At 45.0% G+C, this 72,089-nt stretch overlaps 1 protein-coding gene and 1 pseudogene across 1 annotated transcript; one reads left to right on the forward strand and one right to left on the reverse strand.

Moving 5' to 3' along the window:
• Positions 1-13,831: 13,831 nt before the first annotated feature.
• LOC139014450 (NADH dehydrogenase [ubiquinone] 1 alpha subcomplex subunit 2-like) lies at positions 13,832-14,124 on the forward strand (annotated as a pseudogene).
• Positions 14,125-30,474: 16,350 nt separating this feature from the next.
• On the reverse strand, positions 30,475-39,641 carry PAX1 (paired box 1). The gene is made up of 5 exons (XM_070421417.1): positions 39,362-39,641; positions 38,341-38,970; positions 36,645-36,787; positions 35,911-36,133; positions 30,475-30,566 (listed from the first exon to the last, which is right to left on the reverse strand). Exons 1-5 carry the CDS (start codon positions 39,639-39,641, stop codon positions 30,475-30,477), a joined length of 1,368 nt encoding a protein of 455 aa, XP_070277518.1.
• Positions 39,642-72,089: the final 32,448 nt, after the last annotated feature.

The following is a 72,089-nucleotide window of genomic DNA, read 5'->3' on the forward strand; positions in this document are numbered from 1 at the left end:
ATAGAAGGTAGTTTTGACAACTGATACACAACTTTGAAAAGAAAAAAAAATTATAACCTTATTTATTGTAGCTTTATTCACACCAAAACTTAGAAGCAACCAAGATTTCTTTCAAATATGTAAATAGGTAAATAATCTGTGTACATCCAGACATTTGGAAAATTACTCAGTGCTTAAAAAAAATGAGCTATCAAGTCATGAAAATACTTGGAGGAAAATTGAGTGCATATTACTATGTGGAAGAAGCCAATCTGAAAAGACTACATACTGTATGATTTCAACTATGTGGCATTCTGGAAAAGACAAAACTATGGAGGAAGTTGAAAGTTCTCTGGTTGCCAGAGGATGGAGAAGGGCCACGGGGGAGAGGAGGGGTGAACAAATGGAGCACTGAGGACTTTTAGTATGGTACTGTGATGGTGGATACATGTCGTTATACATTTGTCCAAACCCATAGAATGTACAACACCATGAGTGAATCCCAATGTAAATATGGAGATGATGGTGTGTCAATGTGGGTCAATCAATTGTAACAACTGTACCACTCGGGTTCAGGATGGTGACAATAGGAGAGTATATGCATGTGTTTGGGTGGGGATATATGGGAAATCTCTATACCTTCTGCTAAATTTGCTGTGAACCTAAAACTGCTCTAAAGTAATAAAGCTCCAGCTAAATCATTCTACAAGGAAGCACAAAAATTAATGGTAGAGAAATAATGCCTCACCCTCAATGTGGTGAGAAATAGGCTCTTGGGGCAAGAAACTTTTTTACCTGTCGCCAAAGAGTTGATCATTTGAACAGGTAACAAGTATGCATACTACCAAAACAGTATACTGCTATTGGGTCTTAGGAGACCTGAGCTTACATGACAAAACTGTTTAGCTGAAAGATGGATTGGACCACATCGGATTAAAAACAAACCATCAGCCTCAACTCCTTGATGTAGCCAGTCAAGGCCAACCAGATCCAGGTAAAGTAGGTGAGTTTGAATTCTGACAACCTCTGGCATTCCCTTTCAGTGCTGCATGAGTCTCTCACCCTCCATCACTACCTCTGCCACCCCTGTTATTCATTCAGTCCCTCTCAAACCAGCCCAAAGTTAGCTGTAACATAACCCTTGTCAAGGAATGGGGGGTAAGGCTGATACTATGTGGTATCACATGCACTTAAAGGGGGAGATCTGGGAGACCTTGTGCCCTCCAGACCCAGCGGAATTCCACCCCTAATGTTAGTTGTTTGTACACAGTGCCAAGCAAGTGATGAGATACTGTAGGTCAGTGTGGTATCCCCAGGTCTCCCCAATATTGCCACATAGACAGCTACCTTTGTATGAAGTGAGCTTTATACTTTACGCATAACCATTCAATCTCTTTGCTTTAAAACTTATTTTTTATTATATATTTTTATTGATTTCAGAGAGGAAGGGAGACAGAAAGAGAGAGAGAGAGAGAGAGAGAGAAACATCAATGATGAGAGAGAATCATTGATTGGCTGCCTTCTACACACCCCCTACTGGGAGTCGAGCCCACAACACAGGCATGTGCCCTTAACTGGAATTGAACTTATGACCCTTCAGTCTGCAGGCCAATGCTCTAGCCCAGCCGTGGGCAAACTACAGCCCGCGGGCCAGATCCGGCCCGTTTGAAATGAATAAAACTAAAAAAAAAAAAAAAAAAAGACCGTACCCTTTTATGTAATGATGTTCACTTTGAATTTATATTAGTTCACACAAACACTCCATCCATGCTTTTGTTCCGGCCCTCCGGTCCAGTTTAAGAACCCATTGTGGCCCTCAAGTCAAAAAGTTTGCCCTCCCCTGCTCTAGCCACTAAGCCAAACCAGCTAGGGCTGCTTTAAAACTTTAAAAGTCAAGCTCAAAAAACTAAAAATAAAACTGCCTTTTAACCCAGCAATCCCACTTCTGGGAATATATCCTAAGAATCACAAAATATCAATCAGAAAAAAATATATGCACCCTATGTTTATAAGCAGTGTTATTTTCAACTAGAGACCCAGTGCATGAAAATTCATGCACTGGAGGTGGGGGGGGGGGGGGTCCCTCAGCCTGGCCTGCCCCCTCTCACAGTCCAGGAGCCCTCAGGGGTGGGAGGCAACCTGGCAATCAAGGGAAGGCCATGCCTCCATCACACCTCTGCTGCTGCCACTGCTGGCAGCACAAGCCTCGGCCTGCCCTGGTTACCTGCACCTTTGGTTGGCCCTGGGTGGCTGGGTAGCAGTCATTCGAGGCTTGCCTGAGCCTCAGTCAATGGGGGGTATAGGATGACCTGAGCCCCCTGGCGGGGCTGAGGGAACTGGGCGCCGCCATCTTGTAGCTATGGTGCCACCATCTTGTGAGGGTGTGATGGTCAATTAGCATATTCTCTCTTTATTATATGATAGACAAGATCTGGAAACAGCCCAAGTGCCCGTCAGCAGATGAGTGGATAAAAAAGCTGTGGTCCATTTTCACAATGGAATACTACGTGGCCACAAAAAAGAAAGAACTCTTATATTTTGTGACAGCATGGATGGACCTAGAGATTATTATGCTAAGTAAAATAAACCATCAGAGAAAGACAAATATTATATGATCTCATATCTATATGGACTCTAATGAACAAAATAAGTTGACAAACAAAATAGAACCAAAGGCATGGATACATTGAATAGGCCAACAGCTGTAAGAAGGGAGGGGAGTCGGGGGGACTGGATGAAAGAAGGCAAAGAGATTAGCCAAAAAAAACTTACCTGCATAACCCATGGACACAGACAACAGGAGATGGCCAGAGAGAAGAGCAAAGAGGGGGAAAATGAGGACATTTGTAATAGTGTCAACAATAAAAACAAAGTTTAAAAATTGATCATTAAGAATTTTTCTTCCTTATTATTTTGGGAAAAAACTACAAGAGAAAGTCTCATATTTTAAAGACCATAAAACGTGGCATGGATGATCCACAGCATAAATTGGTTACGGAGGAAAACCTGGTGGATATTGGGTTTTGTGTGTGTGTGTGTGTGTGTGTGTTCTCTCATGTTCTTTTTAGTACCATTTGCCTAGAAGTAGCACTATTTTGGTACCTCTATTTTAGCATTTCCCACATTATAAGAAATCTCTCTTCTTGAGCTTGGAGAAACAAGAATCATTTCTTATTTGGATCCCTAGCACAGTGCCTGATCATCACATTCAATAAATAAATAAATGAATGAATATGCTCTGTTTTGGAATACATTCTCATATGAACAAAATGCTTTTCATTCATTGTATTTCTACTTTTGAATCCTATTAAGGGAGCAAGTCTTAAAGGCTTTTGAATCACTTTCCTTTAAACTTGTAAACAAAGGTATATTTAGATTCTCAAACAGGGCCAATGACAACTCTGGCCTGGGGTCAGCTGACCAGGCCCTGTTATTTGTAAGTATGGTTCTTGGACTTCTCAGCTTCCATGTATCAGGTTTCCATCTGCAGCTTGACAGGGCTTTGTAGAAATAAACTCTACAATGTGGAGACAGGAAACAGTCCTGGAAACCCAGGTGCTGAATTTACACTTGCTGCTAATTGTCCGTCAGGTCCTAGCCTCATCACTTTACCCCTCAGGATATCAGATTCTAAGCTTAGATGTTTAGGGAATTTAAATGATGCTTTATCTTGAAAATCACTGATATGGATTCCTCATAGCCAGTGTTACAAAGTCCTGTGTGTGTGTGTGTGTTTTTTTCTTCTCTTTCCTTATAACACCTCTCATGTTCTTGAAGTCACCAGTAGTTCAGACCTTCATTACTCAATGAATTTGGGTTTTCCCAAAAGCAGACCCTGACACAAGGATTTAAATACAAGTCACTAATTTTGGAAGTGATCTCAGGAAGCACTGAGAGTGACAGTGGAAGTGAGACAGCTAATCAATAAAGAGTATCTGAATGAAAGAGTTGTTGCTGTGGTCAACTGCGATTCAATCCCACAGGAACCCTCTTAGTGATGATGAGGACCACACCTCAGAGTTGCTATCAAGCTGTCGGCCGCAGCCACCATCATCTGAAGGCTCAACGGGAGCAGGAGGATCTGCTTCCAGGATGGCTCCCTCTTAGAAGAACTCAGTTTCTTACTGACTATTATCGGGAAGATATGAGTTTTTGACACCTGGGCCTCTCGATAGGTCTGCTTGAGTATCCTCAAGACAGGGCACCTGACATCCCCCAGAGCAAGCGATTCATGAGAGAGCAAGAAGAAATTCATGGTGCCTTTTACTCCCTAGTCTTGAAAGTCCCCCACTATCAATCTCACCTTACTTTATTCTGTAGAAGTGACTCATCGAGTCCAGTTCAGTCCACATTCAAGAAGGAATTCTGCTTCATCTCTTGAAGGAAATATCAAAGAATTTGGGGATATACCTTAAACTTCTATATTGACCATGTTTTCCTTCAATCTACTTTAAGCCTATCACATGAAACATTATCTCAGCTTGCATTCAAACCCTTAGCCCCATCATTCCAAAGGTACACCACATCCTACTCTTTCATACTCCCTTATTCTAATACAACTGATCTGCTTGGTGGTCCTCACACATGCACAGTGTTTCCCCATCTTCTAGCTTTTTTTACTACCATTCCTTTGAATAGAATTATTCCATATACATTTTGGCATAGTCTCATCCTACCCATCTATCAAACTAAGCTCAAATTTAGCCTTCTCTGTAACGCCTTCCCCAATGTCCCTACTGAAATCCTAAAGCATTTTGTACCTTCTATGGCACTAGTAAATTTTTTTTTACTTCAAATTGTATTAATATCTATGTCTTGCCTTTCACAATTAGACAGTAAGTTCCTTGAAGTAAGGCAGGCATATGTTCAAGAGTGCTTCTTCAGATAATCTAATCTTTACTGGGTGAACTAGACCAGGAGTTAGAAAATATTTTTTGTAAAAGACCAGATAAATATTTTAGGCTTTGCAAGCCTTTTGATCTCTGTCAAAACTCTTCAACTCTGCGGTGCAGTGTCAAAGCAGCCATAGATAATCTGTAAGCATACGGGTGTGGCTGTGTTCCAATCAAACCTTATTTACAAAATAGGCAACTGACTGAATTTTGCCCACAGGCCATGGCTTGTTAACCTCTGAAATATCACCTAGGTATCATCAAAATTCTAAGACTTAAAAATTGTGATTGCTGTAACTATTTTTACATAATTTTTAATATTTTTTCTGTTGTAGAATTATGTATATCTTCTATTAATTCTACAGTCTGTGTGCATTTCCTATACAATAAGAAGGACGTTTTAATTTTACAAATCTTTTATAGTTTTAGAAATTAATTTAAGGGAATAGAGGCTGGATGAGGTATACACAATTATATATTAATTTTTTTCTTACCATTCTTTTAGTACTGTCTATACTTTCCTATCTCGTGTGAAAAGCAACTTGTTTTCTTCTCAGTCATAGGAAGACTACAGTTCTATCGCGGCTTAACAGTAATTTCTACTTAAAGCTAAGTTTTAGATCATTATTCTAAAAAAAGGTCTTAATTTCACCTTTGACTCATATATTACAATTTTTAGTTTCTTGTATAATAAGAGGTATGCGTGAATAGTAATAGTTTAAGAATCGGTGACCCACAATTATATATGTGAATATAATGGGATTATTTAAAGAATAAAATTGAACCCAATAAGCATATAATACAAAAATAAATAATTGTCAAGTTTTATTGAGACAGCAAACGGATGTGAAGGGATATGAGTTTGAAAAGTCAAATTATGGGTTTCCATGAGGAAATAGCATTGCTCAACAAAACCACTCTTTAAAAACTCAGCTCACCTTTACAACAGTGGATGTGAAGCTTGAAAATTACTGTGATGATAAATGAAACTTGCTGTTTTCAGGGAAATGTCAGGATGCAAACTGTATTCTTGTTTGAACAGTGCTAAAAGAGGGGCCACTGTGTGTGCGTCTGACAGTGACAAATGGCTTCCAAAGAAAATAAGGCAACATCTGCCCATTTCTGCTGTCAGCAAACCTGTTTTGCCGGCTGTCAAACCTTTGGCCTCCTTTCTATCTGTCTCAAGTGATTACGAGAAATGATCATGAATTGCTTAGTGTCTTAAAATTTACATAGGTCCCTTCATTTCAAATATTATACATCGCCATAAACTCTTGATGCAATAGAAGAATGTTATCTGAAATATAATTAATTAATAAATGTTGAAGACATTCAAACCAGCTTTTGACAGTCTTTCTGTCTGTTCACCACACCTTTTCCCTGGCTGTGTGTGGAACTCTGAGAAAGTAGATTTGAGCCTTGGTATCTCAAGGTCATCAGAATAAAAAGAAGAGAAAAAGATGCTTGTCTCACAAGTGATAAAATACATGCTTAGGTCAAATTCTGTGACCATTTACTGCAAAGGATTGTCCAAATTTGCTGAGTTAGCTAGATCTGGAAAATGATGGGGGAAAAAAAAACTAGAAACATTTTTTTTTATTTTGTGTAAAGATCTTAGTCAGTTTTTAGGTAAAAAAAAAAAACTTTATCAAAGTGTTATTTAAGAATATAGCTGGTCCTAGCTAGTTTGGCTCCGTGGATGGAGTGTTGGCTTGAGGACCAAAGGGTCCCAGGTTCTCAAGGGCACATACCTCAGTTGCAGAACCCTCCCTGGCCCAGGCCCTGGTCAGGGCTCATGCAGGAGGCAACCAATCAATGTGTTTTTCTCACATCAATGCTTCTCTCTGTCTTTCCCTCTCTTTCCCACTCTCCCTAAAAATCAATGGAAAGATATCCCTGGGCGATAATTAACAAAAATAAAAACAAACCAAAAAAAGAGGAATATAGCTGTCCCATCAATGAGAATGGATAAATAAAGTGTGTTTTAATATTACATCATAAAACTATACAACAATAAAAAAAGAATAAATTACTGGTCCCCATAAAACATGGATGAAACTTACAGACATAATGTTCAGCAAAAGAACCAGACACAAGAGTGTTAACAATGTCACTCCATTTATATAAAGTTGAAGAACAAGCAAACTGACATATGGAAGTCAGGATGGTGTATTTTGAGATAGAAATGGGGATAGTCTGGGAAGGGGCATGAGCGAACCTTATGGATTTGTGATCTTTGTAGTAGTTACATGGTTCAACCTCTAAAATTCATCAAGCTGTACACTTAACACTAGTGTACTATATACACTCTGCTATGCTAATCCTCACGTTTTAAAATCTTTAAAATAAAAATTAAGATATAAGTAACTCTGAAATAAGAAATAGGAAATATCCAACAGGACACCAGCAAATTAATAAGTGGGAAATGCAAGCTTGATACTATAAGCGGAGAACAGAGGGAGAGAGATGAAAACAGAGGAAAGAAGAAGGAGGAGTAGAAGCAGGAAAGAACAGCACTAATTTTGAGTGAGGGAAAAATAGGGAAATTACCTATGTACTTAATTAACATCTATAGACTCCTATATGGTCTAGAATTTCTTCATACTTTCCTTTTAATTTATTTTCTTATCAGGAAGAATAAATTGACCCTCCCCCCCAAAAAACAAACAAACAAAAAAACCTAGAACTTTTGCAACAAAATAAAATAAGGAGGAGGAGAATGAAAAGAAAGAGAAGTAGAAGCAAATAGCCCTCTGATTATATATCAAAACACAGTAGAAAAGCACAAAAATCCAATCAGTGTAGTAATGGTACAAAAATACACAGGCGAACTTGGGGAGTAAAATAAATAACCAGGAACAAGCACCTTTAATTTAATGTATTATAAAAAGTATTGAACATGAATGAGAATGGAGGGGAGGGGGAGACATTCAATAAACTATGATAATACAATTGGTTAAATCCTGGCTATCCTTCCCAATGTGGAATCAGATACATTTCAGGAAGGGCCAAATAGCCCAGAGGTTTTAGGATATCTCACTGTAGAAAGCTGAAATAAATGTTGACTATGAACATGGAGTTAACCAACACGTTAGAAGAAATATAGATGTTTGTGTTGTGTGAGAAGCTCATATTGAAACATCCGTAGGTCTCCCTTTCCCATGAAGTCCGAGGTTACCCAAGATGTGCTACAGAAGAGAATAAATAAATACCAGGAGAAGAGAATCAGTTGGGGGCCCTCTTGAATTTTCAGGAAGGGCAAGGTGTCTGAAAATGCTTCCTGGAGTTTCACTGAGAAACCAAAGACCAAGCCAATATTTTTAATATTTTCTGTTGCTGAACATTTTCTTTCCTATTTTTGTTTGCTGACATTTTCCAAGCCATTCTGTCTGTCCTTTTCTTCAAAGATTGAAAAACAATTTCTTTCTTTGCTTGAGGATGAAAGGGCCCTGGTGGTGCTGATGACCTAAAAAGCACGTAGTATACACATAAGGCCTGGAGACAAGATGGCAAGCTGGTGGTGCCCTCAGAGAAAGCCAGCTCCTGCAGAGAGTCACCCCTTTGGCTCATGGCCCCTTTCCCTCCTTCAGGCCATAAATTCCTCACCTTTTCCACATATCACTTTCCCACTCAGCGTGAGTCATTCGGTAGGTAAATTGTTTATGCCTTCATTCAGCAAGTAGAATTGAGTGTCTGTTACCTGCCAGACCTCCCTGCCAGGTGCTAGGGACTCAGTGCTGAGCCAGACAGACACACAGCCACAGAACAGGGGACAGGTGATGTATGTGATGTATAGGAGCAGAGTTGCAAAAATCTGTTAGCCTCACCAATGTAGAATTCATGCAACCTTCTACAATTTAAGTTAGAGGAATTCAGTTCCGTTTTTCAATAGTAAGTAATTTCCATCACCATGACTACAGCTGTGTGTCCTGGAATAATGTAACTAATGCTTCAACTCACTGCCCTGAATGAGGCCATTTTTTGCAGTCTGGCACTTGGTCTTCATGTTCCTCTTCCAAAAACTCAGAGGTCTCACTCCCCAAGGGGTCAGGCATGGGAACTGATGGAAAAACAAGGTGGTCTTAGGAGACACCAGTAGATCAGCCCCCACATTATCAAGAGAAACTGTTTTGCGGTCTCCCATAATATAATGTTGGTTGAACAGTAACCTGAAGCCCTTGGTCACATTTTGTGACTGAGACTGAAAAAAGAATATGAGGAATGTGGGGAAACATCTATTTCATTTATATTTCAGGTAGCACCTTTCTCCAAGGAGCTCAGAAAGCTGCTTGAACACTAGTCAGCATTATATATGGTGCCTCTGTTCACACACGTTTGCTTGGGTTGTGCAGTCTTGCTTCCTCTGTGGTTTCTTATTTTCCTTTCTTTTTCTTACTACTACCCACAGTTCTAATGTTCTGGAATATCCATTTACTTAAATGACTTGAGACTTGTGTTTTAGGAACCTAAGATACCACGATGACATGCTTAAAAATAGAATCTTTTTACAATTACAACTTGGTGATTCAGCCTTTTATGTATTACATGTTGAATAAATGCATCAGCGCACTGAGAAATATTAACAGTATGTCCTGCTTTTATCAAAGTAAGTGCCAGTAAATGCACATCCAGCCACTGGGTGCAAAAGTGCCTGAGAAAGTAGAAACAGCTGTTCTTTTCTGTGAGGGATTCAATGCAAGGTGATTGTCTCCAAAAGATGGCACGTGACCCAATGGGGATCAATATAATAACTATGGTAGGCCATTTGGCAATAGTTGGACAGGAGGGCATAGACTGAATTTGAGACTACAATGGGTTTCCTAAGCTTTCCCTGAAGTGAGGGACCCCCTCTTTCATGGCTTCCCCATCCAGTTCCAGGTGGGTAGCTGCATCTCCCTGCAGAGGGCTTCAGGAGAGTGACAGGAAGAGGAGGGTGGCTTGTCCTGGGCTGCGAAGGGCATGGAAGCAAGAGATGTTGGCACATTTTACTGATTCATGAGAGAAGCAGCATAAGAGAGAAGAAAAAGGTGGGATTTGGATTTTGTTTTAATTCTTTATTGTTTAAAGTATTACATAAGTCTCCTTTTTCCCCTCCCCGGCTGCCCACACCCCCCCCCCCCCCCAGCACCTGCCCTCACCCCTCCCCATTCTGTGTCCATTGGTTATGCTCATATGCATGCATACAAGTCCTGTGGTTGGATTTTGTTATTGCTTGTTTTATGTTTGCTGTTGAGGCCCAGCTACCCCACCATTGGGAAGTGCAGACCTAAAATAACAATAAGCTATCACCAATCATATTAGCTCCTTCTTTTTGGGAAAAGTAAGCAAGAGAGAGTCTGAAAGTTTCCATTCCAGGATTGTTCCCCCATGAAAAGTGGAGATAAAAAGTGAGGAGGGGAATAAGTGTCCATTTTACATGCATTTGTCAGAAAGTAGTGTCACTGGTGAGACTTTTTTCATCATGGACATTGCTAGTATTTCTCATTCTTGAGTATGTAGAGGGAAGGAACCTGGGCAAGAACTTCACCCCAGCCTCCATCTTGACAATCACCAGTAGTCAGCCACCATGACTTTTGGGGGAGAAATGAGGGAAATACCCATTACCACGTCATCTCAAATTGAAAAGTTGTTCTGTGGTTTGACTTCCTCCACAAAATAGCAGACTGGCCTCTCCCTTCATTCCACTTGCTGCCTCCCCTTCCCACCCAGCCCTGAGGCTGCATTCTCCATTCAGCCTCCAAATAAGGTCAGACTTCAAGCCGCATTTGTGATGTCTGTTGGCTCGTTTTTCACAGAAGGAAAAATGCTAACTGAGGAGTTTTGTGGCTTGTACTTTCTGGTGTTGTGAATAAAGCACTTATGTGTTTAGTTCCTTTTAGACCAAGCCAATTGTCTTTCAGGCCCAAGGTACAATTTGCCTCACTGTATACATGTCCCAAAAGCAATAAAGATCCTTGCCCAGTATTCTAAATGAACCAACAACTAGAGACCAATATCACCTGAGGAGCTTTCCTACTGTATGAACCTCTTCAGACCCAAGTGATCATATGTGTGGCCACAAATCTTAGGCTGTGTCCATGAATGAGTGATGAATATGACTGTCTCCATCAGAAGTGTGGCTTCAGCCAAACTCAGGATGAGAACAGCAGTTAAGGCGAACAAACAAGCGGGCGAACCCTTGCTGGCTCTGTAGCCCTCAATTCTGCTTGCTCCTTCCCTTACCTTCTGACGTGTTCAAATACTCTCTTTGTTGCCTTGACTGAGGTGTCAAACCTCAGATGTGGTTGCTACAGGGAGCTGTAGAGTCTTGAAAAGAGAACTGGACAAACACCTGGTACACATTCTGGTTCTGCACAGAATTAGACATGTTACCTTAGGAAAATAATTCAGCCTCTTAGTCTCAGAGGAGAATAAGTGAAATGTTTTTTCTAAAAAGTTACTAGTCATACATGATTCCAGCTATAGTATACCAGCTTATAATAAGCCAAACTTACCATATAGAACAACTTAAAAGGTTGGGTAAGAATATTTAAAATACCTGTTTGGAGGCCTCACAGAGTCAAGGAGGCAGCAAGAATTTGAGGGGTAAAATGACAGTTTCATTTTTAATTTTTTGAGGAAACTCCACACTGTTTTCCAAAGTGGTTGTACCATCTGCATTCCCATCAGTAGTGTAGTAGGGTTCCTTTTTCTCCACATCCTCGACAGCACTTGTTTGTTGATTTATTAATGGTAGCCATTCTGGCAGGCATGAGGAGGTACTTCATTGTTGTTTTAATTTCTTCATCTCTCTGATAATTAGTGACGTTCAGCATTTTTTCATATGTCTCTTGGCCTTTTGTATGTCCTCTTTGGAGAAGTGTCTATTTAGGTCCTCTGCCCATTTTTTAATTGGATTTTTTGTCTTCCTTTTGTTGAGTTATATGAGTACTTTATATATTTTGGACATTACCCCTTTATCAAATGTATCATTGGCAAACATTGGCAAATGTTCTCTCATACAGTGGGTTCCCTTTTCATTTTGATGCTGGTTTCTTTTGCTGTGCAAAAGCTTTTTCTTTTGATGTAGTCCCACTTGTCTATTTTTTCCTTTCTTTCTCTTGTATCAGTGAAAATTCTGCTCCATGAGACATCTGATATTTTGCTGCCTATATTTTCTTCTAGGGTTTTTATGGCTTCATGATTTACATTTAAGTATTTTATCCATTTTGAGTTTACTCTTGTGTGTGGTGTAAGTTGGTGGTCTAGTTTCATTTTTATGCATGTACCTGTCCAATTATCCCAATACCATTTATTGAAAAGACTGTCTTTACTCCATTATATACTCTTTTCTCTTTTGTCAAATATTAAGTGAGCATAATGGCTTGGGTCGATTTATGGGTTCTCTGTTCTTTCCATTGATCTATATGACTGTTCTTGTGCCAATACCAGGCCATTTTGATAATGGAGGTATTGTGATCCCTTCAACTTTGTTCTTCTTTCTCAAGATTGCTACAGTAATTCATAGTTTTCTTTAGTTCCAAATAAATTTTGGGAGTATTTGTTCTACATCTGTGATATAAGCCATTAGTATTTCAATAGGTATTGTATTGAATCTATAGATTACTTTGGATAGTGTAGACATTTTGTTGATGTTAATTCTACCAATCTATGAACATAGTATACTCTTCCACTTGTTTATATCTTCATCTATTTTTTTTTCAACATTCTGTAGTTTTCCAAGTACAAGCCTTTTATTTCCTTGGTTAAATTTAATTCTAAATGTCTTAATTTTTTTTGTTGCAATGGTAAATGGGATTTTTTTTTTTTAGTTTCTCTTTCTGAGAGTTCATTATTGGTGCATAAAAATGCCATCAATTTCTGGTTGTTAATTTTATATCCTGCTACATTGCCAAATTCATTTATTAAATCAAGTAGTTTTTTTTGGTGGAGTCTTCAGGGTTTTCCATGTACAACATCACATCATCTGCAAATAATGACAGTTTTACATTCTCCTTTCCAATTTGGATGTCTTCTATTTTTTTTCTCCTTGTCTGATCGGTGTGGCTAGGATTTCCAGTACTGTATCGAATAAAAGTGGTGAAAGCAGACAACCTTGTCTTGTTCCTGTTCCTGGTTTTAGTTTTTGCCCATTGACTATAATTTTGGCTGTAGGTTTGTCATATTTGGCCTTTATTATGTTGAGGTTTGAAATCTCTATATCCACTTTGCTGAGAGTTTTTATCAAAAGTTGGTATTGGATTTTGTTGAATGCTTTGTCTGCCTCTATTGATATGATCATGTGATTTTTGTCTTTCAATTGATTTATGTGATGTATCACATTTATTGATTTGTGAATGTTATATCAGCTTTGCATTCCTGGAATAAATCCTACGTGGTCCTGTTGTATGACCTTTTTAACATTTAGCTGGATCTGATTTGCTAATATTTTGTTAAGGATTTTAGCATCTATGAAAGGTAAGGGCCAAGGAACTGAGAAGGAGCATAAAGAGGCTAAACAGACATACAAGGAAATGCAATGTAAGATGCTAAATTGGCTCCCGGACAGATAAAAAGAATAACTGGCAAAAATTGAATAAGGTCCATCAGTTAGATAATAGTATCACGTTGATATCCTGGCTTTACAAAATGTGCTATGGTTACAGAAGAGAATGTCCTTAACTTTAGGAAATACACACTGAAGTACTTGGATATAAATCTGAGGAATCTCAATGAAGAGTTTATGGAAATTTCTTGTATCATTTTTACAACATTTTTGTAAGTCTAGAATTTAAAAATGTTTACAAATGAAAAATAGCAAAACAGTAAAAACCCCCTAATTGGGAAAAAATGCATAGAGATATAATATGTGAAACCCCCTAGCACCCATCAAAATGCACGAGAAAACCAAAAGTGTTCCATTTGCTCATTCATGTATTTTCATGACTAGAAATGGAGCGAAGGGTTGGGTACTAGTGGAGATGGCAGCAGCCACAGCAAATCATGAGCTCAGGGCCAAACCAGGCCCACAAAAGATGTGTGTCCACTATGCCATTGCTTGCCTGACAGCCAGGGCATCAGGGACTTCATCAAGAAATGCTATATGGAGCTAAAGATTAATCTTGGCCTGCCCATCCCAATCTGAGAGTGCTCAGATGGGCAGCCCAAGCTCTGGGCCCACTATGCATTTAGCCAAGAGAACAATGTCTATGAGCAACTTCAGTGCTGATGAGGTAGCCAGAGCCCTGAGAATATGCTAAGTGGCAAAGCCTGAAGCCTTTACTATGGATGGAGAACAGCAATCCCACAGCCTAGGCTCTGTTGGACTGAGTACAATGTGGAAAAATGTTTTTTATAAAGCTTTTGCTGTAAAATCATTAATTGATTGATTAAATAGGAATGAGTGAAGAAATAAGTTAAAACCAAAGATAAAATGTGCCTGAACCTGTACCAGCTTGGAATTAAATTAACCCACAAAGTGGCCCCTTAAAATGATGAGGAGGGGTGATTTCCCCAGCGACCTTCGTCTTGGGTTCATCAAAGGTTACCATATTTCGGGCTCAAATTCTGCTTTAAAGTAAAATTTACATTGCATGAGCATTTCCTAGAAAGTTTCTGGTGCCACATAGATTTAACTTATATAAAACTAAAGTCATAATATTAAGATAAGCTTCCTTTGACAATTTACCTTTTGTATCTCTGAAAACATTGATACTGTCACACAGTCCAAAAATTTAGATAGCTGATAGAAATTTACCTTTCCAAAATAATTATTTTTGCATTGTGTAGATCTGATTTATGATGCTTATTCCTTGACTCAGGCATCTTCCAGTGGGTTCACTCATTATTCGTAAATAAACCAGAAATTACAGAGTGCCTAATAGTATCAGGCACGGTGTGACAAGCTGCATGAGTGGAAAGATAAATAAAGCATAGTACTTGTCTTTGAGCAGCTCACCTTTACTTAAGATGTTGAAAATAAATGTTTTCCTTTCTTTCCAAAATCATTAAAAATAGGAAATATCACCCTGGATGTTTTGGCTCAGTGGATAGAGAGTCTGCCTGTGGACTGAAGAGTCTCAGGTTCAATTCCACTCAAGGACATGTACTTCAGTTGCAAGCTCGATCCCCGGCCCCCTGCTGGAGGCAACCAATGTTTCTTGCTCTTTGTCTCTCACCCTCCCTTCCATTCTCTCTAAAAATCAATGGAAGAATATCCTCAGGTGAGGATTAACAAAACAAAAAATAGGAAATATCACCTGGCCAGGGTGGCTCCGTGGTTGAGCATTGACCTGTGAACCAAGAGGTTCTATTCCTGGCCAAGGCATATGCCCGTATTATGGGCTCTATCCACAGCAGGGGGCACGCAGGAGGCAGCTGAATGATGTTTCTCTCTCATCGATGTTTCTATCTCTCTATACTTCTCCCTTACCCTTTGTCTAAAGTCAATAAAAATAAATTTAAAAAATGAAATATCTAGAATTAAAATCTTGAGTACCGTATTAGTTTCCTGTGGCTGCCATAACAAATTACCACAAACTTAGTGGCTTAAAACAATAGAAATTTATTCTCTTATAAGTCTGGATTCTAGAAGTCAGCAGGTTCCCTCTGAGAGTCTGGGTAGAACCCATCCTTGCCTCTTCCTAGTTCCTGAGAGTGGTCATCAATTCCTTGGCTTATAGCTTCACCACTCCAGTTTCTGTCTCCGTCATCACATAGCATCTTCCTTGTGTCTCTGTCTTCCATTATATTTTCCTCTTCTTCTAAGGACACCTGTCATATTTGATTAGAGTTCACCCTAATGCCCTCATTTTAACTTGATTACATCTGCAAAGACCCTATTTCCACATAAGATCACTTTCCCAAGTACTGGGAGTTAAGATTTCAACTTCTCTTTTGGGGTAACACGATTCAACCCACAACATGCACATTTTGGTAAATAAATTGTATGGCCTCCTCTAGGAATTTAAATCTTCCTAATGAGAAGACAACATCGGTGTGTTTTAGACTTCTTTTCCAGGATGTAAATGATACTCTCCATGATTTGAAGGGCATTTTCCCAGGCCTGTGGGGAAAGTTTAAATGTAATATTTACTCAGTTATATGGACTGAAGTAGATTATTTGAGAGGGGAGCTAGGTAGAAGGTGGTCTCAGCTCTGTTATAAAGTACTAATGTCTATGCTTTGGACCGGAAGGGGAGGGGTGTTGGAAGGAGAGAAAAGGAGATAGTAGACTGTGTAACTGCTAGGGAAGGTCCCCACCACCAGTGATGCAATCCATCATCATCTCATTACCTGCTACACTCACTGGGTTTCTGCAGAAAGATTCCTTTTGGAAAACAGAACAGTTCTCCAACTGAAAACATTTGAAAAGCAGTAGCTTAGATTGCTGGGAAACTTTTCAACACAGCTACATTTCATTCCTGCTGGTAATGTTTTCTTCCCTCTGTCTTCTTAATAAAATTAAACTGGCCAATTTATTTTCTAGTTTAAATTATATTTTCCACTCCATTGTTTTACTGCTCCTGGACTAATAAAGTGCTATTGTCCTAGGTCCCTGCTGATGGTAAAAATGTTTGAATAGTGGAATATTTGAACATTTGGCCTTAATTTTTCTCACAAAAATTTCAAATATTTTTCTTTTAAAAATCAACAATTTCCTTTTGAAACTCAAATCCCAGTGTTGATTAAAATATTATTACTATTGATATGTGAAATTTTTAGATTGACTTTTTCTCATTTTGAATGTCTTCTCAATAAACTTTAGCCTTCTAAGATAAATTCATTTCACAGAAAAAATATTATATTAATAAAGTTATTTTCTACATTCTTCTCATCATACCTCTCTATATACCTTCTTTTTCCTTATCTCACTTTTTTATATCCTCCCTTCTTTGCTCTTTTACTGTTCTCTTCTAATATACTTATACTTCTTGAGTTCTGAATTTATTTTTATTCTAAACCTTTCTTCCTAATGTCATAGTCCTACTTTTGTTTCACTTTCTTATACTTGTTATTCTATTTTGGCATTTCTTCTTATTCTTCTTACACCACTTTCAGTACAAATAAAAAGTATACGTTGTCTTCTTAAATGAGCATGATTTTTATTATAAAATGTTCGAAATACAAATAAACAAAGATTTTTTTTAAAAAAAACTCTTAGGCTACCACGTTTAGACAGCATTTTCAATTCTTTGATGTATCTACTTTCAGACCTTTGCTCTGCACGTGTAAATAATTTTATTTTAAATGTAAGCATATTGTAAATGCATAGTGGTGACTAAACCCAATGAAGCTGCAAGAAACCCAATAGGGAAATCTACAACTGGGAGCTGGGACCATGGTCTTTGGCCCCAGGGCTAAGGGTTGGGAGTGACGCATCTTCTCCCCAAGGCACGGCTACAAGTGCCTGCTCACCAGTTCTGTGTTCCTTGGGCCTGGCCCAAAGTGTGCAATCAGCTGCTATCACTGAGCCCCAGACTGGCCCTTGACAAGCTCAGGGAGGCACCAGAGAGTCCCTTCTGCCCTCAGATGTCCTGGACCTGGTAGACCCCCTGTTCTCTGCATCTGATGATGTGGAATGTGCTAAAACTTTGTATATTCTTGTTCACTGAATATACAAAGATTCTTTTGAGAGGTGAAAGGGTCTGTGCAGGGGCCCTGGTAGTCAGCAGAGGGATTGATGCCGCTGTTTCTGGTGTCCAGTCTGATTCTGGCACAGGGTGGGTCCTCAGGAAGCAGACTCAGTTGGAGAGGACCCATCAAGTAGCCGCTGGGAGTGCTGCCAGCACGCAGTCCATGTGGCATTTAGCGGGACCAGAGCTGAAGAGAGTCACCGGCCACCTTTTCCCAGCATGGCTCATGTCAGGGATGTCTAGTCCCGGTGCTCTCACTGGAGATTGAGACAGCCCTGGAGGGCCACTCGGTCTTCAGAGCTCTCACCCACGCGCTCTCACCCACGCACCCCCACCCAGCTCTTCCCAGCCCCTCCTGCTTCCTTCCGTCCCTTCCAGGGCCAATCCCAGGATCGCTCCCTGATGGGCAGCGCTCACACTCCTCTCCGTCTGAGTCTGCTTCCTGAGGACCCCACCCTGCACCGGAGTCAGACTGGACACCAGAAACAGCAGCACTAATCTCTCCTCCCTCTGCCGACTACCAGGGCCCCTGCCCAGACCCTCCTACCTCTTAAACACATTTTTATGTATTCAGTGAACAAGAAAAAATAGTAACTGCTTTTATTTTGCCTGCCTTTAATAACTGCTAGTTTGCTTTCACCTGCTCACTGCACATTTGTTCTTACCCTTTGTGACTATTCTACAATCCTGCTGTCTTCAGTTGTCCACTTTCTGATGCGGGGACCGTCTTTCCCCCACTGGTTGGCATTTTCCCCAATGTATCCTTTCCTTCCAATTCAAGTTATAATACTTGAAAGACGCTGACATTTTCATTGGCATGTAGTCAAATCTCTGATTTTTCCTTTGTGATTTGTGTTTTTCATATAGGAAGTTTTTCCTCACCCCGGCATTATATCATTATCTGCCAGAGAAAAAAGAGATTTAGAACTGCCTCAAAGAGTGTGAAATTGTCTATATAAATTGAGAAAGCTCTGCTAGGGTCTTATTTGTTATGTCAATGTTAAATATACATATATTAGTTTCTCAAAGAAGAAACTAAAAGTCAACCATTATGACATCCAGAAAAGTCTATCCTCTCCCTCCTTGCACTTCAAATGCTCTTGAAATGGGCCCTGTGCTTACAAAAAAAACAGAGCTGCTGAATAGATCTGAACTTGCAGGCTTGAGGGAGGAAAAGCTGCTCTGTTTCCAGATAAAAACAAGGATTTTCCTCCCTCTTCTGTACAAACATCAGGTTGTTTTCCTACTTCTTAGCTAAATGCCAAACCTCGATAAAAAATTAAAAAATAAATTCTTGCATAGAACATTAAGGATCAGCAAATGCATCTCAAATCATAAGAGGTCAGGTTCCATATATGCTACCAGCATTCCAGGTACTTATGTAAACCTTGCCTTCACCCAATAGTGTTTAAAAGCTGGCAGTAATGGGCTTTGGAATTTGATCCTACTAGAAATACAGCTAAAATCATCTGTTCACACAGTGTGTGTTACTTATCTGCTTTCACTGCTACTTCACACCCAGGACAAAGTCTGAAAGCAAAAATATAACTGTCTACATGATTGAAGCCAAAATTAGGAGCCTAGATAGATAGGTAGGTAGGTAGATAGATAGATAGATGATAGATAGGCTATAGACATAGAGATAGACATAGACATATAGATATATATATGACTTCCTTAGTTTTCCTGTTACTGTCTACATATAGATATCAAAATAAAATATCAAACATTTATATAGTTTCATACTTCCCATGTTCCTTCCAGGATGCAGACAACTGGACAATTTTTTTAAAAAAAATACATTTATTCATTCTTCTCACTCACATTTAATTTCATAGCAATCCAGAAGTGTATCCCAATTCCATAGTTAATGTTTGTTTACCACAATGATTATCAATGTCTTAATGAGAACCCTGAATAAGATGCTGCAGTGATTTCCAAGTCATTAAAGATAACATTGTAAATATAATATTGTAACACTATATTTTGTTATTATTTTTTTAAATTTATGATCATTTTAATAGCTATTATGTATCATTTTAATTGTGTCTTCTATGATAGATTGAAAAATGACCATAAATTCCAACCATCCAGGTATGCATGTCCCTTTGCAATGTGACTGCAATTCTCCCATAAAGGGGTGGAAACTATTTTATCATCTGTAAAATCTGGTTGGCCTTTTGACTTGCTTTGATCAATAGAAGGCTGTGGAAGTGATATTATTCAACTTTCAAGACTAGACCTTCAGAGAACTTACAGCTTCTACTTTCACCTCTTAACTACTGCCCTGGGAATGCTATATAAGGAACTTACTCTAACTTACTGGATGAGAAGAGCTCATGTAGAGCAACCTAAAGAGTTCTAGTCAATGCCAACTGCTACCTTGGATCTGTCAGCCCAGCCAACCTCCAGCTGAATGAAGCCACCCAAGTTAGCTCAGGGGAAACTAACTAAGGAACCATTCAGCCAATCCACATATTCATGAGAAATAAGAAATTGTTGCTCTAAGCACTACACTTTAGAATGGTTTGTTACACAGCAATAGCTAGCTGATACATCTATGGCAGGGGTGGGATTCAAGGGCCACAATGGGTTTTTAAACTGGACCGGAGGGCCGGAACAAAAGCATGGATGGAATGTTTGTGTGAACTAATATAAATTCAAAGTAAACATCATTACATAAAAGGGTACGGTCTTTTTTTTTTTTTTTAGTTTTATTCATTTCAAATGGGCCAGATCCGGCCCGCGGGCTGTAGTTTGCTCACGGCTGATCTATGGTAATGCTGCAACTCTCATATTTAAATAACTCTGCATTGCCTTGGAGCCAACTCAAATGTAAGAACTCTCCAAATATAACATCATATAGACATCAAAAATAGGTAAAACATGAAGAGCAAAGACTCTCCACTTAGGGTCAGGGAGAGGAGAGGATGAAACCACTGAGGGGCTTACTAGAATCTCTTGGTTTTACAAGGATCAAGCACAGGCTCTGAGGCAAAAGTGGTCGACCTGCCATTATTAGTTAAATAGCTTCACGCAAGTCATATTACCTCTCCGTTCCTTAATTTCTTCATCTGACAATGGGGATAGAAATAATACCTTCCCTGAGGCCTGTGAGGATTGAATTAGAAAATATTCATAAAGTATTTTGAAACTTACATAGCACCTAGTAAGAGCATAATAAACATTAGCCTTTATTATTGGGAATGGAGGAAACCTATGCACTTTGTAAGAGCAAATTTAATAATACAAGATGACTAGAGGCCTGGTGCACAGATTTGTGCACCGGTGGGGTCCCTCTGCCTGACCTGTGGGGATTGGGCCGAAACAAGCTCTCCAACAATCCCCCGGAGGGTCCAGGATTGCAAGAGGGTGCACGCCAGGCCGGGGAGGGACCACAGAAGGGCTCCAAAGTGTATCCAGCCCGTCTCACCCAGTCCCAATTGTCCAGACCCCAGCAGCAAGCTAACCTACCAGTTGGAGCGTCTGCTCCTGGGGGACAGTGCAACTGGTCAAACAGTCAAACAAACAGTCAGACACTTAACATACTAGGCTTTATTATATAGGACTAGAGGCCCAGTGCATGAAATTTGTGCATGGCAATTGGGCGGGGGGGCTCCCCTCAGCCCGGCCTGCACCCTCTCCAATCCAGGACCCCTGCCTGCCTGATTGCCCCTAACCACCTTTGCCTGCAGCCTGATCCTCTTAACTGCTCTCCCCTGCCAGCCTGATCCCCCTAACTGATCTCCCCTTCCAGCCTGATCTCCCTAACTGCTCTCCCCTGCCTGCCTGATTGCCTCTAACCATCTCTGCCTCACCCCCACCACTGTGGCTTTGTCCTGAAGGATGTCTGGAAGGATGTCCGGAAGATGTCCGGTCTAATTAGCATATTACCCTTTTATTAGTATAGATAGTGTGTTTGTGCAGCCTATTCTCTGCACCTTAGCTTTAAAAACTGTGGCCTGGACATTAGTTATAATCAATGTGTATCTTTTTATCTTCTCTAGAAAAGCTTGGGACAAATAAGGGACTCCAGCTTCCCATTCATATCACAATGTCCTATAAAAAGGGCGGGGGGGGGGGGCTTTCAAAAGTAAAACCTCTTCTCCTAATATTACTTTTTAAAAGCCATATTACTTATTTTGAAACAAGAATATTTTACATGTATGAGGGTATGGAAATTTTATTTTTATCCAAAAAAATCCTGAGTTTAATTGCTCTACACTGATAAAAATGGATGAAAGTTAATTAGACCATTTATTATTTTCATGTGTATTAAACTCTCAGCAGAAATCTTTTGCTGGACCAATACTTACCACTGTTATAGCAATTGATGACATCACAACTGAAAATGGAACTTGCAAGAAAAAAGTATCTATGCTAATTTGTTTTCACTTAGCTAAATGGAATGAAATTCTTGCAGGCAAAATTTCTTCTGATGCTGAGCTTAATAAAACCTGAATAATTATCTGAGGCTATGTTACCATGAGAATTAAAAATAAAACATTGGCCATATTCTTGACTGAACGGTAGATCTTTTACTGATTTCAAGCACAACTTGGATACAAACATTATTCACATTATTGACAGTATCCATTCCATGAGCCCACTAGGGCCCGATCATTGCTTTCTCTGCACCTTTTTCCTCTCCGAGGCCTCTTCCACTTCAATGTAAATATTATCAGGAAGCCTCAACTGTTTGACTTGACTATGGTGTTATCCAAATTTAAAAAGAGTGATTGTGTGCTAAGCATAGCAACCTGGAAGGTTGTACAGGAAGAAATTAGTCTGGCCATAAACTATAGAATGTGCTCAAAAATAGAAATTCAAATTACCAGTGCCACTCTGGAGCTTCTTTCAGAAAAGCACTATTTTGGGAGCAGTGTTAATCATCATCTCATGGTTCAAATGACATCATGGGATAGAGGAGTCTGCTCAGTTTTGAATATCTTAGGCACCTTTGACTATTTTTGAAATCTAAATAAGAACTAAAAACACATTGTAGCCAACACATTTTCTTTTAATTTTTAAATTCATGCATATTAATAAGAGGAATGAAACACATATGTTTATAAAAATTCATTTACACTTTGCACTTTTCAATGTCTTTGTTTACTTTTGAAAGTCTCTGGTTTGTGAGAATGAACTGTAAATAATTTTGAGTCAGAACCCAACTGCCATATTCAATTCATGTGCGCCTTTCACACTTGATTGATAAGGCTACAAGCTTTTGTAATAAACCCCTGACACCCTGTGGAGCAAAGAAGCATTGTTAAGTAAGATCCTGATGGGTGTATATAAGTGTTAGTAAAATACTAAATTATAAAGCTACCTTTAAAATGTTATTTCATCACACAAATTTGGTGTGTGTTTTCTTAAGGCTTGGCACACTTGCGGATTTCCTCTCATTAAACTTCAGCAATACATGAAGATCTCACCTACATTTTGAACTTTGAAATGGACACCTGATGGGACAGGTCAGTTCCTCTTCTGATTGCTCTCAAAGTTTCTTAGGGTCTTCCAAGTGGGAAGACTTTCAATGTGAGACTCTTCCTGAAGATACTGAGTTGAAGGCTTTTGTGCTATCTCTTTGGCTCCCCAGTGGTGTGTCCCCATGGCAGCCAGCCAAAGGGATAGAGTCAGAAATGAAGTGGCTTTATCTTAACCAACTTCATTTACTCAGCCAAGAGCAGGAAGACACAAGCCAAAGCTCAATGCAGCTAAGATCAGCAACAGAGGCAACAGGCTGGTTAGCCCCCTTTAGGTGAACAGAATAGGATAAGGTCTCTATACAATTTCTGGTCTGTTTACTTGACAGGAAGCCTGGCCGCTCAACATTGATCTAAATGGACTTGCCATATCAGATCAACTTCAATGCAGTAATGATGGCTACTGAGTCATTCCTCACAGGTTGAGCCATAAAATCATCAAGTCCATACTCTTAAGGTCTTGGTGAATGCCCCAGGGCCATCAGATTTTATAAGCAGCTGACAGGGGCATCTTTCTCTGATGCTGTTGAAAAATTCAGAGGCTAGCATCAGCAGTCTTGATGGTCTCTGCAAATATGGTCTGCAGGGCTGTGGTATGATTAATGTCACCATAAAATGTCTACAGGGACCTCAGAATGAGAAGAAAAGGAAAACAACAACAATAATAATAGTACTAATAATGACTGACCAGGACCCAAAGCAACTCTACTCTTTACACGTCAAATGTAATCATCACAACTGTCCAGCGTGGGAAACATTAGTCCCATTAAACAGACAGGAAACTTTAGTCTGGTCTAAAGTTACCCAAAGTGACACAGTTACTAAGTGTTAAAACTGATATTTGAACCCAGCCAGCTCTGCCAACTTGTATGCACTGTACACCACATCTCTTCCCAGACTGCTTTCCGCAGGGGGGTATTCCACAGTTGGTAATCTGAGTTTAATATATGTAAAAGTCTAGGTTAAATATAGAAAGAAAGGTTCCCTTTCTTTTTTAAAACTAAGGGGGAAAAAATCTCTTTAGCAACCTAAAAGCAACCTTTCTGGATTTCATCCTATAATAAATAGAAAAGTAAGGAAATAGTTATTTTTTTAGCTGTTTGCTGTTTCTCATGATAGATTAATCCTTACTTCAAATGTGAATTGTGACTTTAAATGATTGAGAACTTCAAAGAGATGACTGAAAATGGACACATTGCTCAAAATTAAGGATACTTAAATGCAAATTAATAAAAAAATATCAAAATTTCACAAATACAGATAAAATTTATTTCATTTCCTAAAAACATCAGTTTCAGTTAGGTTGCTTTTTAAAGCACATACTTACTTGGTCTATATTCAGCGAATTGGATATACGTATATATTGGAGTTAAAGTTAGAAGTGAAACTTATTTTTGAGGTGCTCTTGACTTCTCAGCTAAATAATTTGATAATTTCCACTTGGCTGAGCCTAGAAAACCCATTTTTCACCAAATGCCCAGACTGTCTTCTTTGTTCAGAGTCAACGCATCTAATTATCAATTATAATAATAATAAAAACAACAACAAAAGTACTCCTCTTGTAAGCAGAGGTTGTTCACAATTGCACGGTTTACCAGTTTAAGCAAATGATGAAATTTTGTTTTGTGTTCTCTTTGTTTTTAATCTCTATCTTCGTGGAACAATTGTGTGCTCCCCCTGGTGGTCAGAATGATATCTTTAGCATCTTAGATCAAGTTAGTCGTAATACAACTTGTTCGCCAAAGGAGCCTTTTTTTTTGATGTTTCGCAATTTTAGGTTCCAATTCAACTCTTTTTTTAAAAATTCAATTTCCTTCAATTTATTCAAATATCTTGCTCAATTTTCATCCATGCGATTTATTTTTATTAAATCAAAACCACTAGTTAAAGAATGTTTGTTTTGTTGTTTGTTGTTGGGGGTAAAATAAAATCTTACAAAGCTAAAACCACATCCACCAGCAGCTGAGAGAATTCCCAAAAGTGAACATTGTTTGGCCAGTATAAGAGACTGGAGATAATCCACCGAGTCAATATATCTCACCAGAGAAAAAGGAAATAAAAAGTTACAGGATGGAAATGTAATTTAATAGCTGAATGAACACTTGACCAGCTTATTTCATCCTTCAGAAGAAAATGGAGAGTAGAGTCAACCCAGGTGGTTAAACTGTAAAGCAGTGGAAACCCCATCTCCCATGATTGGGATTCCACTTTGGGATTTGGCCAGCTCAGAACAGACTTCCAAGGAGGACCACAGACCACTTCTCCTGGAGAAAGCTCTTCAGAGCGAATCAGGGGGTTTGCCAGTTTCAACTGCAAAGAAGAGACTAGAATAAATTGAGTATAAATTGTCCCAAGTGTTTAGAATTCCCAAGTTGGATTGGGAGTAAATGTGTGGTTCTCATTTTAATGCCTTGAAAAAGAAGACAGTGTGATTCCTCCTTGCTCTGCCCTAAAAAAAAAAAAAAAAAAAAAAAAGAATCCAATAACAGAAGGATTTTATTTAGTTGAGATCCAATAGTTTAGCCAGAAATATCTTAGTCACAAGACATTTCTTCAGTGAGTGAGGCGATAGTTCAGATGGCGAGGTCAAGGTAAAGAACAAATACGATTTGTGCATAATTCCCACCCATTAAAAGAAGAGGCTCGAATGTTTCTCCTTACGTAGCCTGTCTAGATGCACAATCCTTTCATGTGCTCCTTGGGCACATTTTGGCAAGATTCTAAATTCACGTCGACCAGCATAACATGGAGCAGGTAGAGTTTCTTTGGAAAAGAAACCCAGAGAATGTAACAATTCTAGCTAGAGAAACTAATGCCAGGAGACCTACAGAGTGCTTTAACCCAGACCACTGTTCAATTGAACAAATCCCATCCTCTTTACCAGGAGTCAAGAAACAAACAGGGAAACATACTTGTCAATGAGCAAGTTTCGCCCATCTGGAGGTTAATGCCACATAGATTTCAAGTGAACTTGGGATAAATAAAAAGAATGCTTGTGCTGGTATTGGTTTTTGCATTTTATTCCTATCCATTATTTCTTCATACAAGGTTCTTTCTCATCCCTTTGCCTCCCTCTCTCTTTCCTAACCTGGAGAGTCTGACATCCTTCAAAGGAAAGGAAAATGGCTCTCACCAGCCCACTGTGGCTTTGAATGCCCACCAGTGATCTGTAGAAAAAGTCAGCTTGCCTTCAAGACGGACAGTGCTCTGTGTCTCTTGTCCCTCTATCTCCTTTTCTTTGGTTTGCTTCCTCCCTTCCTCCTTGCCAAAAAGCAGCCACCTTTCCCTGAGGAAAGGTGTTCTTGCAATCTGTTCTAAGCACTTCCTCCAATAATGAATGCGACAAAATTATCTTTATTCATTTAAAGCACAAAGGCAGCCCTCTTTACAAATGCTATTCTTAATAAACTCCTTTGCTATGCATCCACTCAGTGGACTAAAGTGGATACGGCGGAGCTGAAGGGTCTGTATGCAAACATCAGATGTCCAGACCGTATCTGTGTGTATCTAGCACAGCTCCTTGCTGTGAGCTTTTAAATAGCACATGTACAGAAACAGAGATATTCTGCTGTCTGCATTTTTTTGTCCTGGAAGGATTCACAGAAGACTGTCACAAAGTTCACCTTTAAGAACAGAAATGAGGCTAGGAAGAAACTTTCACTTTTCATTTCAAGGCTCTTATACTGCTAAAATTTTCTAATGATGTGCGTGTGTGTATACGTTATATATATACATATATAACTTTGATTCTTTCGAAAATCAAAAGGTTATCTGACTGATTACATGTCTTTTATGTTTTTCAGTACTCCCTATATTAAAAAAAAAAAAAAAAAAAACTTACTCTTGTCTGGCCAGTGTGGCCAAGTGGTTAAGCATCAACCAATGAACCAAGAGGTCATGGTTTGATTCCTGGTTAGGGCACATCCCCAGGTTGAGGGCTTGATCCCCAGTAGGGGGCATGCTGATCAATGATGTTTCGCTCTCATCAATGTGTCTACCTCTCTTTCATCTCCCTTCCCCTCTAAAAATCAATAGAAATACATATTGTTTAATTTTTTTAATCTTTACTCTTAAATTAAAAAGAAAAAGGCAGGTGCTAGGGCAAAGACCAGTTGCCTTTGGGGAGCAATCCTTCCTCAAGTTATTCTACCTGACATGGTACTATGTACTTTTCTCATGCATCCCCAGTACTTCCACGGATCCCTATGCATAGAGAACAAAAATACAATATTCAATGAGATCTTTTGAAAAATGTTTAAATTCTGGGGCCCCCATCAACCATAGAAATGACTCCCCTACTTTCTGTTAGCAGCAAAATTCTCTCCAGGGAGGTGAAGCGACTCCAGGGCCAGCCTGTCTCCAGACCAGGTCCCCGTGGGTGTCACCACATTGAAGCATGCAGTTCACAAGTAGAAACACGAAGGCTTATAGAGACCTCACAGGCCTCGTCACACTTCGGTGGAGCAGGGATTTAACCTAAGCTCACTGGGACTTCCCATGGCCCTCAGGCTCAAGGGTAAAGGAGTCTCCCAACATACCCCATGTGAAACGTGGCACTGGGCGCTGCCCTCCTCCGTGAATGCTCACCCCAGAGCCAAGGAACTGGGAAAAACTCACCTCCAGCCACAGGTTCAGGGTACCACAGGGGACAGATTTGAAAAGCTCCTCACTCTGAAGGTGGCCTTTACAACACAGGCACCATCCATTCATCCTGGGTTGCTGTTCTCAGCTCTTCTCCCCTTTCACTGGGCAACCCAAACACAGAGGTTGGAAGTGGGAGGGAAATGGGGATTGAGGCAACTCAGGGATAGAGGCTGGTTTTATAAATTCTTCTCTTTTCTTCAGAAAGGGCTGAAATGCCTTCTTCCTGGCCCAGGCAAGCCAGTCCTCCTCTAGGCAGCAAAGAGGGACACATGAAAATGCTGCCGATGATTGACTATGTAAAGCTTATCTAAGCGAGTGAGAACAGGCTGAGAGGAGGGGGGGAGGGGGGATTTGAGAGCATGTTTCTTTTTCTTAGTTTATTCCTATTATGATTGTGACCAGCTTTTCTACAGGAAATGCTGGCATCATAGGCTGCCGACCCCAGGCTCAAAGTTCAAGCCCTCATCCTGGCTTTCTGAGGAGATGGGATCATCCAGTGTTTGTGCTAATGCCCTGTAATTCATAGCTTGCTGTATAGTCTAGAGAAAATAAACCCAATGGCTAGCCCTCGATATTCCTATCTATAAAATGGAACCTTTCGAAAGGCAAGAGACTTCAAAACCTGAGGAAAGTTTCAATGTGAAAAAGGCAGATGTTCTATTATGATTAATACCTTCAGCAGGTATGATGACAAGATGCAACAGAGAGTTTTCCCACTGGTTCCCTCCACACGCATCCAAACAGGCAGCTCCACTGACAAGCAAAACCTTCCATTCAAAAATCTCTTCTGTTCCTTTTAGAAAACCAAAGGCAGGAAAGAACAACAAAACAACAAGCCAATGACCCCTTTGTACTTAGAAATCCCTAGATCAGCGGTTCTCAACCTGTGGGTCGCGACCCCTTTGGGGGGTCGAACGACCCTTTCACAGGGGTCGCCTAAGACCATCAGAAAACACATATATAATTACATATTGTTTTTGTGATTAATTACTATGCTTTATGTTCAATTTGTAACAATGAAAATACATCCTGCATATCAGATATTTACATTATGATTTATAACAGTAGCAAAATTACAGTTATGAAGTAGCAATGAAAATAATTTTATGGTTGGGGGGGTCCACAACATGAGGAACTGTATTAGAGGGTCATGGCATTAGGAAGGTTGAGAACCACTGCCCTAGATCATTTGACGGCCCTGAATAATTTTCCTTAGCTTTCAGAATTAGAAATGTTCTGAAAAAGACCTTCATTTTTGCTCACTGCCTTTTGGCCACTTTATTCCTCTCAGGAGTAACTTCATCTTAGGATGATTTCTGCATATTGCCTCTCTTCCTCCATTTCCCAGGCCTCACCTGGGGTTTCCTGGGACGAATCCTGGAAAAATGCTCCTCCCATTTCACTTTCTCTTCCACCTCCTGCCCAACCTGGGCGGTAAGTGCTAATGAATAAACCAATAAAATAATTTTGTCTTAATAGTGTTTGTGCCACAAACTCAGGGTTTGAGTAGGTGAGGCATGCCTACACAGCATTCTAGACTGGACACAGACCAGTTCATTCTTACAAAGCCTTCCGATGCTCTCCTTTATTCAAAGGCCTCTGCGTTGAACAGGTGATGCCAGACTCTTGCCAGTGACACGTTCATGACTATAAAAGTTGCAGTTTATGTCCAGGGTCCCACCACCAGTGCCCCTGAACCTGGAAGAAGTTAACAGCTCTTGCATCTCATTCTAGAAGATACTTTCAGGGAGTTTTCTGACCCCCTATCCCTTGCAAACCAGAATCCAGATTGCACCTTCGTACCCGGAAGCAGTTTGTAGTTTAAATTAACAAATGTCCCTCCCAACACCAGAAATAGTGCTTATGCATTTACCGTGCGCCAGATTCCCTAGGGTTAGGTGTGGGGGGGGGGGGGGGGGGGGTAGGGGGAGAAACACCTCCAGGGCTCACATTTTCAACTAAAGAAAATGCCAATGGCCTCAGCGCCCCCTCCCCGTACCCCAAAGAAGGTTGGGTATCTCAGAGGAAGCAAAGTGTTGTTCAGTCACTGGGCACTGAGAACATACAGATTTCCAGGCAATATATCCTGGGAGAGGGGAGGGAGGGGAAAATTCGTGCGGTTTTGTTCCGGTTCATTATTATGAAAATATAAAAGGTTGTGGCCTCTCTTTGTAGGTTCCAGACACCTCCATCAGGGCCGGGGGATATAAGGTTGGAGGCTAAAGAGTCCGGCTGCTGGAGGGGAGACCATCTTTGGCTCTCCTGGGTGTCAGGGAAGCAGGAGGGAGGTGGAGAAACATAATCATTGACCGTTAAAGGCTCCAAAGAGAGAAGGTGGTGGACGAGGTTAGACCACAGGGAAGGGAGCACAGTAGACAAAGGAGAGAGGAAAGCAGGGGCGCTGAAGAGGAGAAAAGATTAAAGGACGAAGGGAAGGAAGGAGAAAACGGGGCAGGAGAGAAAGGTGGTGTAGGAAGGAAGGAGGAAGAAAAGAAAGAAGGGACTCGAGGGTGAGCAGGGAACGGGGGAAGTAGGGGGAAGAGGGAGGGAGAGAGCCAAACAATCCCGGGAGAAGGAGGGGAAGGCTGGCCGAGGGAGGCCACGTCGGAACAAGGGTACAACAGTCGAAAGCCCAGGTCCAGAAAAGCCTGAAAACCCTGGCCCACGACCTTAGTGTGGCCGCGGAGCCAGGGGGAGCGGGCTGTCGGGGCGTGCCCCCGCGGGCCGGCTCCGGCACCTCCTCTGCGAGTCCTCCGGTCCTGCGGTGCCGCCCCGGCTGCCGGGCCGAGTCGCGCGCCCGGGTCCGCGGGTCGCTCCGCCGCCTGCTCCCGGCTCGGGCTCGGGGCAGCGCTACTCCTACGAAGTCGAGGCCGGAATGGGCAGTCCGTGCAAGCTACTGAGGCTGTCCGGGGCCTTGCCGCCGGGGCTGGGTGGCTTCCGATCGACCACTGCGGGAGGAAGCACAGGGGCGTCGGGTCATTGCGTGGCGCGCGCAGAGTCAGAGACCAGGGGGCCCAAGACGCCCGCAAACCAAGGGGACGGCGCGAAGATCCGGGGTGGACGTGCGCGTCGAAGGTTGGCGCCCGCCGTCCTCCTCCCCGAAGGGAGTCACGGGCGCGGGCAGCCTGGCAAGTGGCTCTCCTCGCCAGGGCATTTGCAGGTGCGCCGAGACCGCTGACCCCGTACACTTCCCTTTGCACCGCGCCTGCTTAATAAAGAAGCGATGGGCGCAGGGAGGTGCCGCCGCCCCGCGCACCGCCCGGCCGGGAGGTTCTCGGATCCAATCCCAGAATTGATCCGATCTGGGGAAGGGAGCAGGGAACTGAGACCCGCACAGCCCTCCTCCCCGACCTCGACTCACCCACCCCTGACCCCAGCCGCGCGACGGGCCGAGGAGCTGCGAGCGCGTCAGGCCCCTTGTCCCTCCCAGCGGCTCCGGGCGCTCTGGGTGGGCGGGCGGGGGGACATCGCGTGGGGAGCGGGTCACCAAAGACGCCCCTCGTGGAGGGAGGGCTCCGGGCCGTCAGGACGCGCTTTAAGTGGGCGGCCGATTTCGTTTTAACCGCTGCCCGAGCATCATATTCTCTCACCACCGTGGGCACAGGGCGCCCTGGGCCTGGGGGCGCCGGATTCAGTGACGGTAGGCTTGCCACACGGGGCGGCATTCTGCGCGTGGCCCTGATATTTAGGCTTTGTGATAAGGCCCTGGTTTGGCTACTGGACGTCAGAAAAGTGACGCAACCTCTGGTTTTCCATTTCAGTCCCCCGACGCTCAAGCTTGGTTATACCTGAAGGCGCCTGCTTTCAACTTTGTTCCCCTCCTCTCCCTCCACACCCCCCCCATTCCCGCAACAAGTCCTCCTGTAAAGGGGGACATCCGAGCGCCTCACTTCGGGTTGAGGGGGAACTCTGGAGTGTTTTTCCCCTGCAGCTGCTTCTGCCCAGCCCCGGGGGCAGGTTACTGTGGGTGCGAGAAGCTGGGCCGCACACCCCTGCCCTAGGGACACACGTACACACACGCACAGGCATGCACGCACATCAGGTTTTTCAGGGGCTGGAAGGGGTCTAAAGACCTGTCCAGGGCAGAGTGACCCCTCCACTCCCTCCCACCCCCACCCCCACCCCACACCTCCTCTCAACTTGATTCTAAAAACACTGTGGTAGCCGCTCAGCCAACGAAGTTTTCCGACCTTTTTCCCCACCCTGTACACACACTGCAAGGTGAGGAGGACCTGTTTAGAAAACATCTGAGAAGGGGGTTTCTCAGTCCAGGGCCGGTCGCTTAGAGACAAAGGCGTGAAAAATAAACACCCGGAGCCCAGAGATAGATTCCACCCCCTCTGCAGGTCGAAATTTCAGCCGTCCACCCCAGACCCTCCCCATAGGCCCCTCCTCCCCTCCTTTCCCGCAGCAGGATGGGGTGGGAGGGGGGGGCAACCAAAGTGGGTCTGTCTGTCTGGGTTCTCAGAGGCTGGGGCACCAGGGCATTGGGCGCTTTGCAGGAGTATTAACTTAATCTTAGGGCACACGCGTTTTTAAAATCTTGGGACTGCGATTTCAGAGCCAACGGGACCAGGGGACTGGGGGCGGGAGAAAACGGGGGGGAGTCTCGGTCAGAGTCTCCCAGGGCTGGGTCAAGTGAAACCCTGGTTGCAGGCGGCTGGGCGCTCAGCAACGCCCGCGCCCTAATGCTCTCTGGCAAAGTTTGCTTTTAGGATCGATTTTTCAGGAACGAATCCCGAGCTGAGACAACTGGAAGGAGGCTGCGAGTTATCTGTAACAAACATAAACAAATTTTTCTTTGAACGTATGCAATATCTTATAGATTTGATTTCCAAATCTTGAGTCGTTCCAAATCCCCGCTGAGAAGGGTTTTAGGAGGTTTTGAACGTTTCTGAAAACAGCCTGTAAATACCGGCTGTCTGGAGGGAACCTCTGGTGGGGCCTGTCACCTGTGGGGGTGGGGAGGAGAGGGCCCTGCCCTGGCTATGAAAAGACATTTGAATTGGTGTCCCTCTAGGTTCCCAAGAATTAACATTTTCTTTCACGGATGGGAAATGTAAATTATACTTCTTTGCCTACCTAATAGGGAACCCACAGGCATTACTCTTTACCAAGATAAAATACATAAATTGTGGTGCTTAATTTGGCTTAATTTTGGTATCTTCAGAGCAATATAGCCCTTTCCTAACACAGCCACTTTGTTCCAGGGCATTTCAAGCTCAACATTAAAAACAAATTACGACCCATAGGTGCTTAATTCTGGTGCTTAATTGTGACTTCCTTAGGGTAACAGCTAATGTTCATTTGCACCTGATTTGGAGGATATATGAACTAGATCAGTGGTTCTCAACCTTGGCTGCACATTAGAATCACCTGGGAATCTCTTAAAATCCTGATTTCTGGGCCTCATCCTCTGGAAATTCTGTTTCTTTGTTATTAATGTTGTGGCCCCACCCCATAACAAAGAAACAGAATTTCTGGAGGATGAGGCCCAGAAATCAGGATTTTAAAAAGATTCCCAGGTGATTCTAATGTGCAGCCAAGGTTGAGAACCACTGAACTAGATGATCAAAAAGTATTTGTTTTTAATGAGCATTCATGATATTAAATTGCTTTCAGTGAAAGAAATTTCCTACTGAAAAAACAATTCAGTAAATGCTATTCCTACCATTCTTATTATCTGAGTAAGCCCTACAGTAATGTGTTTGAATATAATTTTAAAACAATCGTTAGAAAAAAGGCATTGATTCTGATCACTTTCTTTGTAATTTTTCAAAGACCCATTGGGCATGGAAGATCTTTGAAGTCAGCTTTTCTGCCAGTAAGAATAAAAATTCTTAACCCAAAGAGGTGTGTGATTCTCATTATTTTTGTGTTCCTTGTTTCAACACAAACATTTGTGTGCCAGTTTGAGAAATCACTTTTTAATGTTGGACCTACTTTATTCCATTACCCTTTTCCCTGTGTTTTTTAAGAACTGTGAGGATCAGGAAATTAAGTTATTAATTTAATAACTAATGTAGTTAATTCTTACTACGGACATGGAAAACTAGTGAGATGTTTCATAATAGAAAGTGACTACAGTGGTAATAGGGACATGAATGCAAGTGCCATTCAATGGTTCTGTTTTTCTGAAAGGAAAGTGTCTTCTAAAGAAAATCAACCACCAATGAAACCCCACCTCAATTAACTTGAACTAGTTTAGAATTCAGAAGTATGTTCTACCTTTGGATTGTTACCTACGGGTCATAATTTGTTTCTAATGTTGAGCTTGAAATGCCCCAGAACAAAACGGCTGTGTTAGCCAAGGGCTACACTGTACACTCCTCCGAAGACAGCAAGCCCTTTTCTAAGTCTTCTTTCTCCTTCGATCAGCCCAGGCAAAATCTTTTAAAGTTGTAGATACACTCTTCTAATTCAAATGAACCTGCTTAGTGAATGATTTGTATGATAAGGTAAATTCCATGTCAATTTCTAATTCAACAGATAACTTCAGTTGTCCAGAAAGCAGGTAGATTTGAGACGCTGGGCAAAGCACTCAGCATGAGATCCTTATTGTCCCTTAACTGTAACGCTTTAGAGAAGCTGTAATCCTTATTTTTTTTTTTTATTTCCTTTACTTGAATTTTCCTATAAATGATCAACTTGTGTTATTTTATTTTTAAATTAAGTTTAAAGCTTAAGGAAGTTCTAATTCTCAATTTTGGTAATTTATATCCCATAATGTTTGTTCTTTGGGAAAAATAAAAGTAAAATATATATATTTTTGTCTTTTATTGATTTACTTATTGATGGCAATTTAATTCTCTCTCTCTCTCTCTCTCTCTCTCTCTCTCAGATCAGGCTATTATGTCTCCTAGGAAATAAAGCTTTTTGCCTGTCCCCACTATGCCTTGGCAGGTCTGAAGTGGATCAGGCTTGTAAAGAGCCTTCTGGAGCACCCCTGACCCCAAGGTTTGTGCTCAGCCTCCTTCCCCGCAGAGGCTGGGACCCCCTGCGGCGACTCCTTCCTTTCGCAGGGTAGTTGGGGTAACAAATTTCTAGTGACCGGACCTATTGCAGGCAGGTTCTCCGAAATTAGCAAATTCAGCCACTCCTTTCACCACTGAGGAAAATGAGGACTCAGGCAACAGCAGATGAGCTTTTCCCAATTTATAGGGGCAAAAAAAGAAAAAAAAAAACCCAGAACCTGGGGGTCAGTGTAAGAAGACACCCCTCACACTGTTGACCAGCTATTAAATGCCTCAAGTCTGTTAGTTTGGCTTATCGTGGAGTACATTTATGAAAGAGGGAGAAGAGGAGAGAAGACTCCCAGCCACAATTCCTACAGAAAGAAGTACCTAAACCACAGAGTTGAAAAAGAGTCTAAACTTAGGGATACATGATTGAAATATTCTTTCTCTTCCCAAGAATGAATTTAAAAAAATGAACTCAAGGGAATACCAGGGTCTAGACTTTTTTTTAAAAAAAGGAATCTGAGAACAAACAGATGGGCAGTGCAGTTCCAGGACCTGGGCAGGTCCACCACAGAAGGCAAAGCTCCTCAGGCCCCAGAAAGGTGAACCTGAATGATGCTTCTAGACCAGTGGTTCTCAACCTTCCTAATGCCGTGACCCTTTAATACAGTTCCTCATGTTGTGGTGACCCCCAACCATAAAATTATTTTCGTTGCTACTTCATAACTGTAATTTTGCTACTGTTATGAATCATAATGTAAATATCTGATATGCAGGATGTATTTTCATTGTTACAAATTGAACATAATTAAAGCATAGTAATTAATCACAAAAACAATATGTAATTATATATGTGTTTTCCAATGGTCTTAGGCGACCCCTGTAAAAGGGTCGTTCGACCCCCAAAGCGATCGCGACCCACAGGTTGAGAACCGCTGTTCTAGACTCTTCTATGGATGAAGAACTGAGGGGCAGAGAGAAGCAATAACTTGGCCAAGGGCACAAGAACCAGATCCAAACCTGACCCAATTCTCTCTCTCTCTCTCTCTCTCTCTCTCTCTCTCTCTCTCTCTCTCTCTCTCCAAGAGGGGGAGAGTGGAATCTGGAATCCTAAGGCATCTCTCAACTTCTGCCATCTTTCTAAGGACGTGCATTGGCATACACCTGTTAGAAATCAATCTGATCCGAGAAACTACAGGTTTAACCCCGAAGGAAGGGTTTAGGCTGGGTACCAAACCTCTCTCACTACCTTCTCCCATGATCACACCCCCTTCCTTGCACCCTTCCTAACCTCTCTCCATTCATCCGACCCACTCCCACCCGTGCCGCTCACCTTCTCGGCTGGGATGCTTGAAGGTCATTGCTGCTGCGAGCTCCCCACCGTGCACAGCGAGGCTGGCCCCGGGGGACGCCAGCGGGGGAGCCTGCGCCGGCGGCCAGGGCGGGCCCGGGGCCAGGTAGCCCCCGGCGGGCGCGCTGTACACGCTGTGCTGGCTGGAGGCCGGGTAGGCGCAGGCTGGGAGGAAGCCGCCCACTGCGGAGAGGCCGGAGGCCGACTGTGCGGATGGAGAGAGACAGACCATCAGCCGCAGGAACCCCGCCGACTCCTCCAGCACGTGCAGTTACCGGAACAAACGGGGGATGCTCCTTTCCCCTGCTGCCCCCTCAATCATCCCCGCGCAACGCTTGGCCTCTAATTTTCCTAGGAAGGGCCCTGGCCAAGTGATTTCCACTCGAATTGTTATAAATAATAATGAGATGAGGGGGAACGTGGTATTCACCAGCCCAGCTGGGGTTTAAAGAGAGCCTCAGCCATCTGGGTTCTGGGTTCAAGTTTTTGTAGGAAAAGTATCTTGGCAAAAGGCAACGCAATCCCCTCAAAAGCCAGCTTCCCCCCAACGTGTGTGCGCTTGAGAAAAGGAGAGAAAATGCTGAGAGGGCCCTGGGTGGCGGGGCTGCCAGGCCTGGGGAGTTTTCTCTTCTCTCTGTCTCTTTCTCCCTCCCCCCCTCCCCCCAACTCTTTCGCTCTTCCAGTTAAGGACACCTCCTTCCCTAACCCTTGGTTACCTGAGTGTATTTAATGTCCGCCTCCAGTGCCGGTTTATCGAGCCCATTCACTGCCGAGGTGGCCGGGAAGGCCGTTCGGTTCACGCTGGCCCAGTCTTCCATCTTGGGGGAGTAGGTGGCGGCTTCGCTCCCGGCCAGGGCCCCTGAGGGGACACGGGACAAGTTAATGGGGACATCCCATCCGAATCTGCGCTGGGCGCGAGCGCGGCCCTCCAGCCGGAGGGTGACACACGTGCCTACAAGCACCCAGCGCATCTCCGAGGGCAGGCGCAGCCCAGGGTCCTCGGAACACCTGCGGCCTCCAGATGCTCGGAGAGCGGCCCGAGGCGAGGGGGCGGGGAGGCGGGCATAGGGTTTCGCGTTCACTCCTTAGCGGGGCAGAGGCTGTTCCCCGTTCTTCCACGCCTGTGACCCGCTTTCCGCAAAACAAGGGGTCTCCGGCGGGGAGACGGCCTTGGGGCGCACTCGGCCAAGGTGCCTTTCCAATGTCCAGAGGTGGCGCCCGGAAAGGTTCAAGTTCAAATCCAAAGCATGTCCTGAGAATTATATGGGTTTCTCAAAGCCTCAACGCGTCTCCGGAGGGTTTGGAGACGGTTCTCCTCAGAAATGCCTCCGGAGATGCCCGGGATCTCCCCAAAGAGGCGCCAACCCAGCCACCAGGGCAGCCCCGGCACTCGTCTGCTCCTCCGCGAGTGTGAGCTGGGGGAACCCAGAGAAAGTTCTAGAACTGAGAGCAAACCTGGTGCGGCCACCTCCCAGCCAGTTGCCCCCAGGTCGTTCCGGGGAAATTGCGCACCTCACCTCCCATCCCCAGGCTGGGTTCGACCCACCGGAAGAAACAAACCTTGTGTGAGGCCTGGGCAGCGCGCCCCACTGCCGCTGGGTCTAAGCTTTCCTTTCTTTCCGCCGCCCCGACCCCCTCCTCTTTGGGGCTATGGTGAGCTTTGCTTCTTACTCATGTAAGAGCTTGCAATAATTATAATTATTATCCCGGCTGCTGGGACGGGAGACAGTGCGGAGAAAATGGGCACTCGGGCCGGCCCAGGCACATCTCCCCGAGCCCCGCATCAAGGCCGCCCCAGTCTTCCCTCCCTACTCCACCGCCTTCCTCCCTGGGCGAGATGACCAGCAAGTGTGCAGAGTTCTAATTACAGGCAAAGGGCACATCCTTGTGAGTCCTGAGGCGCCACCACCGGAGATCCCAGTTCCAGAACCTGCAGCGCCGCCAGGCCTGCCTGAGGTCACTAGATAAGACCGGCCTGGTGGCCCTTTGCCTTTTACTGGAAAGAGCCTTTGGGCCTGGGAGGGACAGAACCTTTTGGGAAACGATGAGGTTATCCGGAAAGACCCTTAGGAAAGGGCCGAAGAATTGACTGGGGTTTGTTTGGCTTAGATCAGGCGATAGGGGGATTGCATATTTTTTTGCAAGAATAAAGGGGGAAAAAGGCAATTTCAGGCCTCCAAATTTGTGGTCGGCGATTGCTCTTCCGGGAAATATTTTCCACATTTGTCATAAAAAGTTCAAGATGTCTCCCGCATTAGGCCCCGGACCCTCAACCTCCCTGGCCAGCCCTAGCCTCCCCAGAGCCAAAACAGGCCCACGGAGGACTAGGAGTTACCCCTCATCCTCATGCCCAAGCCCTCGTCTTCAATTCTGTCCCTTCCAAGAAGGCTCCAGAAGGCCTCCACGACTGACCTGTTTGCTCCATAAACGTCCGGATGCCCAGGATGTTGCTGACCGAGTGCGCCGAGGGCCAAGAGCGGGGAATGCTGACGTGGCCGGCGGTGCCCGGGACCCCGTGGTGGCTGCCCATCTTGGCGCCGGTGGGGGACACGGGGCTGGGGTAAGGGTACTGATAGATGTGGTTGTAGGGCAGCGCCGGCTGTGGCGGCGGCTGCTTGCTCGCCTCGTAGGGCCCGGGCTGCGCCAAGCTGCCAATCTTATTGCGCAGGATGCGGCTGATGGAGCTCACCGAGGGCACGTTGTACTTGTCGCAGACGCCGTCGGCCAGCAGCCGGTCGCGGATCTCCCAGGCAAAGATTCCAGGGTCGCCCTGCTTGTAGTCCCGGATGTGCTTGACCACGTTGGGGGTGGTGACTCGGGGTTTGCTGCCCCCGATGGCCCCGGGCAGGATGGAGCCGGTCTCGTTGTAGCGCGCCAGGATCTTGCTCACGCAGCCATGGGAAACGCGGAGTTGCCGGCTAATGTCACAGGGTCGGATGCCCAGCTGCGCTAGCTCCACGATGCGCAAGCGGATGGCGTTGGGCAGGGGGCGTCCGTTGACGAACACGCCGCCCAGCTGGTTGACCTCGCCGTACGTCTGCTCTGCGGACGCGCCAGAGGGCAGTGAGCGGAGGGGAGAAAACACCAGCGGGTTAGCCAGGGTGGTCGCACTGAGCGAGGGGCCGCGCCTCGGGAAGTGCCCGGCGGATACTCAGAATCTGCGGGCCAACAGCCTGGGTCTGCCCCCGGGATAGGGCGGGGCGCACTACAGCCCTCCGTGCCCTTTGGAGGGGGTCTCGCTTGGGACATCCCATCCCCGGACGCGCCGAACTCCCCCCACCCCACCCAGAAGGGAGGGGATGTGCGGAGAACGGCGCTCGCCCGGGACCCACGACCCGGTCTCCGAGGGAAAGCAGGCGAGCGGAAAAGGAAGCGCCAGGACACAATACACCTCGCCAGCCCTCCCGCGCCCGGCTGGCCGCCCGCCCCTTACCCATGGCGCGCGGGCCCGCCAGCTGCCTGGCGCCGGGGCGGCCGGGGCTGGGCCCGGCGCAGGACGGGAGAGCTCGGGAGCCGCTGCCGCGGGAGAGGCATAGAGGGAGGGCGCGCGCGAGCCGAGAGCCGCGGCGGCCGGGCCGCGGGCTGGAAACGCGCTGTGCCGCGCCGCCAGGCGCCCTGCCGCCAGTCCCCCGGCCCGCCGCCGCCGCCGCCGCCGCCGCCCGCTCCCCAGACACTCTCCACTCCCGCGACCCCAGGCCTAGGGGGAACTTCATCCGATTCAGAGAAATTCGTCTGACCGGGAGGCTGCGGCGTGTGAAGATCAATTTTACGTGTCCTCCACGTCAATCTCGGCAGTCGCGCCGGAGACGCGCGAGTTGGCAGCCCATTGGTTCCCGTCACTGAACCCCGGCGCCCCCCTCCCCTCGGTGAAACTCTACCCCCTCCTTCTGTCCTCCCCTTTCGGCCCTCCTCCGGAACCCATCCCCATCCCCCTACACACACACACACACACACACACACACCCACACACACACGTACATGTACACGCACACGCACACGTACACGTACACTCACAGTCCCAACCCCAGCTGGGCCTGGGACCTTCCCCTCGCTCTGCCGTCCTCGCCCCTGTACCTTTCCGGTTTGGATACAGATGGGTAGTCATTTCAAACTGATGAATATTTACCAGTAATAGTACTAGTACTACTTTGGATTTTCGTGTTACGACCACCTCCACTGCCATTACTGCTAAGATATCCGAGGATTAAAGTTGGTCTTGGCAAGATGGTCAGCGTGTGGCTGCCTCTACCACCCCTTCCCCTGGGCACGGGAAGCATGGTGCCAGCGCCCCATGTCTGAGCTTTCCAGCGGCACCTTGAGCGTTCAGCATGATGTAGGGCGACCGGCCCAAGGCGTTTGCTCTGTCCCATCTCTGACTGAGACCCCAATCCTGCTTGCAGGAAATCTGTACAATGTTGCAAGGAGTCCAGTGTTGTAAGAGGTGCACATTGTAGAGTCTGTCTCCCGGAGAGCAGGCCCACCCACCCGAACTCACTCCTCTCTGAAGTGACACAGGAAGAGTCAGAACCCTTTCTGACCTTTGCCCCCAAAGACGGTTCTTTCATCCAGGCCTGGAACCCCAATCCTTCCACACCTGAGCTGCCTGGCCTCACCTTTCACACAGCAGGGAGGCTTCCAGGGGGTCTTTGTTAAACCTCTGAAGGGGCCTTTCCCCTCCATTTAAGGGGGAGGGGATACGCAGCCGTGAACTCTTCGGCCTGCGGGAGGAACTGTCTGTCAACTCTTCTCCACGTCTATCTTGCATCAGCACACATTCCGGCCTTTCCTGGCCTGTGTGGCTGACAGTGGCAGCCTCAGGGGGAGCTCCTCGGTGGGACTCAGGAGAGAGCAGGTGAAGAGAGAAAGCTCCAGGTTTTGCCCTGAACTGACACATGGAGGCCCTGACCTAGGAGTTCCCAGCTTGGGGCCAGTAAGCGCCCAGGGCATGGGCTGAAGGTACAGGAACAGGGAGGGGAGCCTAGGCGGGGCCTAGGAAGACCCGTGGTTCTCTGGACTCCCTGTGCTCCCAGCTCTCGGGATGGAGCGGGAAGAATTTCCCCTCCCCCGGAGTCTAAAGCTTGGGAGCTGGCGGAGAGCTGCGCGTGACACCCGCGCTGTGATGCTGCGGGAGGCGCACTTGCACCCGATCAGCCAGCCTGGGGAGCAGCGGCGACCGAGTCCCTGACCCCTTTCCCTCCGCTGTGCGCTTCCAGGGGGTCTTGAAAGTGTCGACGGCTCCGAATTAAGCTGTCCGAATGTGTCAATCAAGAGGGCCTAAGCCACAAATCCTGTGCTCTCTGGAGGGAGGGCGCGGGGCCCTGCTGAGCTGGGGCTTGGGCCACAGGCTAGAGTTATCCTTGGAAAGGAAATCCAAGTTTAAAAGAGCCCCTCCTGCATCACGAAAAACATAGTGCCGCCTCAGGGAGGCCGCGGGGACGCTGAAGAGGACAGCCAGTGCTCTGGCGAAGGATGGGGCAAGGTTGGGATGAGGACAGGGTAAAGGGGTGGTTTGAATTACGGTGCGCAAACCCGAGGCAGGGGCTCTGCAAAGAAGCAGAGCAGCGGGCTGCACGCACCAGCCGCAGGGCTCTCCGTGGCAGTGTGCGGAGGGAGGCGCTCTGCTCAGTTCTGTCCAGATTTTTTTTTAAAAAATATACTTTATTGATTTTTTACAGAGAGGAAGGGAGAGGGAGAGAGAGTTAGAAACATCGATGAGAGAGAAACACCGATCAGCTGCCTCCTGCACACCCTTTACTGGGGATGTGCCAACGACCAAGGTACATGCCCTTGACCGGAATCGAACCTGGGACCCTTCAGTCCGCAGGCCGACGCTCTATCCACTGAGCCAAACCGGTTAGGGCCTGTCTAGATTCTTTGGACCCTGTTTGCCCCTGATCTAGACTTTTGTTACCTGAATTTCAAGTCGGGCCCCAAAGACCAAAAAGGTTGATTCCTAGAGCTGGAAACCGCAATGTCCATAACCCAGTGCATCCGGGATGTGGTGAAACAGCTAAGGTCATTTCTTTCCCTTGAAGGCGAGACAGGCAGGCTCAGAAAAAAGATAATAAAGCTGAAGGCATTTCGGTAAGAGCTGGTTCTTCGCCCCCATCGTCCCACCTCGGCCAGTGGAGCGCCAGGCGCTGGCAAAGAGGTGCTGGTCTAGAACGGCATCACCTCCCCATTCCGCTCGGTGAAGGCCTTTCGGGCCTGGGGTAGACGCTTGGGAAACCGCCTGGGGGCTCTCTGGGGCTCCAGAGCCCGTCAGCCCTGACTCCCATCCTACCTTCCTCCCACTCCCCATCTCTCCAGCAGCCAGCAGCCAGGTGGGGGACGCCGCAGCACTCCCAGCAGCCCGCTCACCGCCAGCCTCCGGAAAAGCTTACGGTTTGTCGCCCCCTGTCGGCCCGCGGACCGGCTCCGCAGGTTCCCGAGGCCGGCTGGGTTAGGGGAGAAGCGGCCCAAAGGTGGGGTTGCAGAAGGAAAGCAAACGTCTCTCCTACCTCCGGGGGATGCAGCTTGGTCCTCTCCACGACCGGGAAGCGGCGACGCGGCCGGCGCTGAGCGCGCGGAGGTATAAAGCTCGCGGGTTCCATGTCAGTGTGGGTTTGGCTGGGGTTGGCTCCCTTGTTTTGAGCGCCCTGGGCGCAGCGTGGAACCAGATGCAGAGCGGCTCCCAGAGGGACACACGTCGCCGAGCTCAGGGCGCGCGCCGGCACCGAGGACGTGACGCGTCTAGCGGGGGCTGGACGCCCAGAGAGGCGGAGGACGGATGTCAGGGGCCCCGAGGGGCCTCGGGAACGGACCCAGGTTTCCCAAGGCAGAGCAAGGAGAGGCAAGGTCCGTGCCAAAAGCGTGAGGCCAAAAGGAGGCAGGAAGAGGGTGCCTGCCCTCCTAGGGACTGGGCAAGCGGCGGCAAGAAGGGTCTCGGGTGAATACTTGCCGCCCGAGCCCAGAACTTGAACGTTAAGGCTGTGAGAGTTTCAGTGACAAGGTCGTCCCTGGAGCGACAGTCGCCCCCGCTTCACCTCTCCTGCGTCTCTGTGATTCTTGGTGGCACAGTTTCGGGGAATTATCTGGGTGCCCATAAAACGTGCCCGTCGCGATAGGCCAGGGTGTTCGGGGAGCCCGTGCGTTTCAAGGTCTTCAGGAGGAACCTAAACCAGCAAATGAAAGTCCCTCTCAAGTCCCGCAGGGCGGAAAGAGCCACCGCGGGCTCGGCGCCTTTTGGTTCAGCCACCGAGAAGGAGGAAACACGGGCCGCTAGCGTCCCCGGAGGGCCCCGGGCTTAGCCTGGGCCGGACTGCCGACCAGCGCCGGTGCCCCCTGCCTCCCGCCTGGAGAGCAAGGTCAGGATCCTGGGTTCCCCCAAACAGCCGCGCCTCGAGCCTGAGGGGCCCTCCACGTTCCAGCCTGCGACCTGGCTCAGCTCAGGCCGAGCGCATTTGTTCCGATTTTAAGAGCACTGTGCGGTGAGTCTTGTGGTTGGAAAACAAAGGTAAACCGAATTTCTTCGTTTTATTTTCAATTTTATTTTTTTTTAAAAAAAAAGTAGCGCAGGCTACAAACGCACTTTATGCACCAGGTTACATTGTGCTCCTCCCCGCACCCACAGTTTTGCAAACAAGATCCCCGTAAAGAGAGTAGTAAGATGTGGCTAGCTGTGGGAACTGCGAGCCCTCTGCGAGCGCTCGAACGGAAAATTAGCTCGTTGGCCAGTGGGATGGGAGACGCAGTAACGAAACCCCACCCGGAGTTGACTGCAGGGGAAAGGGGGGCGGGGAGGAGGAAAGAGGTGGACTCCGGGCTGATTTGGGCCCCCTGCGGGCGGGCGGCCGGCGAGCGCTTCCTCCCGGACGAGAGGCCTCGCGGAGAAGGAAGGTGGGTCGTTGCCCCCTGCACCTGCCGCTGCAGATTGGGACCCGCATGCTTCCCAGACCCCAGGACCGGGAACTAGCGCCCTAGGCTCCCAGACCGCTTGTGACCGCGGTGGGCTTGCTGATTGATCTTTGCCTCGCCTCGCGTTTCATTTGCTGGCCTGGGGCTGTGTGTTGTCCCAAGCGGATCCGGTCTGCAGTGGCGCGGCGATTCCCGACCACACCGGCTGCTGACCGCCCGCGGAGAATGTCCTTGGAAATGCAAAGGAAGAGAAGCAAAAGACCTTGTTTTTCGTTTTCCTAAAATGAAATGGACAAGCAAGGCTAGATTAATATCTTCTGAGTGAATAACAGAACAGTTCCCGGAGTTCGTTTAGACTAGGCACAGGGAAAAAATTAGAAAAGGGATTTTCGGAGAAGCCCCAACTAGAAATAAACGGGGAGATTGAGCATCGCAAACAAAGCTCTAAGGTGCTTTCTACCGTGCGATGCAGGCGTCTGACTACGACATTTACATTTCTTTTGGAGTAGAACAGTCTTAATGTGGCGTTTGGGCGGTAAAAATAGACTACACAAAGCTAGTGCCATTTTTGTAGGAATGGTTTCGTGAAGTCTTCTAAAAGACGCGTGTCCTTGTCATTCTCAGGAGTATATTCTCACGGGTGCAAAGTCCAGGGTTTCCTTTCTTGCTCTTATGTCTCCCTCCTGTCCCTGGCAACGCGCATGGCAAATTTCCCCTTATACTAAGTGACCTATACTGTCTAGTTAGATCTATGTCGTTTCAACGCATCAATATAAAAGCCTGCAAAGGGCTTTGGGCACTGGTCAAAATGCACCCCCTTTACAATGAGCTCTCAAAAATGTTTATGCGACAGTAGCTAAGAGTCTAAACAGCAATATTGAAACGGAAATATTTGGGAAATTTAAAGATGTCCAAGGGGTCATACCTCCTGTACAGGGGCTTGGTAATTGGAAAAGGAGAGATCTAAGAGTAGCCACCCAGATACAAGGGATAGAAATGGCATTTTTTAAGGGGGGGGGGGGGTGACTACCTTACAAGATGCTTCTCAAAGACAACAGTGGAGGAGATGCTGCTGCCTGCAGGAGGCCGCCCGCCCCCCTCCCCGTGACTTTGCTCTGCTGCAAATAGGGACGCCTGTCAGACACCCACAGCAGCAAGCCTCGTTGGAAGCAGCTTGAAGTGCGCTGCCCTGGGATGCGTTGGAAACTTCTCATCCTCCCTGGACACAGAACCTGGTGACTGGATGGAGGCCATGCAAACTGAAGGGCACCTGTATACCCCTTTTTCTGGAATTAAAGACAATGCCCAGCCCATCCTGGTGTACCTGGGTTTGTTTGATTTCTTATTAAAGAACAGTTCTCTCCAATCTTCAGCGCACGCATGCACACACACACACACACACACACACACACCCATAATTCAAGTGCTAGAAACAGGGTAGTTAGGAGGTTTGTGGAATGATTGTTGTATTAATACATTCGGTACAAAAGAACAGTCAAACCTGCTGGTGGACTATTTCAAACTCCCCCTCCCACCAAGGGACTGTGAAGCCAGAGTGCTGCCCCCTTCTTTGGTTACAATTCTTGAGTGCTTAAAATTGTCATTCACAACTAGATGTTAACGACTTTACTTTTTGTATCCATCGTGCAATTTGTAAACATTGCTATTTTGGAAATAAAGGTTATGTAAGCTCAGAAGTCTTGAAACCCATTGGAATTGCATATTCTCCTCGACTAGGACCTCCTGTATATTCATTTAATTTTTCATAGTCTACCTCTATGTTATTTCACTCTGCAATGCCACTTTAATTGTTTTCCTTGTCAGAGGTCCAGTGTCTTTTATGATGAACTTTCCTTCAGGAACAAGATTTTTACTCCTGAGGAAGGTTTTACTGCCAGTCTGGTTGGTCCCTCTGAACTCACTGTTGCTTGATATCTTTTTCTCTTTAATTGCTGCAGTATCCCACAGCCTGCTACACTTATGTATGTGAATAGTATGTCCGCAGCTTGGTGATGGTTTTAATTTTCTCCTCCCTCTCCCTTGTGTATGAGCTATGGAGTTTTATTGAAGAGCCGTAATGTCTCCGGTTTTGATTTAGGGTTTTGGAGTTTGTGATCTCATTGCCCAGGATGGAAAATATTAGACAGGGTCTGCCGGTTGTGTGCAGGAAAAGACCCGCATCTCCACTGCCGACTGAGTGCTCCTCCGTCCCCATGGCTGCACTCAGCCAACTGCACAGCCATCTAGGATCAATGTTCAGTTTCAGTGCCTTGGGATGCAGGCCACTTCAGCGAGTCCTGCTTATGCAAAAGGTTCTGGAAGACACTGATTCTCCAGGTGGCTGCACTTTGGCCTTGGGCGGGCAGCGGTGTGGGGGGGTGGAGGCTGCAGCAGTTCTCAACCTGTGGGTCGCGATCCCTTTGGGGGTCGAACGACCCTTTCACAGGAGTCGCCTAAGACCATCCTGCATATCAGATATTTACATTACGATTCATAACAGTAGCAACATTACAGTTATGAAGTAGCAACGAAAATAATTTTATGGTTGGGACACAACATGAGGAACTGTATTTAAAGGGCCAGAAGGTTGAGAACCACTGGCTTAGAGCATCCTGATTCTTGAGCCTCACCCACAAGGATTCTGATCGAATTTGTCGGGAGGCAGCCCGGACACCTGGGTTTTAAGAGCTGCCCTGGTGATTCTAATGTGCATTATCGTTTGAGACTCTGTGATTTAGGGGAGGGATGATGTAATGCAATGCTTCTTGCTTTGCAAGTATTTTCAGGGATACAGGCAGGCAGGACTGACTGGCCTCCCTCACTTCTGTGGACATCTTAACATGACAAACAAAAACACACTTACGTCCATTTCTTCCACGTCTCTCCTGTGCATTTTTACACTGTCATTTTCATCCCTCTCGGAAACAGCTGGAAAGGGAGCACGCTGCCTCCTCAGCCTTCCTTTGCTGCCCTTGGTTGGCTGTCTTTGAAAACAAGACTCCTCTGTCCCCCTGCCCTCACACAGGTGATCACCGCCTTCTGGTTAAGTGGAACCATCTGCACAGTGAGCTGGGGGCGGGGCCATCGGGGAGATGGCCATTGACTCAGCCACTTGCGCTAAAGAAGATCAACTTTTGGAAAAAAAAAACACTGCTCAATGGGGGAGTCAGGATAATTGAGAAGGTGGAAGTTACTGGCCTTTCAACATCGTTAAATAACACTGCTCTCTGGACGTGTAAAGTAATAGAAGACACGCTCCCATCCTAGACATGGTTTACCATTTTTATGATTATTACTGTTGGTAACATTGTTTGTTTGCCCGTACCTTGGAGGAGGAAATGTTTTTCACATTGGCTGTGGCGGTGTTGATTTTAGATCTTGGCATTGCCTTCCCCTCAGATCCGTGGCTTGTGATAAAGATAAAAATGTCAAGTATCCCGGTGGAGAGGAGGAAGTAGGAGACGGGGTAGAAGGAGGTGAGAGAAAGAAAGAAAAATGCTTCACCTATCCTCTTTACAGTCTCAGAAATCAATGAAAACAAAACTCCTGCTTTTCATTTTTACTAGCCTTGTGTTGGTAATAAACAGTAAGATTGAGACTGCTTTATTTGATTTGATTTTTATTGTTTTATACACATATGCACATTCCAAAATATGAATTGTATTTTATTTTGAAACAAGCTCCAAGAAGATCTGAGGGTGAGTGTGTTGCTGCAGGACCTTATGTCCTTGACTTTTAAAGTGCAGGTTTTGAAGATCCTTTTCAGCTATAAAATTTTGTTTCTAAGAGACTATCAAGACTAAAAGAACAAATAATTAACTCCTGTGGGGTTTTTAGGGCTTGTTGATTTTTTAAAAAATCTTACATGGGTACCAATTGAGGAGATCCTAAAGTGTATATTTTAGAAATTGCATCAATCTTGTAAAAAATTCTTTATAATCACATACTTTCCTAAGATTATACTGTTTATATAGTGTTCTAAATCAGTGTTAAACTACTTTAAAGGTATATGAGAAATGAATAATAACTATAACAATAAAAACTAAAATGATGCAGCATTTCTCAACACCAGAGGGGAGCTTAAAGGTTAGAGCAGGGGTCCTCAAACTTTTTAAACAGGGGGCCAGTTCACTGTCCCTCAGACCGTTGGAGGGCCAGACTATAGTTTAAAAAAAAAAAAAACTATGAACAAATTCCTATGCACACTGCACATATCTTATTTTGAAGTAAAAAAAACAAAACGGGAACAAATACAATATTTGTATTTGCATGTGGCCCGTGGGCCATAGTTTGAAGACCCCTGGGTTAGAGGTCCTCCCAAGGCAATAACAGATGCTGAACCTGGCTACAGGGCTGTGGACTTTATAAATGGATATGCGGGGAAAATGAGTTTTGACAGTGTTTCTAAGTATTGAGATGTTGGCAAAGTGGATAACTGAATCAATATTTGTCCAACTGAGAAATACTCCGCATTTGGAGGATGGCTTCTTGACAGGACAAGGGCGAGAAATGTGTTCCCCTAGAACGACGCAGCGTCAGAGGTGCCGTCCGTTTCAGTTTTTGTAATGACACCTCCGGTTAAGAGGAGGCTGTGCTTAAGTTTAATCTCTGTTCTGTGATTACACTTCACAAACTATAACCCAAGTAGGTCTGTGTAGGACTGGTCTTTGCATGTGCAGGACATGTGTTTGCAATGTCAGCCAACCGATCTGGGCAGAACGAATCTGGCACTTTCATCTTAGTTTCTCTTTAAACTGGGGCATAGGTAACTCTGGAAGAGGGGCCGTGGAATTGGTTTGGGCTTGGCTTAGGGCAGAGTTTTAATTGAACAAGTAGCCTTCAGTGAGGTTGGATGGCGGTTTAATACCACCCTGGGCTTGAGGTCTTTTGTCGTTTTAGGCTGTGTTGGTGCTGCCTTTTATCACAGAGGGAATGAGCATTTAATTCATCCACTCTCTATTCTTACTATGTCTTTAGAGCTTTTATCTGTCTCTAATATTTAAGCTGATGGAAGGATGGGAAATTTTATGATCACACTTAGAGCCACTACCCACGGTGAGAATGTGTGTTTCATTGCTTGCACATGGAGGGTCTACACATTCTCGTGAAGGCTCAGTACCTATAGGTCCAAGAAAATTCACAGGCACCTCAAACTCAGCCAATGGCCTGGCTATGGGAAGGCACAATGTTGACAAGTGTAGGCTTTTTATTAGCTCTAACTTCTTGGCTTGGAATCCAGGCTCTGCTGTTTAATTGAGACCTAATCTTATTGTGCCTCTGTGGGCTCCCCTACCAGATAGGGTTAGAGTAAGGATTAAGGGCCTAACCATGCTCAAAACAATGCTTAAAAACAGGAGATGGTTAATCCGTAGCCATTATTCTCATTACATTCCTTTTCCATATTTTAAGATGCTAAGATATTTTAATTTTTGTTTCTTTCATAGAACATCTGTTAGACATGCAGTGGATGGTTTGCTAATCAAAATATTTGTAAATCAAGCTTTATAAAATGATACCCTGAGGAGAAAGGAGAGTTAAAGTGTTTTCCCGAGTTGCTGTTTGCTTGCCACTTTCTGTAATGGTTCTGAGGCACTGCCTGGGGCTGGGTTCAAGACACTGAGGTGCCAATCATGGGAGACAGGATCTACTGCCCACAGAGGTGAGGGGCAGAGGGGCCCAGTGGCGGCTATCAGCTCTCCCATTCTTTTTGAGAAAGCTGAGAAGGACATCAGTGGTTAGCCCAGAGTTTTCCTATCACTGTGGGAGAACTGTGGTGCAGTTGATTCTTCTTGAAATGCTGGCCCTGCACTAACAGGATCCGTGGGCCTGTTCTGGCATTCCCTTCTGTAAGAGCAAGCTCTTCTTTTGTCAGAGATAAGAAGATCTTTTACTTGCATATTTACTTCCTTGCTTTTTTGTCCTGAGTAGAGCCTTTTCCTTCCTTGTTTGTCTTTTGAACATGTTCTTTCTTCTCCAGAAAGCACCAGGGCCTCCCTTAGGGAGTGAGCCTCATCCTTTATGAACCAAGGCTCAGGCTTGAGTTTAGGGCTGTCTCCCCTCCCTGAACTGACCCAGCTGTGATGGGAGGCCCCTGGTGGGAGTGAGTAGGGGTATGACTCCCCTACCTACCATTTCCCCCACGAAAGTGGTATCTTTCTTGGATCTAACTGTCCCCCATTCCCAAAAGTGCCTCAAATCCAAGATTTTGGTGAAGGAGCATATTCTATTATTTAAAAGGCTGTATGTCATTTGTACCTTATTAATGAAGGCAGAGTGCTTTAGTCATATTCTGGCCTCTCTTTATTATGTGGCCAGGCACTTAGCATAGTGGGTGCTGCTCATATCCCTATCCCAACACCTCCATCCCGGTCTGAGACACTCATCCCCCTACTGGCAGTGTTGATACCAACAGCTCAAAGCTGAGCCCTCTTCCCATTGTCCTGAGTTGATGACAGCCCAAGGAGATACCCCCCTCCCAGGGGCATCCCATATTTAATGACTGCTGCTGTGGGGGTACAGAAGCTTCAGTGGAGGACAATTGGGAAGGGCCATTCCATTGCCAGAGCTTGAGTGAGTTCCTGCACACCTATAACATACATGACCTCCTTTGTGGGTTTGTTAGGACAGTTTCCTTGCTCCAAAAATGAAGGGTGGAAGCATCAAGATAAAATTACTGCCATCCAATCGCACAGGGGTGGAAGCTCCCCGCCTCTCTGCCACCCACTGAGGGAGCTGCTCTAAGCTGGTGGGAGGTCCCATCGGAAGAGAAATGATTTTGCTTGTAGCACCTGAGGGTGAGGGTGAAGAGGGCTGGGTGTGCTCCAGCAGGCCCATCTCAGATTAGCATCCAGGCTCTTAGGATTGAGAAGCAAGAGAAAGGTAACAAATATGAAGGTGGGAGGGCTCTAGTACAAATGTAGCACGTTAAAAATGTGGTCTGGCTCTGTTTCCAATATGTACATTTCTGAAATGGAAATACAACAGAACCTTCTAGGGACTCCACAGATTAGAGCTTGGGAACACAAACTGTGTTGGTGGGCTTGTACCATGTCTAACACATAGCTTCAGTGAGCAAATTAATCAAATAGCTTTGGTTACAAGGGAAGTTATATCTGCTGAGAAAGAATGTTTAGACTCTTTGGGAGGTGTGTCAACATGTAATTCATTGAACAAATATAAAGAAAGTTCTACAATGCAGGGGTTGGGAGCAAGATGCAGTGTTGCCTTTATGGGCTTTGTGTTTTGATCACCTGTTTCTTACACTAGGGTATGCATTTCCGCTGGTGGGATAGAGGGAGCTCTCCGACCCGGGAAAACACATCCTCCTGAAATCACATCTCATCTAATGATTTTGGAAAACAACATTATTTTGATATCAAAACAAGCATAGGTTCTTCATGGCATAGGATACAATTTTTTGCCCATTTGAAGGATAAAACAGATGTCCAAAAAGATCACCCTGCCTCTCCGGAGCCTGTGGACAGGCAGGGACTTCACCTTGGGCGCAGTCAGGAGGGCTATGGCGGTGGAAACCTTTTAGCCACACTGTAAGCAGAGCAAGTCAGAGGCAAAAACACAGTTCCCAGCCGGAAGGGGTCACACACTCGATGTTTCAAGGAGAAGTTGGCATCTAAGAGGACCTTCAAGTGTGAGTGCATTTTGATCGGTGGAGGTCCAGAGGGTGAGGGGGGGCAGGAAGGGCCTATCTGGGAAAGGAAAGAACACAAGCAAAGGGAAGGTCATGGGAAAGAAAGAGGAAACAGTTTGGTTTGGGCAGGGAGCAGACCCCAGGAAAGAGGTGGCAGAGAAAGCAGGAAGGACAGCTAGAGCTATTCCTGATGAGCCTGGAAGGGCAGCTGTAGAATTAGGGGTGTGCCAGGGACTGATGAGTATGGGGGTGTTTTCTCTCTTCCCTCCACCAGCCCCGAAAGAGAGAACACTGGGGTTCATGAAATCTTGAGTAGAACTTGAGGAGGGTTAAGAAATGAATCAAAGAGACAAGACACAGAAATAGAAGAGAAGCTGGGCCTGGGTGTGGTGTCTGCCCTTTGATAGATGAACAGAGCCCCCAACACCGGAAGTAAGTTTAATATATACTGGAAGTAACAGGAAGTGACATCACATCTGGGTGGGCCTTGAGTTCCTGGCGACATAATGGGATCCACCCCCCTAGCACCTGGGCGGGAAAGGTCAGATTGTGTCCTTGCCTCTTGGCTAGGACTGCCTCCAGGGCGTGGCTTTGCCTGCACCCCAGATTCAGCCAATGTATTTAAAAACGCCCGACGTGCTTGTGCTTGCCAGTGACCCCCCACAGATGAGCTCAGGCCCTAGAGAATAGGACACTGACTTCAGAATGCAGGCTGTGCAGACCGAAGACAACTCCTGGCCTGACCACTTTGATCCTGTGGGCAAGTCATCAAACCACTGGATGCCCATTTTTCCATCTAGAAAATGGGGTCGCAACAGAACTCATTCCTTGAGGACATTAGGAAGATTAAATGAGATCATGAAGATAAGGCACTTACTATAGTGCCAGTTACAGAGCGAGTGCTCTTTAAATGATTGTTGCTATACAAATAAATAACAATTTTAGTATATTATATCATTATAATTATGGTTCTCAAGACAAATGAATGAAGCACTGAGAAATCAAGAGGAAGCCAAGTGAGCGGTGACCTGGGGATGCCAAAGGGAAAGACACCCAGGCAGGCATCTGGCTCTGCTAATGTAAAATGGCCTTAGGTATTCACTAAGGCAGAGTTTATGAAGCCACCCCTGCTGGCCTCCAATATTCTTCTCCCTGGGGAACAACAGAACCTCATTTTTGAAAATTCTTCCGAGTTGAATTATGCTTTTAGGATGGTCTCCTCCCTGCTCTTCCCCTCCTTTCCCACACCAGTACATGCAGCATTGGGAGCAGACATTGGAAAGCCAAGTGAGGATATGCATGAGAGGAAGGACCGGAGGACCGGAGGGAAACAAAGGCAGGAGCACAGCCTGGCTAGGACCTCCCTGGGGACTGATGGATAAGGTCCATGGGCAGAATGACTTCAGCTTCATTTTGGGCTTAATTTCCTCTAGAACCCACTTCTCTTCTCTGTCTCTGGGAATGTGAGGGGATAGGTGATCATGCCCAGGTGGGACGAGAGGGTCCTCTCTTTCAGAGCTGACTCAATGGCACAGAACAATCGTGTTTCACTGTGTGAGTATCAGTGTATTCAGCCTTTGAGCCGAGTCCAATCTTTCGCTATTTGGTGGGCACACAGGTATGCCTCTGTGGGATAAAGTCCAGAAGTGGTATATGCATTTGTAATTTTGATGAATACTGCCAAATGGTTTTCTACAGGAGTTGAACCATTTTGCACTCCCAACAGCAACTTTTTCAGCCAGTCTTAGGGAATAGACGAAATATTATTGCCAGCATGGATGGAACTGGAGAGCATTATGCTAAGTGAAATAAGCCAGTCAATGAAGGAAAAATACCACATGATCTCACTCATTCATGGATAATAAAGACCATTAGAAACTTTTGAACAATAATAGATACAGAAGCAGAGCTGCCTCAAACTGATTGTCAAACTGCAGTGGGAAGGCCAGAGAGGGTTGGGGAGCAGAAGGGAGGGGAGTAAGAGATCAACCGAAGGACTTGTATGCATGCATATAAGCATAACTAATGGACATAAGACACTGGGGGGTAAGGGAGGGCAGGGGATTGTCAAGGGCGGGGGTTGGGGGAAGGACACATATGTAATACCCTTTGTAATACTTATTATAATATTTTTTTTAAAAAGAATAAAAAAAATTAAAAATTAAAAAAAAAAGAAAGAAATATTATTGCAGTTATAGTTTGCGTTTTCCTTTGCATGAATGAGATTGAACACCTTTTCCCATGTTTAAGGCCTCTCATGGTTCTTTTTCTGTGAAATGTCTGCCCATTTTTATACTGGTTGTTGGCCCTTTTCTCGATTTCTAAGAAATCTTCATGTTAGGGAAGTTTCCCCTTTATCTGTAATATAATAAGCAAATACTTATTTCCAGTTTCTCAGGTGTCTTTTGACTTTGCTTACGGTGATTTTTTTTATGTAGAAGTTCTCGTCTCTTAGGAGTCAGGTTATTCCGTTGCTGTTTTTTTATTTTTTATTGTATGGATTATGGGTTTTGTGTCAATAGAAAGGCTTTCCTTCCTTCATGATATAAGAATTTTCTCATGCTTCCGTCTAGTACTTTCATAGTTTTGTGTTTACATTTGATCTGTGACCCATAGGAGCTAACCCAAGTGGATGGTGTAAGGTGTGAATCTATCCTGACACGGGAACCACTCATAAAATGATTGCTTTGAGATGAAAACCCTGGCAATTCCTAGCTTGGTGACCTGCTCTCTTGGTCTCCAATCCTGCCATCCCAGGCGGTTCTTCCTGTGTATACATGATCACCCAATGTCTCATTCTAAAATGCCCCTCGGACCACACTCCCATCTAAAACATCCAGTGCTCCTCCCTTCTGCTCTGCAGCATCGATTGTAAACCCATTTGTTCACGTCCACAAATTGTCCAGCTCAGTGTCACCAAAGACAGAGAGAAGTTTCCATTTCACAATTCTGACTAACCAGGTCATTCTGCCCAGGTGGGATGAGATGAGAGGGTCCTCTCTTTTCTGCATTACCATGAGGCCTTAGGGAGGGAGCAGAGCCAAGTGGTTCAAACTAAATAGCAATAATATTGTTTATTATTTAAGCTTATGATGCTCTAGAGACTGCTCTAAGCACTTTACGTATATACTAAGCATGTAGCTCAGGGCCTATGTTGTATGCGTTCAAATAAATATTATCTGCACTTGTAGTTTCATTTTGCCTTGTGTTTCTATTTTTGATACTAGTCTGTTAGCTGTATCTGGAACACATTACAGTTCAAAAATTGTCTTTAAGCTTTTCATAGTTCGATAACTTCAGAACCCAAATGATCAATCATAACATCATAAAAAGAGGAACAACCAGAAGTTGCATGCTTTCCTATGATGGATAAGAAGTCCTAGGCCCAAGGAGTGAACCTGAATCTAATCAACACTCTATATCTAATCACTAACTTACGAAATATAAAAGATAAAGTTTATTATTAAATTATCACCTTGGTGCATCAGGATGACACTCTAACCAAGTAAGCCACCCAGCCAGGACTAAATGACCTCTTTAGGATGTAATTTGCCAAGTCCAAAATGTGAAAAATTCTACAAACTAGTGACTCAGTTTACTCAATAAATAACTGGCAATGAAAAAAAGAGAGAGCATATAACACATAAAAATCAGATTTAAATAAATAAAAGAGACCTAACAGATACATCAACCAATGGAAAGAGTTGACTTTGTTTGAATCCTGACTCAAACAAATCAACTGCAAAACTTATGTATTGAGCAACCATGGAAATATGAGCACTGACAAAATATTACAAAATATTAAGAAAGTATTATCAGTTGTAATGGTGTTGTGGTTTTGTTTTTAAATCCTCATCTCTTAGCAGTACATACTAAAATATTTACCAATAAAATGGCATCTGGGATTGGGCTTTAACAAGATCCAGCAAATGTCCATGATGTATTCCAATACATTTGTGACTCATGCCTACTACGCCAGAAGCTGTTCCAGATCCTACAGCTTTCCACTGCACCGTAATTATAGCATTCCCAGGAGGCCTTTGTTTAATTTCTTCAGCATGGAGTCACATGAGCACAGAAGTATTGCTTTGTCACCTAATATCCCTCAGTTTGAGGATTGCCTCTAGGTAAGTCGGGTATTCACATGAATCTGATAAGGAGACAGTAGTTTAGTGAGGGTTGGCATTCTTAGTTTTTCATTGCAGACATTGTCAGACCTATTTCCAACACCTGGTCTCCTTCCCATAAGGGACCCTGGAAAATGGTGGTAGCAAGTGCCTTCAGCTTCCATTAACTGTCTGAGCTGCAAGAAAATAAAAAACTCAGATGTGGTCAACTTCAAATGGCTGTTTAGACTTTTATTGTTTGGTTCCCAAACATGATTAACTCAAATGGTTCTCCAAAGAATGGCCAGAGTCAAATGTTCTGTTCCTCTTCTTAAATATCAACTTCCTGCTCACCTGTGATTTTAAATCTACAGTTCCTGCTCATGTATAACCTAAATTGTGATGCTAAGTCTATACATGTAAGATGAAACACACTTTTCTAGTCTTGACTTTATCACCCAGTCACCATGGAGACACTGAAAAATATGTCCATCAGTGTTCTCCTCATTACATCTCTGGGGAGAAGTTTCCCTAGACCCCCACCTCAGTCTTTCTTAAAGAACTGGCCTGCTTTTTCTTCAGATACAGAACTGTACTAGTGTAACCCATCAGGTTTTTTCCAAATGTTAGTGTTCAGCTTTGATAATTATATTGGGTATCATTATTGGAGTGTTTACTTCAGTATCTTTTTGTGATATTACTATTTTATCTGTCTGCTTGGTATAGAACCTTATTGATATCCTATATAATAAAAGCATAATATGCTAAGTGTCCAGTCATCCAGTTGGCCGTTCAACCAATCAAAGCATAATATGCTAATAATATGCTAAGGCCGCTCAACCGCTCGCTATGACATGCACTGACCACCAGGGGGAAGACGCTCCGACCGGTAGGTGAGCTTGCTGCTGAGGACGGGACTGAGTGAGACAGGCCAGACCCGCCCTGGAGCCCTCCCGCAATCCTTCCCCAGCTGGCCAACCTCCCACATCCCTCCCCAGCCCCTATCATGCACTGGTGGGTCTCTCGGCCTGGCCTGTGCCCTCTTGCAATCTGGGACCCCTCAGGGGATGTCAGAGAGCTGGTTTCAGGCTGATCCCACAGGGCAGGCAGAGGGACCCCACTGGTGCACAAATTCGTGCACCAGGCCTCTAGTTATTATATAAAGTAAAACAGATTTCAAATTGTAAGGAAGCCTAACTTGTATAGTAGCTGCCAGATGCTATGGGTATGATGATGACAAAGTCAATTTTTGCTATAATGGAAGATGAGGATGGGTGATGGCCTGGTATTTTGGAGGGAAGTCTTCACACTATTGATAATGGTCTTGCATAAAACAACTCTACATGTGGGTATGTTTTTTCCTCTTGAATGGGAAATTAGTCCATTTCATTTGTTTCCTTCATCTCTAGGCTCACAAAATTTTCTTGTGGGTCATCATGGACAGCAAAGAGATCACTATGTTATTCCTGATAACTACAAGCAGGTTCTGCCTACTGCTCCACAGTGAGGGCAGAACGATACAGCCATGTTACCATGCATGATACAGTTAGAAATAACCTGCATCCATTATGCTGACAATTCCGGTCATGAAAACAGAATTGAAACTCTGAATTTCAGAAGACTTGAAAGGCTTCCTGTGTTAAGAAAAAAAAAAAAATTAAGATTAAGTGCTTTTACATTTAAAAGCTGCTCAGAGATGACATTGCATTTATACAAAGAAATAGAAGCTGTTTCTGCTGCTGAGCTTCCAAGGTGAATATAGTCATAACCAAGGGCCATCCCGCAAGGGGAATGGCATTGAAATCCTGGGAGATCTCAGCAGCCACAGACACAGAGCAAATAAACCACTAAGACAAAGACAATGCAATGCTTGCAAAGAAAACAGCCCTTTGTCCATGAAATGTGCTTTACTTGACCGGATTTTGGGGACCTATACTAACTAAAATGGGAGGAAATGCAAACTTGGATGTTTAGCCCCACCTTGGACTACAAACACTGCTCAAGGTCAGGCCTCGCCTGGTTACTGAAGCAATAGTGGCACTGCCTCACTGTGTCCAAGGTCGCACTCTGCTATTCCAAACTGGCACACTCCTTCTTGGCCTTGATAATAAAAGCTGAAGCTTCCTGTTTGGGGACAGGATTGCTCCTATGTTGTCTTGTGTCATCTCTACCTCCAAGCAAGAGCTGACTTGATATTTCTTTTGTGCCAGTCATTACTTCAAATATTTGTACACATTATCATGCATGAATTTCGCAACAGCTCTTATGGCTAAACTAACATTGAATTACTCCCATTGCACGGATGAGGAAAGTGAAGCACAAAAAGGACAACTTGTCCCTGGCCACACAGACCAGGAAGTTGCTGAGTCGGGTTTTGAACTTGACATCTGGCTTCAGAGTGCACATTTGTTCCCTATGCTATGCAGGAGGTGGGAACTTCCGGACATAGACACTCTGTTCTCAATTCAGGAGCCTTCAACCCTCCTCTGAGATTTCATACGCTGCCTACTCAGAATTTCCCAGAACTGATTTCTGGCCAGTGGGCAATCCAGGCCCTGAATGTCTTCTGCACACCCTCTAGCTTTCCACCTGGAATGTGTTCACTGCTCACCAGCAACTCCCACCCTCCCTTCATCCCCTCAGAGAGGAGGTAATGAGAGGCAACTGGGAAATTGGCTAATTCCGGTTTCAAAAATATTTGGTAGAGGAGACTCTTGAAGGTGACTTGTAAAGTGAAGACCTGGGTAAATTTGAAGATTTCAATTTTCCATCCATTACTTTTTCACTGGAGGCCCCAGGTGCAATGGGCTTCAGGGCCACAGACTCTAAAATTGACCATGAGACTGTCTCAGTATATTTTCTTAAGAGAGTATCCTTTGTTTTCTTCATATTTTCAAAGGGTTTCACTAAAAAAAAAAGTCTAAAATCATTATTGTCTTTGTTATTCAAATGTGTGGATAAATAAAAATGTACTGTGGACCTGGCCAGTGTGGCTCAGTTGGTTGGAGCATTGTCTGTACACGGAAAGGTCAAGAGTATGATTCCAGTGGGGGCATAGACCCAGGTTGCAGATTCGATCTCAGTCAGGGTGCGTATGGGAGACAACTGATCAATATTTCTCTCTCACATTGATGTTTCTCTCTCTCTCCTTCCTCTTCCTCTACTATCAGTGAAATCATATCCTCCAGTGAAGATTAAAAAATAATAACAATTTATTATGAAATAGGCTACTTGGTGGCAAATAAAAACCATTTAGGGTAGCATAATAAGTTTCCTTCTGTTTACTACCAGAAGTCAATAAAGCATGTTAGAAAACACCTTGAACTTGGAATCAGAAGACATCAGTTCTCATGCCAGCTCAGCCGTTGACCAGCTGTGTCCCAAGGATAGTCTGGTATTTGTCAGTCTCCGCTGGCTTATCTGTAGAAGGAGTATAACAAGAAGCTCCTTGCCTGCTGAATGCAATGGGTTCCTTGTGGGCCTAGAGATACAAGACTGTCTTGTGAAAGTGCTTTAACCCTAGAAAGTGTCCGTTTATACACAATGTTTTCCTAAGGTCTGGAGAGTGAGCTGGAGGATAAGCAGTCATCTTGCCTGGCCAAACACACCACAGATCTTTACCTTCCACGAAAGACGGGCATTGGGATGAAAGCGAAGGCACGCACCTGTCCTTTCTTAGGTTGGAAGTTGGGAAGTATTGCTGCTTTCTTAGGCTGCGAGGACTCTGAATCCCTGAGAAGCTCCAAAAGCCATGATTTGTCACTGCAGAGAGGAGAGCCTCGGGGCCAAATGAGGGCATGGCAGGGGGTGTGAAAGGTTTCAGAGTCTCCTTCAGCTTCTCACGGAGTCCGTCCGCGTGGCCGTCTCCATCTCAGGTTATGACTCAGGCCGACCTTGCAGGAATAGTACGGAGTCAGTGCCAGGGCTGAGCCTAACCTTGTCCAGAAATGTTTACCAAACTCAGGCTCCCCCAGGGAGAGCCTCAACCTCCAGATTAACCCTCATTCATCTCAATGGCCCTGAAGCCCGGTGATCTCTCACGCCCTGTTGAGAACCCCCCTCACAGACCCCATTATGCTCTACAGGAGCCTCTCTATGAAATAATTTATATTCTTTGGTCTGGTGGCTTTGTATCGCTGAGCCTAATGACTGTTTCTATTTATTTTTCAGATGCTTAATTACAGTGGAACACTTCAACACCATTAAATTAAAACAAGCTACCAGCTCGTTTTTGATTGTGGCCTGGCTCACTTCCAAATGACGTTTAGGGCAATATCAGATATTTAATTGACACCACACATTTTGCTAACTTCAGAGCAAAATGGGAACATGCCTTCCACAAGTCGGTCTGTGAACGAGGAATGCTTCCTCTGGGGAGGGAGCTCGGGCAGCATGTCTCATCTGCTAATGAGTTTTCAGTGTTTCGAGGAGCCCAGAGTCCCTTTTCTTGGGGCCTAATGACTTTCCAATTTGGTGTTCCTAAGAACTGCTTATATTGCATTTTGTGAAAACTAATGAAATTATATATTTCTTGTAATCATGGTCTTGTTTACGCGGCCATGTGACCGAGCCTATTATTCAGACTTAGCAACTGAGCAGACAGGCACTGATCCCCTGCCTTTTGTTGTGGAAAGTAAGTTTTGTAGGTGCCACGAAACCCTGCAACACAGGTACGTGTGTTTGAAGGGAGCTAAAGGCAACATCAGGCCATGTAAGATAATATTCCTTGGCAATGGATGTTAAGAGTTAGTTTGTGTCTTTACTACATCAGTCATATGGCTATTGTTTGCATCTGACAGTTTTTCTTTTAAGATTAATGTGCTTATGAAAACCTTGTGCGTTCCCCTACGCGGCAAGCTTGAAATCCATCAGCATTACCATCGGAATGACACAATGCTGGGAGAGCAAACCAAATGACAAACAGAATCTGGTTTTCAGAGGCCAGTGTGTGTTGAGGAGAAATGATCTGAAGCCAAATCTGGCCTCCGTCCAGAAATTCCTCCCGCTGCACTGTTGGCACAGCCCACGGAAGGGAGGTGCTGGTGGGGAGGGGGCAGCGGAACATGGAAGGGGGACAGCACCGCAGGGAGACGGGAGTCAGGAAGGAAGCAGGATTGATTGAAAAATGTGGTCTTGATAGAAAACGATCGTCATGTGTAAAAAGCAAGTCGCGGAGAAAAACTTTGTGAAAAATGGGGCTTTTTCTGGATCATTAGGGAAAGTCGTTTCCAACATCCCCATTTAACATGCAGTTGGTGATGTGCAGTTGAAATACATGATGAGGAAGTTCACCATCTGGTTGGATTTGAGAAGCAAGAACAGAAAGGGGACAGTGGCTTGGGGGAGGAGAAGGGTGGAGGACTCCGGTTGTGTAAGGAACCCTCACACTTCGCACAGGCGCATGAGCTGGGGAGAGGAGGGAGAGAAACATGGCTTGGTCTCCAGGCAGAGAGGAAATCAAATCCATGCCCAGCTTGGGAAATCAGGGTGATGTCTGTGGCGGCAGGAGATGCGGGAGGAACAACCATAAAAGACAGAAAATGGAGGCCAGGCCAGGCAGACAGAAGGGTAGGTGGGGGCTGGGGAGGGCCCGCCCGGGGTCCCAGTTGACAGCCCACTAAGCTGAGAAGGATGAAGAGCCTCCTCACCCAGCCACCCACGTCCTGCCGGCTACCATCTTGCTTGACCTCAGCTTCACTTCGCCTCAGCTCGTCCAGATCCACTTTCTCGGCTCAGAAAGTGGGTGGCCAGAAAAGACGAGAACAGTGCTTCGGAGCTTCCCCGATTTGCAGCCTTCTTGAGTCGCAAATCACTTCCAAATGCAGCAGCCCAGCGAGCGGAGCGCCAAGAGATTGCGTCGCCTGCAGCCACTGCGCGTTCCAGATGTGATGGATTGGTGGGACCGAAGGCAGCCCGGCCAGCGGAGCCGGCCAAGGGGCTGTCACTGCCTGGGGGCGAGAGCACGCTGTGCTGGGGAGAGGCCGGCTTTTCACACCCTCGGCCCAGGCCGCACACGCCCTCCTGCGTGGACAGTTTCCCAGGGGTGTTGCCTGGCGTCTGGCTTGGGAGAAGTTGTGGGAGCCCAAGTGTCTGAACCAGGCGGTAGATCCAAGCAGGAGGAAGACGGAAGTGACAGGAGGACTAACCAGACAGAGAAGCCCGTCGGCTGCCTGGGATCCATTCCGAGATATCACATGTGGGAAGCCCTGCTCAGCGCCAGGCCTCAGACGAGTGTGTATGAGCGCGGCTCCCACTGGCTGCCGAGAAGGGATTTCTCCACAGGCTGCACTCCCTTCTCTGGGGCTTCCGAGGAGAGGAGAGCGGCCTGGAGGCCAAGGCTGCAGCTGCCGGTGCCCATGAGCACAGCCCTCTCTCCGCCTGCGGGACAGATGAGGGTCAGCCCAGGGGCATTCGGTGGGTGGGCTGCTTAGCGTGTCCAGGGGGGTTGAAAGCAGAAATTATTACAAATGTGAAAAAATGTCTTCATCTTAGCTTCTCTTGAAACGGGCAGATTCGTCTGGCCCTCTAACGATTTCTTTCCAATGAAGGTGGCCCTCTTCAAAGCTGGCGCGGCAGGGAGAAGCACTGGTCGGAACCGGTAAAACCTCTTGGGGCTCATTTTATGTTAATCTGCGTGTTCTGTGGCCTGGTGAGGGACACAGTGCTCCTGTCTCACTCCTGTCACTCACTCCCCAGCTGTCCCTGAGCAGATCGTTAACAACCCAGCAACTCCACCCTCGTCTGTAAAACAGAAGTAACAAGACCGTAGATGCAGAAGGGTTAGCAGTATGGACAAGTCCTAGAGGGCACCACCTCACTTGCCTTTTCCCTGTTCAATGGTGCATTTTGGAAACATCTGCAATCCAGGGGAATGGGCTGCCTATCATCCTCAGGGCATCCTCAGCCTCAGTGAATTATCTGCCATAAGTGCTCACTGAACAGCTGGATGGAGCCAGGTCACAAAGCCTGCTGTGAGCAAAGCCAAGGCAGGGGCTCCACCATTGCTGCCGGGAGGATGGACTGGTGCAGCCTTTGGAAGAGCACCTACCCAATGTGTCAGAAGGTTTCAAAAATGGGCATCCTCTGCGACCCAGGAAATCCTATCTAATAAAAGCCTAATATGCAAATTGTCCCCTTGACCAGGAGTTTGACCACTCACTATGATGTGCACTGACCACCAGGGGGCGGCATGGAACATGGCTGGCATCAGCCACGCAGCACTGGCAGCGGCAGACGGCAGTGGAGGCACTGCCGGCCCTGATGGACCCTGATGAGAGCAGGACCACGGCAGAATGATGGAGCAGGTGAGTGGGTGGCACCAGACCAAGGCAGGTGTGAGTGGGCCCGATCGTCCTCCTAATCACCCCACAGACAGCAACCAGTGGGGGCGGTGTGTGTGGGGGGGGGGGGGGGGCGCTGCCTGACTCCCAGGCACCAAGGGAGCCAGTGGGGGCCCAATTGCCCTGCTGATCACCCCACAGATGGCGACCAGCAGCGGCAGCAGGGGGTGGGGTCACCGCCCGGCTCCCAGGCACTAAGGGAGCTGGGCTGGGGCCTATGACTCAGGTGGAAGGGGGTGTGCAGGGGCCTGGGGGCCCAAGTGCTGCCCAGGGCCCAGAGGTCAGCTGGGACCTGCCCTTCCACGCCAGACACTTGAGCTTCAATCTCCAGACAGGCCTAGGAACCACACCCATGCATGAATTTCGTGTACTGGGCCTCTATTTCTCTTATAATGACTTTACTCAATTCCCAGAATAGGTGACCAGTAGGTTTAGTACCAGAATGTCCATATAGCATAGTTCATAGCAGGAAAGAATGGTAACAACCTAAGTATCTAACTATACAAAATTGTTTAAACTGTGGTATGTCCATACAATGGAATAGTATGCAACCAATAAAAATGTCAGAGCATTAATATGTGGTGAAAAAATTAGAACAGTGCTGGCTTAGGGGTGTGGGGTGTGGATTAACCCAGAAGATGCCTGAGAGAACTTTGTAAGTTGATGGTAATAGGCTACACCTTGATAGGGGTTTGTATCACATGGGTGTATGAATTTATCAAACTCCTTGAATGGTTCTTTTGTGCATTTCATTATATTTAAATATTTCTCAAAGGACCGTAAACAAATATTGAGCTCCAGTTCATTAAATGCATGCTGAAGTGTTTAGGAGTGGAGTGTACTTGATTCTGCAACTTACTTAGAATCTGTAAAAAAAAAAAAAGATTGATGGATGGAGAGATGAGCAGATATCTAATAATACAAACATAGGAAAAGGCGTAGATGGTAGATATACAGGTATTCACTCTCTGAAAATTATTTCAACTACTCTATATGCTTGAAATTTTTATTTAAGAAAATAGGGGTAAATTACAGAATATTTACTGATATTCCTAGTAAGTTATTAAAATATGTTTAATTTAATTTCACTTTTCTTAAAATGGTAAAAAAAAGTTATTTCTAAGTATTACAATAAGAAATGACTTGTTTACCATTACACTTTTTAACAATGTATGTATGTCAGTTTGTGATTAGAAGTTGCTTCTCAACATCCCATTTCTCAGAGTGAAAATTAAGGGCAGTGTTGCCAGCAAGTGGCATGGATAGATTCCCTACCACATGTCCTGTGAGGGCTACTTGGGGCCTTCATTAACCAAGGTCATGTACTGGTAAACAAATTTTGCCATCATAGCCACCAATAAATGTCTTTGTTTCCCTGCAGTTCTAAAGCCTCAGAGGCATGTTGCTCAATAGTAAGTGTTATTTTCTTTGAGACCAAATTCAGGTGTCTCTAAGATAATCATCTGAGGTGATGAGATAACACTCTTCACACTGGAATTACACACAGCTCCATGAAGTTAACAACCAGATCCCAATTCTACTTCTTCTTGATTTTTCCTATGGAAATAGCTGGGCACGTTTAATGTGGAGAGCCAGGCAGGGACAGAAACTATTAGATTAAATGTGATAAAACAGTTGGTCTCACACCCTCCACAGGTGAGGAGGGGTCATTCTCATAGGCTCTCATAGGATCCAAAAATAATTTGGACACAGTCACATTTTTATGAACTACTGAAGAGGATATTGATATTCTTTTCTCTTTTTTTTAATGTTCTTATTGATTTTAGAGAGAGAGGGAGAGAGATAGAAACATCCATGAGAGAGAAACATCATTGATCGGCTGCCTCCAGCATGCCCCCTACTAAGGAGTGAACCCATAACCCAGGCATGTGCCCTGACCAGGAATCAAACCTGTGACTTCCTGGTTCATGGGTCAACACTCAAGCACTGAGCCACACCAGCCAAATGAATTTTTTTCTCAGTTTTATTAAGGTATAATTGATATACAAAAAGATTTCGTGTATTTAATGTGTACAATTCATAAGTTTTATCTGGGCTCAAATCTTGCTCTGCCACTTGCTGCTGTGTGACCTTGGGCAAAATGGTTAACCTCTCTGTGCCTCAGTTTTCTCCTATGTAAAATGGATTATACTAGCATCCACCACATAAGGGCATTATAAGGATTAGCTAAGGACTTAAGCACATGGTAGTCAGTAAATAAACCTTAACTATTATTTTTTAAAATATATATTTATTGATTTCAGAGAGGAAGGGAGAGAGATAGAAACATCAATGATGAGAGAGAATCATTGATTGGCTGCCTCCTGCATGCCTCCTACTGGGGATGGAGTCTACAGCTGGGGCATGTGCCCTAGACTGAATTGAACCCAGGACCCTTCAGTCCACAGGCCAACACTATATCCACTGAGCCAAACTGGCTAGGGCAAACCATAATATTATTATCTTCATTATTACTGTCTGGAGATCTATTTTTATGCATATGATTATTTTCAGGCACTTAAAAATAACACTGAAAAGGTCCTGGGCAGAGTGGGGAGGGGAAGGTTTGCATCTGACTTCTTGAAGCTTTTTAATGAAAAATTTTACCTAGAGAGGGCTAGTGAAGAAAAGCCCAAAAGCTTTTGCTCCAGGACACACAGGAAGTCGATTGTACCGAGATTCCCTTTAAGAAGGTTGACAAGCCACACGTGCCCACTCACCTGGCATAGAGGCCGAGTTGACAAAGCAGGAGCTCAAGAATGTTGAGAAGCACCTGTTCCCACCCAGGGCCCCCTCTTCTCCCTGCCCAGCAGCTGAAATGAGGAGGCTGAGGAGGGTGCCTCTCAGGCAGGGGGTGCTTTGTGCTGGCTTTGAATGAAAGGCAGATCCCCCATAAACAGAAGCATTGCACCCCTGCTCCAGCTTCGGAGATGAGGGAGAAGTGGTGCTCATTGCTTATCACATTTCTCTGGACGCTGGAATCTCAAATCTCACTGGAGTTTCAAAAACAGTTCCAGGAAAATCCTTCTTGGGGGAGGAGAATGCTCACCACCTGTGTCTGTGGAACTGCTGATGGGGCTGGAGTGGGCCTCTCATGGCCCCAGCATGGGCCCCCACATTCCCATCCTGTCGCTCTCTGCAGCCCAGTCCCCCTGTTCCCATCCACCTGCCAGGCCCGCTTCCCACAGCTCCTATCACGCTGCCACAAGACTCAGTCCAGCTCACCCACCATCGCTCTGTGGGGCCAGTGGCCCAGGACTCCCACTGCCTCCTAGGCTCAGGCTTCCTATGCCTCTCCTTCCCATAATCCCAATCGCATTCTCCAACTGACTACCCAAGTCTCCCCAGGTCCTGTGCCCACTGATACCTTCTCCAAGCTGAAGAATGATGTAGGGGGAGCTATGTGAGGATTTCAGCTGAGGGTCTGAGGGCTGGAGGGTAGGGTGGGGTGTCTGAGCTCTGGACTCACCAAGGCAAAGGGGCTTCCTCAGACAAGTTTCCAGTACCATGTTTCTTTCTCCTAAATGTCTGGCATTTGAAGACATTCTCACTGAGGAATTTTGGCTACTTCCTCACCCAGCTCTAGTCACATCAGATAAAAACAAGCCCATAGTGCTAGAGATTGAGGGAAAGGATGTGCGCCTGTGTGTGTGTTTGTGTGTCTGTGAGTGTGTTTGTGTGTCTGTGCATCTCTGTGTGTACCCGTGTATGTGTGTGTGTGTGTGTGTCTGTGCATATCTGTGTGTACGTGTGTGTGTGTGTGTGTCTGTGCATCTCTGTGTGTACCCGTGTGTGTGTGTGTGTGTGAGTGTGTGTGTGTGTGTGTGTATGTTTGCTTTGGGTTTCTGTTTACCAAAGCCCATTTTTCTTAATCAGAAGAAAATTGACCTCCCAATAAGGTAACCAAATTCTCCACCATGTAGCATTGTGGCACTTTTACTTCATTTGATAAATGCATTCAAATTGAGGGTGTCTAAGCAATAATGGACCCTCATTAGAGCAGCACAGGCCTTCAGATGTTCTGGTGAAAGCAGATTGGCCCAAATTCCAGTTACATATTAAGCATCTTGTCCCAGATACCTTGTGAAGTTGAGAACACAGTGCAAAGAACAACTCCATCCCTGCTGTTCTGTGATCTGCTGTGTAACAAACCAACCCAAACTTAGTAGCATGGCCCAGCCAGCGTAGTTCAGTGGTTCAGTGTGATCTAGGAACCAGGAAGTCACAGTTATATTCCAGGTCAGGGCACATGCCTGGGTTGCAGTCTCGATCCCCAGGTTGGGGCATGCAGGAGGCAGCCAAGCAGTGATTCTCTCGACCGGGAATTCAACTGGGAGTTAGACTATGATGTGCACTGACCACCAGTGGGTGGTGCAGAACATGGCAGGTGTCTGTGACACGGCACTGGCAGCAGGTGGCAGTGGAGGTGTTGCCAGCCCCGCCGATCGCCCCACAGACAGCGACCAGCATCCATCACAGAGAAAGGACAGATAGCAATATTAAGATATTTCTCCTAATTATTTTCCTTTCGATGTACACGAATCTGTGCACCAGGCCACTAGTCTTTATATAGTGTGGCTGAGGGACAGTGCTCTGGTCCACATGTGGGCCAATTGGTTTGGCTGAGATGTAGCTTGTGGAATCCATCTGTGTGAGCCTTGCTGGTGTCCTCTGCTGGCCTCCACACCCAGAGAATTCAAGGTCTTCCCCTGGCTCACTAAGGTCAGGTGGTCTCTTCTTATTGACTCATACCACTCTGACTTGTGCTGTCACTGTGAATCCCCTGGCTCCTATCTGGTCCTTAGCCTGGCAATGTGCCCTGCAGCTCTCAGTTACTAGCATTTCCCACTTGCCATGGTGTAAATGCCCCAGCCACACTCTTAACTGCATTGTTGTAATGGTTTTAAAACATAGCTGCACATTCTTTGACACTCTTTCCTTTGAAACGGGGTGTCTCTATTCTTCTTCCTTGAATCTGGGCAGATGTGTAGCTACTTTGATCACTAGATTATGGCTGAAGTGTGGTTATGTGGCTCCTGAGGCTAGGTTATATAGGGTGTCCCAAAATTCACGCGAGATTTGAATTTTGCGTGAGCATTAACAACAGCAACAACACAAAATAAAAGCCTAATTTTACTTGGTTTATTGAATCAGATTCTAATATCTGTTGCCCTTTGATTTCAATCCCTTCAATTTGATAAGCATTACCAAGTACCAATTATGGCCCAGGAGCAGGGACAATGAAGACCAATGAAGACCATGGCTTTGCGTATGTGCCAGCAAAGCCATGGAGGCCATTTATCTGATGTGCTATTCCATACATAACCCTATACTGTATACTTTATGAATTTATAAAACATTTACAATTTTTAATTATAAACCTGTGTTTTCTTTCAAAATTACTTCTTGCATGAATTTTGGGACACCTTATAAAAGACCATCAAAGCTCCCACCCAGTTACCCTGGAATACTCAGTGTTAAAACATGAGCTGCCATGCTATAAGTCAACTGCCCTGAGACAGCCATGCTGTGAGGAAGCCCAGGGCACATGGAGAGTTCAGATGTGGGTGCTCCAGGCAACAGTTCCCATCTTCCAGCATTCCAGCCCAGGCCCCAGGCATGAGAGTACAGATGCCTGGAGATGATTCCAGCCTCAGAAATGTGAATATTCCTAGCCGAGACCTCAGACATCATAGAATAGCGCTAAGTCACTCCCACACAGCCTTTTCTGAACTCCTGACCCTCAGAATCCTTGGGCATAATAAAATGGTGGTTGTTTTATACCACTAAGTTTTGAGGTGGTTTTAAGAGCTGCAACAGGTAACTGGAATAACTGCCATGCCCGCCCCTTCATGGGCACGTGAGAACTTGTGGCTCCTTCCGTGACACACAGACACTGCAAGGGAACTAGGAATACTAACTCTGATCGTCTGTCTGGCCACCTCTGCTTTCTACTGCTTCACCATTTGTCTCTACACTCACGGAGCCACCAAGCCACCCACGAGACAGTCTCCATTCAGCACTCAGAGCAGGGAAAGGGGATAAGGCCCCTGCCTTCAAAATATCCAACACATCCTTTCCAGGATTCTGGGTCAGAAAACTGAATGAAAGAATGAGTGTCAGGTGAATACATGGATACAACTTAGGAACTTTATTTAACCTGAAAGATTCATTTCCCTCATTTTATTTTATTTTTCTTTCTCCCTCTTTTATTTATTTATTTATTTATTGCCTTTCCTTTTTATTTACCTTTATTGTTGAAAGTATTACAGATGTCCTCTTTTTCCCCCATTGACCTCCTCCTCCCTGCCCTCACCCCTTCCCCAGCCTTTACCACACTATTGTCTGTATCCATGGGTTATGCATATATGCATATAAATTCTTTGGTTAATCTCTTCACACTTCCCCCATTGACCTCCTCCTCCCTGCCCTCACCCCTTCCCTCTGAGATTCATCAGTCTGTTCCATGCTTCTATGTGTCTGGGTCTATTTTGTTTATCAGTTTATGTTGCTCATTAGATTCCACATATGAGTGAGATTATGTGATACTTGTCTTTCTCTGACTGGTTTATTCGCTTAGCATAATACTCTCCAGATTCCTCCATGTTGTCTCCTTTTTTACAGCTGCATAGTATCCATTATGTAAATGTACCACAGCTTTTTTATCCACTCATCTCCTGATGGGCACTTGGGCTGTTTCCAGATCTTAGCTTGTAAATAGTGCTGAGATGCAAATTAATACTACAGTGAGGTATCTCACACCTGCCAGGATGGCTACCATTAACAAATCAACAAATGACAAGTGCTGGCGAAGCTGTGGAGGAAAAGGAACCCTGTGAGTAGGAACATTGTTGGTGGGAATGCAGACTGGTGCAGCCACTATGGAAAACAGTATGGAGTTTCCTTGAAAATTTAAAAATGGAACTGCCATTCGACCCAGTGATCCCACTTCTAGGAATATATCCCAAGAAACCTGAAGCACCGATCAGAAAGACTATGTGCACCCTTGTTTATTTTCCTCATTTAAAAAATGAGAACCATTTACCTACCTTTCCTGTGAAAATGAAATAATACAGGTATAACTCTTAATACAGTGTCTTGCGCATGGAAAGTGCTATAGCAGCAACACTGGGCAAGTATAGGAAAAGCATAAATAATAAATATTAATTTCATATACTTTTTCTGATTAGGAAATAATGCATTAAGGAATCAAGCATTTGAGAAATGAAAGTGAAAGACAATCACTCTTGGATCTATATTTTTTTCTAGATATTTTTTCCAAGCATACACTAGCACAATTTTTACATAAACAGGATAATACTATGCAGGCTGTTTTGCAACTTAGTTATGGTAATAAATATCTATTGGACATTTCCCTACAATTAATACAAATATGTCTCTTACTCAATTACATTTGATAGGAACTAGAGATTTATTGTTGCTGGAGACCCTGATGGCCTGCCCAGAGCGTGCCTTCTCTTAGGTCCAATACACCTGGAGGCCGCGAGTGCCCACACTGGCTATGGCCTTCCCTCGCACACTGCGTCAGAAACCATCCTTTATCGTTTATCAGCACTTTTTACTCTAAGATGCTGCTGTTGGGAATGTTCATAATTACACAATCTCTCCTTCAGACAGGCCCATGGGAGAAATGAGATGAAAATTTACATCTCCTATGATCACAAGCTGTAAATATTTTTAAGAATTCTCTTCCAGCCCTTTTCCTATGTAAAAATAATTTATTTTTACATCTGTTTAGGACCATCCTGGGAATACAGTTTTATATCCTTGGCTTTCACTTAACATTAAATTATAAATGTTTTTCCAAGTTTTATGCAAACCAGATCATGAAGCCTCTGAGCTGGGAGGAACCTTAGGATCAGGCAGATCTTACAAGAAGAGGCACCTGAGGGCTGAGTTGTTTGAGTTTCTCCAAAATATTTGAATAGTCATCTGCAATCCGGTGAAGCCGATGCAAAGCTGGAAAGGCTGGGCCTATTGGTTGCTTTGTATACACATCCACCAAGGCGCGTGTCTCTTTATCCCACAGAAACTGGACTGCCAGCAGACCTCGCCTGCCCCAGGCTGATCGCTGACAAGTATGTAATCCCTATCCCTCCACACCTTTCTGTCAACGTCGGGAGCGGTTCAAGACCTAGATAGGATCTGGACACCCTAGCAAAGCTGTCAGGGCAGCGTGCTTCGGAGAAAAGCTGCCTGTTCTGTCTTGGGCATCTAGGTGTTTTGTGGAGCTGGCATATTTGTACTGTGGAGGTGGGAGGGGCATTGGCGTTAACACGCATACCCCGGGGTGAAAGCTCGGCCAAGTCTGGGACATAATCCACTGCAAGATCAGTCACCGAGTGAGGCATCTATTTCCCCACATGGAATGCCATCACTAGGTACTACTTTGGAAACAAGACGGCATAATGCAATCTGAAAGACTGCGTGGGTAAAGATCAAGACCATGGCTCTGTAGTTACAGGACCTGAAATAAGTCCCTCTCTGGCCTTTAGTTACCTGCTTTGTAAAGAGGGGCTCCACGGTGCCCACTTGGTAGAGTTGTAACACCTCAGCATGCCTGTGAGCACTCAATGAATAGGAACTGCTTATTAATAAACTTCCTTTTTTCCCTCTATGAACAGTCCAAGACACATAGTAGGGCCTCAATAAATATTTATTGCCTGAATATGGAACACAAGCAAATAAGATCACACATTTTGAGACTAAACAACTGAGTCTACAACAATAATAGTAATAACTGTTGCACATGAGTCTAGAAAAGCTAGAAACCAGGTTTCTTGAAATAGAAAATTTCATATTCTTTTATCCTATCATTATTTCCATTTTCCCCACAGATGTTTTCAATTTAATTATAAAGACGATTGCTTTGGCTCTACTCTCCACCAGGAGATGAAAACAAATACTACCCTTTCAGACACAGCCAGCTGCGATTCTAAGTCGTTTTCTTATCATACAGTACTATTGGTTAAATTACTTTCTTCATTACAAAAATAACAGTTCATCAGAGACAATTTTGGAAGTAAAGTAGGAAAGAAAAAAGTACAGCCAAAGTGTCTCTATCAAGAGCCAACAGCTGTGAACATGTTGGTGTATTTCTATGCACACTTTTGCAGTTCATTGTGGTCTGACATGGCATCTAATTTTATT

The sequence above is a fragment of the Myotis yumanensis genome, unplaced genomic scaffold, assembly GCF_028538775.1.
Source record: "Myotis yumanensis isolate MYYU_CA2020_CCGP unplaced genomic scaffold, mMyoYum1.0.hap1 SCAF_7, whole genome shotgun sequence".
Taxonomy (NCBI): Eukaryota; Metazoa; Chordata; class Mammalia; order Chiroptera; family Vespertilionidae; genus Myotis; species Myotis yumanensis.

What these genes read in the sequence shown, in the direction of transcription:
- PAX1 (XM_070421417.1), bottom strand. Translation starts at nt 39,641, where the DNA reads ATGAAGTTCCCCCTAGGCCTGGGGTCGCGGGAGTGGAGAGTGTCTGGG. An exon ending in GACGTTTATGGAGCAAACAG is followed by an intron (nt 36,788 to 38,340) that starts GTCAGTCGTGGA and finishes GTGTCCCCTCAG; the next exon opens with GGGCCCTGGCCGGGAGCGAA. An exon ending in CGGACATTAAATACACTCAG is followed by an intron (nt 36,134 to 36,644) that starts GTAACCAAGGGT and finishes CCATCCGCACAG; the next exon opens with TCGGCCTCCGGCCTCTCCGC.